This window comes from Schistocerca piceifrons, chromosome 7, assembly GCF_021461385.2.
Source record: "Schistocerca piceifrons isolate TAMUIC-IGC-003096 chromosome 7, iqSchPice1.1, whole genome shotgun sequence".
Lineage (NCBI taxonomy): Eukaryota > Metazoa > Arthropoda > Insecta > Orthoptera > Acrididae > Schistocerca > Schistocerca piceifrons.
The window spans coordinates 295,569,863-295,641,951 of NC_060144.1; the positions used below are offsets into that span (position 1 = coordinate 295,569,863).

Below are 72,089 nucleotides of genomic sequence, written 5' to 3' on the forward strand. Positions count from 1 at the left end.
AGGCAACAGAGCATGCACAATGTCGGCACTAGTACAGTGTATATCCACCTTTCGCAGCAATGCAGGCTGCTATTCTCCCATGGAGACGATCGTAGAGGTGCTGGATGTAGTCCTGTGGAACGGCTTGCCATGCCATTTTCACCTGGCGCCTCAGTTGGACCAGCGTTCGTGCTGGACGTGCAGACCGCGTGAGACGACGCTTCATCCAGTCCCAAACATGCTCAATGGGGGACAGATCCGGAGATCTTGCTGGCCAGGGTAGTTGACTTACACCTTCTAGAGCACGTTGGGTGGCACGGGATACATGCGGACGTGCATTGTCCTGTTGGAACAGCAAGTTCCATTGCAGGTCTAGGAATGGTAGAACGATGGGTTCGATGACGGTTTGGATGTACCGTGCACTATTCAGTGTCCCCTCGACGATCACCAGTGGTGTACGGCCAGTGTAGGAGATCGCTCCCCACACCATGATGCCGGGTGTTGGCCCTGTGTGCCTCGGTCGTATGCAGTCCTGATTGTGGCGCTCACCTGCACGGCGCCAAACACGCATACGACCATCATTGGCACCAAGGCAGAAGCGACTCTCATCGCTGAAGACGACACGTCTCCATTCGTCCCTCCATTCACGCCTGTCGCGACACAACTGGAGGCGGGCTGCACGATGTTGGGGCGTGAGCGGAAGACGGCCTAACGGCGTGCGGGACCGTAGCCCAGCTTCATGGAGACGGTTGCGAATGGTCCTCGCCGATACCCCAGGAGCAACAGTGTCCCTAATTTGCTGGGAAGTGGCGGTGCGGTCCCCTACGGCACTGCGTAGGATCCTACGGTCTTGGCGTGCATCCGTGCGTCGCTGCGGTCCAGTCCCAGGTCGACGGGCACGTGCACCTTCCGCCGACCACTGGCGACAACATCGATGTACTGTGGAGACCTCACGCCCCACGTGTTGAGCAATTCGGCGGTACGTCCACCCGGCCTCCCGCATGCCCACTATACGCCTTCGCTCAAAGTCCGTCAACTGCACATACGGTTCACGTCCACGCTGTCGCGGCATGCTACCAGTGTTAAAGACTGCGATGGAGCTCCGTATGCCACGGCAAACTGGCTGACACTGACGGCGGCGGTGCACAAATGCTGCGCAGCTAGCGCCATTCGACGGCCAACACCGCGGTTCCTGGAGTGTCCGCTGTGCCGTGCGTGTGATCATTGCTTGTACAGCCCTCTCGCAGTGTCCGGAGGAAGTATGGTGGGTCTGACACACCGGTGTCAGTGTGTTCTTTTTTCCATTTCCAGGAGTGTATTTCATTGAGTGCAGATTACTGATGGATGCTGTGTAAAGATTCTATGTAAAACACAACATAAATTTTGAAAGACAAGTATTCCATGCCAAACGAAGAAGATATCACTGTTATGCTGTTCATAAAGTGAACGGAAACATAAAATTTCACAAGTTCGTAACTTTTATATAAACCATATATACCGTAACTGTATGAAGAAAATATGTAAAATTTTCTTTCTTGATTTATGAAAAATCTGTGTTGGAGAATAAGTTGGATAAGTGCAAGCAGTACTTGCGCTCCGAGGGACAGATACATACTTAATTACGTATCTAGATAATTCGTCAAGCTCTTAATTGAGGTCGCACAAAGATTCTTTGCTTAATTTTGGTTTCAGACAGAGCAGGATAATTGTCGTTGAGATGGTATATCAAACAGTCACCATCTTCATAGGAGCTTCCACAATTTTTTTCATTGCACCAAGTTGGACATGAAGCGGCAACAACCACTGATATTCAAAATATTTAACTTTCTCGAAAATATTGTTTACACTCTCATAACTCGCCTTCAGTTGTATTGACAGCTATCTACATCTACATCTACATCTACATGACTACTCTGCAATTCACATTTAAGTGCTTGGCAGAGGGTTCGTCGAACCAGAATCATACTATCTCTCTACCAATCCACTCCCGAACAGCGCGCGGGAAAAACAAACTCCTAAACCTTTCTGTTCGAGCTCTGATTTCTCTTATTTTATTTTGATGATCGTTCCTACCTATGTAGGTTGGGCTCAACAAAATATTTTCGCATTCGGAAGAGAAAGTTGGTGACTGAAATTTCGTAAATAGATTTCGCCGCGACGAAAAACGTCTTTGCTGTAATGACTTCCATCCCAATTCGCGTCTCATATCTGCCACACTCTCTCCCCTACTACGTGATAATACAAAACGAGCTGCCCATTTTTGCACCCTTTCGATGTCCTCCGTCAATCCAACCTGGTAAGGATCCCACACCGCGCAGCATTATACTAACAGAGGACGAACGAGTGTAGTGTAAGCTGTCTCTTTAGTGAACTTGTTGCATCGTCTAAGTGTCCTGCCAATGAAACGCAACCTTTGGCTCGCCTTCCCCACAATATTATGTATATGGTCTTTCCAACTGAAGTTGTTCGTAATTTTAACACCCAGGTACTTAGTTGAATTGACAGCCTTGAGAATTGTACTATTTATCGAATAATCGAATTCCAACTGATTTCTTTTGGAACTCATGTGGATTACCTCACACTTTTCGTTATTTAGCGTCAACTGCCACCTGCCACACCATACAGCAATCTTTTCTAAATCGCGTAAATTAATACCAGGGCTACGTGCCACGTCTCATACCAGATGGCAAGTTTGGGTATGTACTTTCTGTTTTGGTGTTTGTATTAAGACCCTTTACATTACGTGTACAAAAGTAACAGCTGGTATCGTGATTCTGTGGTTCACGCCACAACATTGTTATTCCAAAAGTTAGTCATTACATCTTCCCCTTTGTCCAGCTTCATAATACTTCTATGCAAATACAGTACACAGAATGAGGAGCCTAAATCGTTTGCTGATCTAGTTCGATTCCGAAGTTGCCTTGGAAGTATCTTTCTGTTATTATTATTATTATTATTACAGATGAGGTTACGTTGTTCTCTGATTTTTCACAATAAAAATGGCAAAATACAGCAAAATGAATCTGAAATATACACGACACTACCTTTCAGTTATGCTGTACACTCTCACCTGGTAATACGTCCTAATGGGCATCACGTACTCTTTCTCATTGCTTACGACTCTTACCAGTGGGGCGGGTAACCGTAGGTGCACTAGATCTCTCGACAAACTTACCGTTAACGTTGAAGACATTTTGAATCCCGGCATGTGACTTCTTGTACTTAGTAAGAACATGCGTAGCACTCCAGGAAACGTGGAAAATTAGTGCCCCAAGCCCTTAGTAATGACTTCCAAAATAAACCTTTATCAATATTAAACAGTTATAAACTGAGCATAGATTCTGTATTACGATGATCATTTTAGTTACTAAGAAAAGAATGTTTGACTCATGTCAGACCTCTTATTAATCATAAATTTCAGAGATGCATTTTGCTCTATATGTGTTGCTTTTGGTATTGAAGGAGTGGGAAGGAGTATAGTGCTGTCAACCTGTAGTGTAACCGTTGAATGAATTTAGATAAGTAAGTTAATGTGCCAAATTCGGAGGCAAATGGAGAAATGGGGTGACAATGTACCTAGAATTTTAAATTGAGTTATATTTTCACGATCTGAATCGGAAAAAAGTTAATAAAAATTGCGATCTGACGGTTCAGTGTTAACACCGCACAACCTATTTCACTCTGTTTGACGCGGTGAGTCATTTAATATACCGCCTACGTTTCAAGGATAGGTTTAATATCGATAAGTAATCAATAACGCATTCTTACGTCTAAATTTTCAGTGTTCTAATGTTGGCAAGTTCTTCTAATGTGACATGTTGTTGTTTCTGACGTCTAATGTACATCAGTGTGTAATTTTTCTGCCGTGGGTGTAACCAGTTTCTTTACGAGACTTTACTAACAGACTATCATCGTGCAAGTGAGGATGCAGTAGCATAGTTCTACTTCTCGTAAACATTTATGTGACACGTTTTCCAAAGAAAGTTTGATTTGTCCTTTGACACTGTCTAGCACGGCGTGTCATTAAATATACTGCCTATGTTTCAAGGGTTGGTTTAATATCGATATGTTATCACTAACGCTATCTTACGTCTAAATTTTCAGTGTTCTAATGTTGACAAGTTCTTCTAATGTGACATGTTGTTGTCTCTGACGTCTAATGTACATTTAAAATCAGTGCGTAGTTTTCCTGCCGTGAGTGTAACCAGTTTCTTTACGAGGCTATGTTAACAAACAATCATAGTGCCAGTGAGGGTGCAGTAGCATAATTCTACTTCTCGTAAACATTTATGTGACACTTTCTCTAAAGAAGGATTGATGTGTCCTTTAGAAACGAACCATCCACTTATTTTAAGTCGAATGTCTCCACGGTCGTAATGCGATTGGATCCACAGACTTCAGAAGCGTGTTCGATGCCTTAACCACTGAACCACGTCACGCGATTTTTCTGCTACAACTCGTAAATGTGTTATAGAAGCATAATAAAGTGTCTATTTTCATTAAAATACCTCTAATAAATTTAATTTGCGTTGGACGTCCTTCAGCTCTTGTTGTGGTTAGCAGTCCGCATACAGAACGTGCGTGACAAAATTTTGTTAGAAAGTAGCGTTTTGCTCGCAATTTCATTCGGGTATGGAAACGTCACATATATTTCACACACACATACACACACACACACACACACACACACACACACATACACACAAGTTATGATCAAAAAGTTACGGTAATTTCTGTTTCCTTAAGGAATATTTATTTTATCATCAACATCAGCTATGTCGCCTTCAAAGTTATTTCCCTCAGATATAGCAAACTTGTGCCAGTGCTTTTTCCGATCTTGGAAACACTTCAGGAACTCACTTTTCGTTATGGTGTTCAGCCCCTTCTGCGATTCTGTTTTTATTTCACCAGTGATGGAGAAAAGACATCCTTTCATATTTCCCTTCAGCGTTTGGAATAGGAAAACGTCGGAGGGGCATGTCAGGGGAATACGGTAGCGGAGGCAACATAATGCATATATATTTTTTGCCGTTAAATGACCAACAAGAACAGAGGAATGAGCGGGAGCATTATAATGTTGCGAAATCCGCGAGTGGTTTTGCAAAAGTTCTAGAAACTTTCTACGGTTAGCTTCACGCAAACGACACATTATTTCCAGGTAGCATTACTTGTTGACTGTATGACCATAATTCAGGAACTCATGATGCACTATTACACAGTAATCGAAACAAGCAGTTAGAAGAACCTCCACGTGTGATCGAACTAACCCAATTCTTTTCGGCGTCGGCTCTTCAGGTGGATTACTTTGGGACGATTGGGCCTTGATTTCGTTGTTATTTACGTACACCCTCGTTCCGTCACCTGCTATAAATTACTTTGGAAGTTCTAGACCTTTGTCGACTTCAATGAGCATCTGATGAGTGACGTCTACACGACGTCGTTTCTAGTCCGAATTCAACAATTTCGAAACAAACTTCGCATTCTACACATTTCATGTACAAAACATCCAAAATAGTAACATGTCATGAGCCTCAGAACATGCCAACATCATCATCGGCTCTCTGACAGTGATTAGGCGATTTCCAGAACCATTGTCTTCAGTTCTTCCAAATTGTCGTCAGTAACCGTGCTAGGGCGTCCAGGACTGTCGCCGCCTTTAAGCGTCTCCTCGACCCTCTTTAAAACCTCTTTGAAAAGTTTCACCACTCGTAAACTCTTGTATTACTCATAGCAGATTCACCAAGAGCCACAGTCTGGATCTCTAGGGAATTTTGACCAACAGTTCCATCTGAACTACGAGGAAACGTTTAACTGTGACAGTAGCTAATTATCCTTTCGAGCAAAAGTACTGTCGCTGGCAACTTTCTGATTCTCGACTATTTGCAGTGCTAAATGCAGAGCAACTTACTCTTTGGCATTCAACTGTGTGGCACGACCAATAGCTGCGAAATGTGGATCACGGCAATACTCATTCATCACGAAGTGGTTGATTCATTGAACCACAGAAATGAGACACATTGTGCTGTATTCTTTTAAAGTACTGTAAGTCAACTACTTACAGGTGTTTCCAAACACTTCTACAAGACAACACTTTTCATCGCACACCCCCCCTGCCTCCTCTTACTAACGGAAGTAGTAGCAGTAGTAGTAGTAGTAGCAGTAGTAGTAGTAGTAGCTATACCTTACACGACAAGTATTTTTATACAATTTATGTATAATTTGAGCGAAACTAATTCAGGTTTTCGCGGTTTGTAACGTTATGTCAGGATTTTTCTTCCCGAACCCTCAGTACAGTGGTGTCACAGTTTCCTTTTGTAAAAGTATATTTTCCCAGGTAGCGAGTGATACGTACCCCAAGTTTGGTAGAATTCCTTTAGGTGTTACAGACATATGCAAATAGGTCACTGCCCTGGCCCCAAACTATCCCCCGCCCACAACACTAGGTGTGGAACGTCATCCTGACTGTCTCCAAGAAGTCTAGCGACACTGCTGGTATACTGGTCTGACAACTTTGACAGCCCACCAGAAGGCACGGACGTTCGAGGGTTGGATTCCCTTACTTCCTCATCGAGGACTCGCACTGCCTGGGCTACTCTCAGGATGTATCTTCGACGTGGAAGAGCCCCACCTTTTCCTTGCCGTGTTTTCTGCGCGCCATCACTACTGTTCGCAGTCCGGTCCTCCTCGCCGCCGCCGCCACAGCCGCCACCTGGTCGCCGCCGACTGCCTGAGCTCGCCGCCGCCGCCGCCGACGCTCGGTCGCCGCCTGCCGGTGCTCGCCGCCGTCGCCGCCTGCCGCCGCCTGGCCGCTGCCTGCCACCGCAGCCACCTGGTCGCCGCCTGCCGGTGCTCGCCTCCGTCGCCGCCTGCCGCCGCCCGGCCGCTGCCAGCCGCCACAACCACCTGGTCGCCGTCTGCCGGTGCTCGCCGCCGCCGCCATCAGCGCCGCCGCCGCACGGTCGCCGCCTGCCAGTGCTTGCCGCCATCGCCGCCTGCCGCCTCCCGGCCGCTGCCTGCCGCCGATGCTCAGTCGCCGCCTGCCGCTGCTCGCCGCCGTGGCCGCCTGCCGCCGCCTGGCCGCCGCCCGGTCGCCGCCGCCACCGCTGCCGCCGTCCCCGCCTTGTCGCTGCGTTTCTCACGCATCGCCACCATGTCCCAAGCCACCACCACTATCATTTTCACCTCTCCCTCCACTGCTCTAACAACCATCACATGGAGCTCGTCCTCCAACCCCCTTCCCATCCTTCCTTCTCTCCCTTTCCACCCCACCCCTGCGCCATTTTCGGCTGTAACTACCCCAACTCGCCTCCCCTATCACTGTCGCCCCATCGACAGCTACTGACTTTCCGCCGCTCCCGGCACTGTCTCCGACAGGTTCCAAGCCAACACGGATTTCGGCTTGACGTTCTAGAGTCTCTGTTGCACCCACGTGCCCTCCCTCTGCGTCATCCGCTGCTCAGAGTGGTACTGCCCCCTGACATCTCCCCCTGCACCCCGTCCTCCAGCCCCCTCTCCGCCCTGTCGTGACCACAAAACCTTCAAAGTGCACGAATGTTGACTCTTCCCCCAAAATCTCCTCCAAGATATCCCCCGATCCCCGTGACCCACCCACCCCCACGGACGCGACCCCGACCCCGCCCCTGCCACGCCTGCCACCCACACCTTTGTCCTCTCCAATCCTGACCCTCAATTCCTTGATGCCCACTCCCTCATCCTCAGCATCCGGAAAAAGTACCCCAATGCCCCCATCTCCCTTCTGATTCCTCGCAAGGACTCGATCCTCATTGAATCCTCCAATGCTTCCTTCCACACCGATCTTGACTCCCGCATCCCCCGTATCCAATCTGGCCAACGTGCAACCCTCACCCCCTACCACACCCCATCATCTCCCCGACGCATGCCAACCTTCACCGCTGTGATCACGAAGCTTAGCCTCGTGGTCACAGAGGGTGAGGTGTTGACGGAACTCAACTCCCGGCCTGAAATTGAAATCCGCTCGGCCCGGCGCATCTTCAATGATGCCGGGCCAACTTTTCTCATGTGGATATTCACTGAATCCTCCTCCTCCATTGACCTCCTCCTTACCGAGGGAGCCCTCATCTGCAATCGCCGTCATAAGGTGGGCCCCTCCTGTTCCCCAGTCCAATCCTACTGCTGCCAATGCTGCCTCACATACAACGTTACCTCTGCCTGTGAGAACCCCCCAGCTTGTCCCCACTGCAAAGCTTCACACTTCCTCAAGAACTGCCGCAACCTCACCTCTACCCCCTCCTGCAAGACCTGTAATGAACCACATCCTACCTACTTCTCGAAGTGTAAAGCGAAACCTCTGCCAGTCACCCCTGACCTCACCGACCCTGTCTGTCCTGTTGATGACTCCATCCACCCCAACAACTCGCTCTGCCCTCCACCTACTGCAGAGGACATCATCCGTTTCATCACCATTGTGATCCAAAACATCCACCCCTTCCAGCAGTCTCACATCCTTTCCCAAATCGCCCTCGCTGCCTGTTCCATCTTACCACCTATGCCACATACTCCCACAACCACGTCCACTTCACCTTCACCCCCCTCACCACCTTCGTCTAACTCTCCCCTCCCATGCTACAACAACCCTACTGTATCCCATACCACAATAATCGCTCCCTGCCCACCCACAAACTCCTCTTCCTCCACACCCTTCGTCAGCACCGTGTGGATGCCTTCGTCCTAAATGAAACCTTCCTTCAACCCCATATCTCCATCTCCACAGCTTCTTACACCCTTCACCGCACCTATAACCTGTACCCTCTGGCGCGTGGCGGAGTTGCTATAGGCCACCTCAAGCACCTCCCTGTCCAGCCCAAACCTCTTCTTAACAATCCTGCTGCGCATCTAACCCTCAGCCTCTTCTTCCCACCCTTACCATCGCCTGTGCCACCATTTATGTCTGCCCTCACACCCTCATCCCCTACAATTCCCTGGCCCACATTGACCGCACCTTCTCCACCTACGTGATTGCCCCCGACCTCAATATCCACAGCCGTGATCCTGCCGACCTCCAGCAGTGGCATCAGTTTCTCATCACCCTCCAGGGAGACCTGGTTCCCCTGCCCCAGCACACCCAACCCGAATCCAACACCACTACTGATGTGATCCTTGCCTCTCCCAACCTCCTTGGACGCATCACTGCAGATGTCCTTGATCTCATTGGCAGTGACCATGCTCCTGTTCTCCTCAGTATCTGTGATGGTCGCCATCCCCGCAACGTTCCTTGCCCCAACATCCCTCCTAAACCTGTCCATGATTACTCCCGTGCCAACTATGATGCCTAACAGGACTCCATTCACACCCAGGTTGACGGCCATGACCATATCCTCCAATCTCCTGATGACATCTCCCGCACTGCTGCCTTCCTGCACCAGACTTTGTCTGACTCCGTCGCCACCCACATCCCCACCAAAGCCATCCACCCTCACTGCCCCGCCCTGCCTCCACAGGCCGTCCTTCGCCTTCAAGAGTCCCACCGCCTCTACCGCTCTTTTCTCTGCACTCATGACCGGGATACACTTACCCGCCACCGGCAATTACAACGACACATCCGCAAGCTGCTTACTGCGAAGAAACACCATGCCTGGCGCCAGACATGAACACAACTCAACACCACACTCCACATAAACTCTTCCAAGTATTGGTCTGCTTTCCACCGCCTTACTGGGAACCGCCCCACCCCGCAGTACCCTCTCCTCCTTGATGACTGTCCCGTTCCTGACAACCTCAGTAAGGCCAACCACTTTGCCTCTCACCTCTCAGATGTTTTTCTCATCCCAGATGATCCCCACTTTGATTATTACCTCTTCCCACTAACGCTGTATGTTGTCAACAGTCATTCACCTGGCAACTTTCTGGTATAGATGCTTTCTTGCTGTTTGGTTTCTCCATCTCCAACAAACATAAGGTAGTCTCTCACACAGTCTCCTTCCAGGAACTTGATGATCTTTGTGCGTCTTTTACGTCTCTGTTTCAGGCTCGCCTGGGGTGTGCCACCAATTTTGAGGCACATATTGCTCATCAACATGTTTTTTGGCTTAAGCATTTTGGGATCTCTTATGATCTTTCAAAAATAACGGGAATTGAGACATCACCACAGCCTCTGTCTGCTCCGCAGTGAGCCCTTACGCTGCAGTTCTCCAGCGCAGTGCCCGATGTCCGACGTTCCTCCTACCAGATGGCGGCCTCCACTGATGGGACACCATCTGTTCAGCTTCCAAAATATCGTCCAGGGCACTTCAGGCCTTTCTGGGGGTGCGGGGTGAAGGGGGGAGAGATGTGTTATCATGGTCTGACAGCTCTGAAAGCCCGCCAGAAGGCATCGACGTAAACGACATCCACTACGCAGCGCCCTACGATCTACGAGCCCTGCTGTCACCTCCGCAGCGCTATGCACTGGCCACCCGGCCGCGCTGGCCTATGGGCGCTCACGTTGTCCTACAAAGCCGACAGCGTTCGTGATCGTTTGTGCGTTTATTGTTGCTCTGGTCACTGATAGTTGCTCGTCTTTGTATCCGATTTGGCTTCGGTGTGTGGTCTTGGTATTTCGCCGTGTAGTTTTGTGTTGTCATTCGTCCCTGTTCTATGTGTCTGCTTTGTACTGGCAGGTGTCCTGTTAACGCCGTCGATCCGTCTACCGGTGTGCTATGGTCTCGCTCTATTCCGGTTACTAAACACCGAAATCTCTGCATTTGATACTAAAATCAGACCTTACAGAACTTTTTCCCATTTTGCATCTTCTCGTTACTCCACCCTCAGCTCGTAGGTGTGACATGAGACATGTATATTGAAAATTTGATTTAAATTGCTTCAGATGTCCCTGAATTAAGCTTCTAAGCCACCACCTTTTCATCCTCACACCTTTGGGTGATAGATGGTTCTTAAATCGGCACTGCATACTATTAGAATGTTGTGTGTGCTGTACACAACAACAGCAACATCTGAATTTGTCTCTGTAATAATATTACTGAAAGTGAAACATCTCATCTAAAGAACTTGTAATTCCAAACTCTGACTTTTAAATTGTCGCTCGTGTGCTCTCATCTGCAATAGCCTACGAATATTAGCTGTGTAAATTGGGTAAATTACTTTCGAACTGTGTAGTACACTAAACTAAATCTATCTGTAAATGGAATAGAATAGAAAGAATGGTTATCCACAGTGCAATGAATGGCTTCTCATCAAATAGTTACAACACACAGTCCCATTCTCGCTTATTGGGACTGTCCCCTTGTTAGAAAATGCATCTACTGAATTATCTCAAACGTTGGCCATTGGATATTGTCCCCACGTTATAAAGTTCGTTTAGGCTGTATGATTGATTCCTTCCTGCAATGGATAACTCAGCTCTGCTCTGTCTTGTTTAGTTACATAGAAGTCTTGCAGTTCACGCAGGGTCGGCACTGTTAGAAGCGGATTTGGCATGGTTAATTCGAAGGGATGGCTGCATGCTCTTCCTACCAGACGGAATCAGTGTACCCCAGCTGTCTGCATCTATTGTAAAGCATGAAACAGTGCGAACGTGTTTCAAATGTCTGAGAGTCGTGTAACTGAGGCGGGATATGGGGACCAGCCCGGTTTTCACCTAATGGGATGTGGAAAACCACATCCAGAATGGCCGGCACACCGGCGCTCGTCGTTAATAAGCCGGACGGATTCGATACGGGTCTGGCGCACCTACCCAAGTCCAGGCAGCAGCGCATTAGCGCTTTCGGTTAACCTGGCGGTTGTTTAGTTATATAGGAGTATGAAATGTTTAACTATATACATCTGAAATAAATAACTGCACTGATAATGGAATTAGCATTTATTCTAGGTTGTCTGCTTGCAATGGGCAATTCTGCTCCACTCCGTCTTGTTCATTTATAAGAATTTGAAATGCTGACCTGCATATACCTGAAATAAATCACTGAGCGGATAATTGCTTTAGTATTTATCTAGGTGCTCTACTAAATGAGAATTTTGCAGTCTTTCCTAAAATGAAGCACACTGTCAACGCAGTAGAGCAAGACGTGACAATGCCGTAATGTTACGATTGGCATTCAGACTGTAAGGATAAACTTAGTGAAATATATGTAAATGAGTGAAAACTTTATTTTAAATTGAAGTGGTATTCACGTCTCCGTATTAACGCAGACGTGAGTCTCATTGACATAAGACTATGATCATATTTTGCATTATTATGAACAATGAACAATGACTGAGACAGTACTTAAGTTACAAAATTTACTCTTGGCTTTTCCTACAAACTGCTTTTGACTAATATTGGAGGGTGACGAACAGTAATTTAGATTGTGCACACATGATCGGTTATTCATACTATATGCTAAAAGTGGATATTACTGAACAAATTGGAAACCATACAACATAATAATAACGCGATTAGAGCTTGCAGCATACGTGTAAGAAATTCACTTGTGTTCTCTTTTAACAAATGTGCCGCATGCCTATAAAATCATCTTAACACCATCATCTATCCTCAGTCATACCAGGAATCATCTGAAATAAAATTCTGTCAGTATTCAGTGCTTTTACCATCAAAGTTCCTCACTCGCACCACACCCGACCCTCTGTGTCGTCTACTCCTGCAACAACAAAATGTGTCCATGCGATTCACCCCCTTGACGACAATGACGGAGAATGACTTTTCATAGATTCCTTTTGTTACTGCAACCATAGTGGACAATAGCGTTTATAGCTTGCTATAGCATTCTGTGTTGTCAAATGGAAAGAAATTGGTAGTGGAAAAAAGGATTCTTTCTATTTCTTGTGTTTTTACCACCTCTTTTTAACACGTAAACATGAATAAGCGACGTGGGTGAAAAAAGTAATGAGACTTACAACACCGTAGACGACCAGACAACGCTGTGTTATACTGCTTGTGTAGACCCATGGTTTTTTTTTTCCTTCCAAAGCCTTCCAGAGCCTCAGTTCGACTTCCTGCTCTGTACAACCATCACGTGATTTCTGAGAGCGCCAACAGTAAAGTCGTGCTTCTTTTGTGTATTATGAAAGTGGAAGAGCGGAATTTAGAGAAACGCTATCCAATCAATTTTTGTGTTAACTAGAGGAATCCGCGTGTGTAGCCTTTGGAAAGTTGAAACAGGCCTGCGGGTATCGTTCCCTACGCATAAGTTCTTCACTGGCACAAATCATTTTTGGAAGGCGAGAACAGTTGAAGATGAACCTCGCTCCGGGAGAACTTCAAAAATCGGCGAAAACGTCGAACGTGTGCATGCTCTTGTGAGATCAGACCGACGTTTAACGATAAAGGTGATGGGTGACCTATTACACACTTTCCCCGTGCTTGAAACGTTGACCGAAGATTTGCACATACGAAAGTTTGGTGCGAAAATAGCACCGAAGAACCTCACAGGTGACTAGAAGGACAACCGAAAAAACGTGTCCATTTACCTTCTTGAGAGCAGCACCAATGACCATGAATTTTTCGATCGCCTGATCATAGATGACGAACTGTGGATTTCCGAGTGCGATCCTAAGACGAAGCGATAAAGAGAGGAGTGGCACAGGGAGATATCCTCGACTGTAAAAAGCTCTAACGAGGAAATCAATGATGAAACCAATGTAGATTTTCTTTTTTGACAGTAGTGTTACCGTGCATAAGTAATTTATTCCTCCACCAAGTGTTTTACAAAGCTGTCCTTGAAAGTCTCAGGAAAAGGGCAATGGAGTAAGACTAGACATAGCAGATAATTGGATGCTGCAACATGACAAAGTCCCATGTTACACAGCAACTTCCATCGTGGAATTTTTAACCTCAAAAGACATCCATTTTGTTGTACAGTAGTCCCATTCACCTGATCTGAGCCCTTCTTTTTGCCGAAATTGAAAAATGTCTTAAAAAATCATTTTAGGACTGGAGAACATTCACAAGAAAGTTACCTATATTACATAGGCCCTACCAGGTGAAGCCTTCAGCGGTCCGCTGTGGCCGAGCGGTTCTAGGCACTTCAGTCTGGAACCGTGCTGCTGCTTCGGTCGCAGGTTCGAATCCTGCCTCGGGCATGGATTTGTGTGATGTCCTTAGGTTAGTTAGGTTTAAGTAGTTATAAGTCTAGGGGATTGATGACCTCAGATGTTAAGTTCCATAGCGCTTAGAGCCATTTGAACCATCTGAATCCTTTCAGCGATGCTACCAAGACTGGAAACAACGACACCGCCGGTGTATATCAGCAGAAGGGAACTACTTTCAAGGGGACAATATTGCTGTTTGACAGGAATATAATAGTTTGGTACATAAGAGATCAGTCTCATCACTTTTCTCGCAAACCTCTTACTTAAATCCTTTGAAGCATCTCCTGCACAACACAAATAGAAGTCTCTCTGCGTAATATTCTGTTGTGCAGACAAGATCGGAAACGTCCATGTAGAACGATCTGTATGCGTACCCAGACTTATAGACAATCATCCTTTCTAATTTATTAAGTTTAATTTGCATTATGCCTCATCATGACGTAAGTAATCCCCAAGAGGATACAGTAATCAAGAATTTCTGATTAAGTTAGTGAACGGGTTTACTACCGAGGCCGTCACAGACACCGAAGTATGTCTAAAAAAAGGATTTAACACGTGCGTCAACAGTGACAGTGGAGAGGTAAACATTTTATTAAGACATCCTAGATGACTGGTGACCCAGCTCACAGGAGCGTGTGAGGACGCTGCAAACGACGGCACGAGTGTTACGAAACTTGGCAGGACGAGACAACATTCGGCTGGTGGGGGAAGGTCGGCTGTGATATACGTCGCGTTCCGTTCCAGGTCGTAGGAGCCGAACGGTTCGTATATAAAACAGCGCAAACGTAGCAGCACCACACATCGACCGCAGATTTCTGGGTTTCACATCTGTCTCTTAGCGGCAGTGCAGGTCGTGGCTTACCGTTATGAAGCTGGTGAGTTTTGTCTCTTGTTACCTTGTCGTAATTAGGGGAAGGTGTTGCACCTGGGATGGCCGTTGGGGCTGAGCGGTTCTATGCGCTTCAGTCTGGAATTGCGCTGCTGCTACGGTCGCAGGTAACGAATCCTTCCTCGGGCATGGATGTGCGTGATGTCCTTAGGTTAGTTAGGTTTAAGTAGTTCTAAGTCTAGGGGACTGATGACCTCAAATGTTAAGTCCAGTTGCGCTCAGAGCCATTTGAATTCGTTGTTCCTGGAGGATAGTGTACCTAGGAACGTCCGGTGTTTCCATCTGATGTTAGAATCACACGAAGCATAGCGCGGTAGAGACCGCCATAAACAGATAAGGTCATTTTCTATTGTATTATTTGTTATGAGACATGAAGTTGTGTTTTGTGCAGCGTTTGTAAGTATTACCGGTTCTACCTATGTAAAAGCTGTATAATTTTATTAAGGCTGTTTGGTGGTTACTGTTAATTCATCAATTACAGAGTCTTACGGCGACTAAGATTCTGTGCATTTTTAAACCAGTTCCATTACGCGTGGACGGTTACGCCATATTTCGTGAGTCGTGCACCATCCTGTACAGAAGGTCTCTTTACCAAGGAACACGTGATGTTTGGTAATGAAACGAGTTTCTTTACGGTCGTAATAGTTCTTCCTGTCTCGAAACTAAAAATTCGGGTCAGCTCCCAACAGTGTCTATTTCAAAATATTGTTAACCTGTAACAGGTTTTTGATAATACATCTTAATGTGATTTCACTTACTGATGGTAGGTATGTCGTATACAATGTAACACATACACTAGGAAATCCTACGATGATTATATTTTGTCGATTCCAGCATTTTTAAATGTAAATTGGTTATTTGTTCCTAGGTACATGCCACATTTGGAAAATTATTACTTTTTTGGGGCGATTTTTGCAATTTCAGGAAAAGACTGCTGGACGTAAAGTGAACGCTATCATTTAAAAAGGCTTAAGACAATATATTTAAGTTCTATTAGAGCGCTGGCTAGAGACGGAAGTCTTTTTTCTACATAATTAATTTTGATACCCTCTAGGACCTTCAGCAAAGTTTCTTAAATCCGTATTTGGCCAAACGCCGTTTGCTTGATGCCGGAGCAAAGGTAATTAATTACTCGGAATAGAATATTTTACTTTACACATACTGTTTTTTAACATTTCCGCTTGTTAAGAAAGTTTCTTGCTCTCCCTGATAGTAAACCAAACATAAAAGTTGCTTTACTATTTTTAGATTTACAGTGCAACATCTACACTCAAGTAGCTCATGAATGATGCATACTCTTCCTTCAGAAAAAGCGAACGTTCAAAACAAACTGGTTACAGCGTAACGGATAAAAATAGAAACTAATGTAGTTGTCACCTTTTGCTTCCTCGGAATATTATAAAAAATAAGCCAAGGAGCAGTCGAGACTGAAAAATCCATAATTTACCATAAAAATCACGAAGTGAAAACCTGCCGAAACTTATTGAATGAATTTTTTTATTATGATGCAATTTTCAATCGGGCAGATTATTTTCAGGCTACGAAACATCATCTTGGCATTTGTATGACTAATTCATTATGATTACGGTAATGAGTAAATTGTTTCAACTTTAAACGTGTAGCATCAAATCATATTAATTACATGTTCTCACTTTAAGTGATGACCGCTGTGGCACTGACTATTGGTCTGGAATGTTGCAGATACCAAACGACACGAACGAGATGTACACCTTTGTCCTTTTACATAAAACTGCAAGTTTGACAGGCAAACTTCTGTGTAGTTTCGAATGTTAGAGATGAAGTACTGGCGAAAGGAACGGTGTGATGACGGGTCATAAGTTGTACTCGGGTAGCTCAGTTTGTTGAGCACTTGTCCGCAGAAGGCAATGGTCCTGAGTTCGAGTTCACGTCCGGCACACAGTTTTAATCTGCCAGGAAGTTTCGCATCAGCGCACACTCCGCTGCATAGTGAAAATTCGTTCTGGTAGAAACTTACTGCATACAGTTTCGTCTTCTGCTATCAGTGCTGTACGCGCCTGTGGAATCAATCTACTGTTGTCGATGCTGTGGCATGGTTTCTTCACACTTTGGTATATGGAATGTCCGTCTTTTCAAAGTATCTAGGGATGTCGACGTATTTTGTTTGGAGAGATTGATGGCACTTGTCGGTATGGGAATTCCCAATTTGACACTTACCGTGCAGAGCTGATCTGTTGACTATCAGGGAAAACAGCTCAGCAGAATGTGAATTGGATGTAATAGTTCTGTGGGATGCTCTTCGTAATATGCAGAGGTTAAAGCTTCGATTCTGCTGAGATATGCAGGATAATACCCGTGTTCGTTTCACATTCTTCTGATTGATATGGTATGTCGTTCTGAAGATTATACCTATAATATTATGTACGTTTAGGAGTGTACTATTCCTCGTCTGGAAGGTTTCGCAGAATGAACACCATTCACGAAAGTCCCCTTTCTGCAATGATTATGAAGCCTGTAAAAAATATAAGCACAAAGAAAGGTAATCCTTCCGTGATGCCAGTGTTTGCTAATTGGTCTGTTATTTCATTGTTTCCGTTAGAGGGCTTCTCTTTGACCTAAAGGAGCTGCATTCTTTTCTACTCTTTGTATAAGCTGATTAGTTCCTATGTATCGAAGACTTAATACTTCGTTTTCAAGTTCCGAAATCAACGTTCTGTTTTTTAGGGGGCGCTCCGCCAACTTTTTAGTATCAGAGCAACATTGATATAATGCAGTGCAATTTTGAGTGCTTTTCTTATTGCTACAAACGAGGCGTAAGGCTGCTCGTTTCAGGCGGAAGCTTCACCATGTCTCTCGTTAACTGGTTAACTATAGCATAAGCAGCAAGGCTGTGCCATTTCCGGCATACAAACACTGAGCAGTACATTGATATTACGACGGTACCCCAGAAAGTAATGCACCACATTTTCTTTTCTTCAGAAGTCCTTTATTTAATATAATGAAAATTACACACACGAAAGAATGGTGTTTTATCCACACACCATATTTTTCCGTGTAATCTCCACCTCGTTTTATAGCCTTCCTCCAGCGTGAAACAAGTGCTGTATGCCCTGTCGCTACCAATCCTTGTCCTGTGGTGGAGCCAGTCCTTCACTGTATGAATCACCTCCTCATGTTCTCAAAATGTCTTTCACGAATGGCGTCCTTTAACAGCGCAAACAAGTGAAAGTCCGAGGGGGCTAGGCTAGGTCAGGGCTGCCAGGTGTGACAGCCGTGGATAGACTCCCCGGCCGCTGCAAATCGTAGAGCTCCGCCGAAATGTTTTCTGATGACTTCACCTCCGTGCCCAGCTACTAACTGTACTTCTGTCGACAGCAGATGCTCCATAGGCTTTGCGCAAGTGTTTGTAAATATTTCCCATAGTTCTTTCTCTGCAGTGAGAAATTCAATGACGGCACGTTGTTTGTAACGTACGTCACCAACAGAAACTGTCCTGCAGCTACGCTATTTGTCGGAAAAGTCGGAAACTGGAAGTCTCCACTCAGGAGGCTTCAAATAATACATACGTAACGTTTCGCATTAGTAGCACGATGCATTACTTTCTGGGCAACCCTTGTACATTGCCCTCAATGAACAGGTCAATCAGACTACCAATGCAGCTCCCATAAAGGGAATAACATACAGAAGAATTAGGCAAATATTGGTCCCAGAGAAGGTGTACAAACTAATGACCAAGTTATTAAATGCCCTCTTGATCCGTTAGGAGTACTGACTCTTCAGGCCCATGCCAAAATATTTGAAAAAGATTTGGTAAGAAACTTAACTTCTGTCTCGGAAGTGCCGGACGATATGCCGTGGCCTAGTCCCAAGTTCTGCTACCAAACTGAGGACGATAGAACTTGTAGCACGGGAACAGCTCGTCTGTGTCGTAGTCAAATTCCGTTCGGCAGGCCACCAAAGACTAAATAGAAAAGACAATACATAAAGAAAGCTGGTCAGGCGATGCGCAACCATCAGTCCGGGGTATACCTAATGTAATCGTGAGGCAGGTACCTGGCACAGAAGCCACAGATCAGTATACTGAAATAGCAAAGTTAAAGATAGCATACAAAGATTAGATGCAACAAAGAAGACTTTCATAGGATTCATCACTTTCGGCCACTCTCATCCACTGACATAACCGATCACAAATTCTGAACGAAACGCAAGAAGCAATATGTGCTTATAAACGATCACACACGAACGATAGCCTGCCGGGGTAGCCGAGCGGTTCTAGGCGCTACAGTCTGGAATCGCGCGACTGCTACGGTCGGAGGTTCGAATCCTGCATCGGGCATGGATGTGTGTGATGTCCTTAGGTTAGTTAGGTTTAAGTAGTTCTAAGTTCTAGGTGACAGATGATCTCAGAAGTTAAGTCCCGTAGTCCTCAGAGCTATTTGAACAAGGACCATGTTATAATTAATAACAAGGCTATCACGCTAAAGCGAACGGAATAAAACATTAAATATAGCCCACAAAACATTAAAGATAGCCCCAGATCAGATTACTTGACGTAGTACAGAACATATTAGCAGTCATTTAAAAATACAAATATAGATTCACAACAAAACTTTAAAACCACTTAAATGAGAATGTTTCATTATTAATGCAGAGCCACACAAATGAAAAGATTAATGTACTTGTGGTACCTGAATCATACAGCTTTTAATATGTTGTATTAAATGTTACATACGATAATTGCCCCCCCCCCCCCTCCCATGAACCATGGACATTGCCGTTGGTGGGGAGGCTAGCGTGCCTCTGCGATACAGATAGTCGTACCGTAGGTGCAACCACAACGAAGGGGTATCTGTTGAGAGGCCAGACAAACTTGTGGTTCCTGAAGAGGGGCAGCAGATTTTCAGTAGTTGCAGGGGCAACAGTCTGGATGATTGACTGATCTGGCCTTGTAACACTAACCAAAACGTCCTTGCTGTGCTGGTACTGTGATCGGCTGTAAGCAAGGGGAAACTACAGCCGTAATTTTTCTCGAGGGCATGCAGCTTTACTGTATGGTTAAATGATGATGGCGTCCTCTTGGGTGAAATATTTCGGAGGTAAAATAGTCCCCCATTTGGATCTCCGGGCGGGGACTACTCAGGAAGATGTAGTTATCAGGAGAAATAAAACTGGCGTTATACGTATCGGAGGGCTGAATGTCAGATCCCTTAATCGGGCAGTTAGATTAGAAAATTTAAAACGGGAAATGGATAGGTTATATTTAGATATAGTAGGAATTAGTGTATTTCGGTGGCAGGAGAAACAAGATTTTTGGTCAGGTGAATACAGAGCTATAAATACAAAATCAAATAGGTGTAATGCAGGAGTAGGTTTAATAATGAATAAAAATATAGGAGTACTATTAAGCTACTACGAGCAGCATAGTGAACGCATTGCTGTAGCCAAAAAAGACACGTAGCCCACGCCTACCACGGTAGCACAAGTTTATATGCCTACTAGCTCCCCAGATGAACTGATTGATGAAATGTATGATGGGATAAAAGAAATTATTCAGATAGTGTAGGGAGACGAAAATTTAATAGTCATGGGTGACTGGAATTCGATAGTAGGGGAACAAAGAGAAGGAAAAGTAGCTGGTGAATATGGAATGGGGGTAAGGAATGGATAAAGAAGCCGCCTGGTTCAATTTTGCACAGAGCATAACTTAATAATGGCTAACACTTGGTTCAAAATCATTAAAGAAGGTTGTGTACATGGAAGAGGCCTGGAGACAGTTGAACCTTTGAGATAGGTTATATAATGTTGCACAGAGATTTAGCCAACGGCCTTGCCGCAGTGGAAACACCGGTTCCCGTCAGATCACGGAAGTTAAGCGCTGTCGGGTTTGGCTAGGACTTGGATGTGCTAATAACCGGTCTGCCGAACGCTGTTGGCAAGTTGGGTGGACTCAGCCGTTGTGAGGCAAACTGAGAAGCTACTTGACTGAGAATTGCGGCTCCGGTCTCGGAAACTGACATACCGCCGGGAGAGCCGTGTGCTGACCACATGCCTCCCCATATCCTAATCCAGTGACGCCTATGAGTTGAGGATAACACGACGGCCGGTCATCACCGTTGGACTTTCATGGCTGGTTCGGGAGGAGTTGAGTAAAGATAGAGATTTAGGAACCAGGTTTTAAATTTTAAGACATTTCTAGGGGCAGATGTGGACTCTGACCACAATCTATTGCTTATGAACTGCAGATTAAAACTGAAGAAACTGCAAAAAGGTGGGAATTTAAGGAGACGGGACCCGGATAAGATGAAAGAACGAGAGGTTGTAGAGATTTTCAGGGAGAGCATTAGGGAACGATAGACAAGAACGGTGGAAAGAAATGCAGTAGCAGAATAACGGGTAGCTTAGAGAGGTGTAATAGTGAAGTCACCAGAGGATGAAGTAGGTAAAAAGACGGAGATTAGTAGAAGACCTTGGGTAACAGAAGAAATATTGTTAAATTGTTGCTAGGAGAAAATATAAAAACGCATTAAATGAAGCAGGCAACAAGGAATACAAACGTCTCAAAAATGAGATCGACAGGAAGTGCAAAATGGCTAAGTAGGGATGTCTTGAGGACAAATGTAAAGATGTACAGGCATATATCAGTAGAGGTAAGACAGATACTGCCTACAGGGAAATTAAAGAGATCTTTGGAGAAAAGAGAACCACTTGTATGATTGTCAAAAGCCCAGATGGAAAGGAAAGCAGAAAGGTGGGATGAGTCTATAGAGGGTCTGCACAAGGGCGATGTAATTGAGGACAATATTATGGAATTGGAAGAGGACGTAGATGAAGATAAAATGGGAGATACGATACTGCGTGAAGTGTTTGACGGAGCACTGAAAGACCTGAGTCGAAACAAGGCCCCGGGAGTAGACAACACTCCATTAGATCTACTGATAGCCTAGGGGGAGCCTACCCAACCAAACCTCTACCACCTGGTGAGCAAGATGTATGAAACAGGCTAAATACACTCAGACTTCAAGCAGATTATAATAATTCTAATCCCAAAGAAAGCAGGAGTTGACAGATGTGAAAATTTAATAAGTCACGGCTGCAAAATACTAACACGAAGTCTTTTCAGACGATTGAAAAAACTGGTAGAAGCCGACCTCGAAGAAAATCAGTTTGGATTCCGTAGAAATGTGGAACACGTGAGCCCATGCTGACCCTACGACTTATCTTAGAAGATAGATTAAGGAAAGGCAAACCTACGTTTCTAGCGTTTATAGGCTTAGAGAAAGCTTTTGATAATGTTGGCTGGAGTACCCTCTTTCAAATTCAGAATGTGGCAGGGGTGAAATACAGGGAGCGAAAGGCTATTTACTATTTGTACAGAAACCCGACGGCAGTTACAGGGGTCGAGGAACATGAAAGTGAAGCAGTGGCGGGGAAAGGAGTGAGACAGGTTTGTAGCCTATCCGATGGTATTCAGACTGTATACTGATAATGCAGTAAAGGAAACAAAAGAAAAATTCAGTGTAGGAATTAAAATCCATGGAGAAGAAATAAATCTTTGAGTTTTTCTGATGACATTGAACTCTGTCAGAGACAGCAAAGGACCTGGAAGAGCAAATTTAACGGAATGGACAGTTTCTTCAAAGGAGGATATACGATGGACATCAACAAAAGCAAAACAAAGATAATGGAATGTGGTCGAATTTAATCCAGTAATTCTGAGGGAATTAGATTAGGAAATGAGACACTTAAAGTAGTACATGTCTTTTGCTATTTGAGGAGCAATATTACTGACTTTGGTGGAAGTAAAGAGGATATAAAATGTAAACTGGCAATGGCAAGGAAAACGTTTCTGAGGAGAAATTTGTTAACATCGAGTATAGATTTAAGTGTCAGGAAGTCGTTTCTGAAAGTATTTGTATGGAGTGTAGCCATGTATGGAAGTGAAACATGGACGATAAATAGTTTAGACAAGAAGAGAATTGAAGCTCTTGAAATGTGGTGCTATTTGTGAATGCTGAAGATTAGATGGGTAGATCACATAACTAATGAGGAGGTACTGAATAGAATTGGGGAGAAGAGAAATTTTTGGTACAAGTTGACTAGACGAAGGGATCTATTGGTAGGACATGTTCTGAGGCATCAAGGGATCATCAATGTAGTATTGGAGGGCAGCGTGGAGGGTAAAAATCGTAGAGTGATACCAAGAGATGAATACACTAAGCAGATTCAGAAGGATGTAGGTTGCAGTAGGTACTGGGAGATGATGAAGCTTGCACTTGATATAGTAGCATGGCGAGGTGCGTCATACCCGTCTCTGGACTGAAGACCACGACAACAACAACCATAATTGTTCACAAGGGGAGAGGCCATAGCCAAATGTTTTAAGCTTCTGATCAGGAGAAACAAATCGACAAATATACAACCTACTTCCCAGTACAAAAAATTGCTTGTAACAAACTATGCCAAGACTTAAGAAAAAAAAAACAGTTTGACTAACAAATTAGTAAAATTCAACTTAAAAATGGATGCATATTACAATCAGAAATTTATTAGCGTGACACGCCACTTGACGTCAATGCTCGGCTAATTGGCCAGTCGCCGAAAGGGTGGACCACCGTGTTGTGCACCAAGAATCGCTTCATGTCTGCGCCTGCTATCAGAGAACAAGTGCTGAAACATTTTTTTTTTTTATCCCGCATCACTGGGGCAACGAACAGCAGCGGTCGGACTGGGGAATTACAGCCTCATACTTTAGCTACTGTTAACAGTAAAACATAAAGAGCTGCGTTTGAAGTGGTGCCGTGACATGGAAGCATAGACTGCTGCTGGTTAATAATATCGCATTATGTTCAGCGATGAATCTCGGTCTTAAACTAACCTTGATGATCATCATCTGCGAGTATGGGGTCGATCTGGTGATATGTCCTAATCTTTTAAAGTTCTGAAGAGGGACAGCGTGTTAGGCCGGGTGACATGATAGTGATTGACTGATCTATGATGGCCCATTGATACGTCACGGAAATCTCACGTCCTTACTTGTTATCTCACATCCGACCGAATCACAGTATCATTTTTAACAGGACAGCGCTTGACCACACGTGGCACGTGTATCTATAAACTGCGTATGTGATGTTGAGTTAATCCCATTGCCAGCAAGTTCCCTTGATTTGTATCGAACAGAACAGGTCTGGAACCAGCTCGGATATCAACACTGTCTCGTTGCCAGTATCCAGGATATCAAGAACCAGTCAAAAATGCTGTTGGTCAGCACATATTGAAGAGGAGGTAACGGATTTGTGATAGCATTCCCAACCGAACGAGTGCATGCATCCAGTTCAGATTAGGTTGAGCGTCATACTGAAAAGTGGCCTGTGAAGTTTCACTTCGCTCCCTCTACTTTTGGGTGTTTCATTTTCCTAGTAAGGCAGTCACCTGGGAGGTCAATCTCTCCCATAGCTGGTAGATGTCTGTCAATACGTGTTTCGCTTTAGTGGGTAAATTAATTAGCATGTGGTAATGAATGTCGTCGTATCCTGTGCCAGAGTCGGTAGACTACCTTAAATCCGTTTGTAGGTAATTGACAGTGACAGGCTACGACAAAACATTCTTCTGTGGAGAATCATCCGGTAACCATTGTGGAAGGAGTTCCGGAATTGCTGAGGGTTTTGGCGTCGATTTGAGGAAATGTCTTGTGGGCTGCAGTTCCGTGAAGTCACCTTTTTAAATTTGAAAATTGTAGGCCACACAGATGATAGACGCATGCTCCTCTTGCAAAACCGTTTCCTGCGTTCTTCTTATGGTCTATTAGAGACTGTTGGTGGGTGTAGCGACCATTTTCCAGTTCATATAGACCTCCCACTTTGAGATGAAGTTGGTGACTCGCTAAACGAAGTTCGTGTGGGCCGCACTGAACCAGTCACAACACTGTAGAATACCCCACAAAAGAGAAATTTAACAGATTACGTCTGCTTCGAATGGAAAACCTTTGCCTCGGTTTACCAACTGGCATTTCTTCTCTGAGGTAACATACTATATGGAAAATGAATGCATATTCCATTGATCATGTGCCTCCTTAACTACTGACGGAAAACGTCATATGGAGTCAGACAACCTCAGCAAAAGTTATACTTGTTGTAGGTTTTGGTGCTGTGTGCCCTCGTGTCTGCTGCTGCTGCTCAAGGTCGAAAACCGTCGGAAGCGGTTATCCTGGAGATGAGCCACGAAAACGACGGAATGGGTCAATACAGCTACGGGTAAGTTACCAGTTGGCATTGGTAGCGATGTCACAACATCTGTAGAACCACTAATGCTATTTTTTAGCTGTCACAGAAAACCTTCGCCTGATATAACATACTCATTAATGCTGATAAACCTTTCGGGATGTGAGGTCGTATTCCAAGAAACTCTTCTGCTCCTGACGTTTCGTCCAGGACTGCGCTGGACATCCTCAGAAGTGCGCCTCCGCTGAGTGCTGCCGATAGTGCAGCAAGAGAGAAGTTACCGATTTTGTGACATTTTACGAGTTCCTAACAAGGCGCGCATTACATAGTTTCATCTGTGTGCTTTAGTAGTTCAGATTTCGAATTTCTATGTGTCATTGTAATATTTTAGTAGATACAATGCTCACGCTTTCTTTTGCGCCGGAAAGTAACCGATTCCGTGACATTTTACAAGTTCCTAACAAGGAGCTAATTAGGTAGTCTCACCTGTGAGCTCTGATAGTTTAGTTTCCTAATTTCTGCGTTTTAATAAAAATTCCTAGACACAATTCTTGCGTTTCCGTCAGTATCTATAGTAGAGATTCTTAGCCTGTGTCGCTCGTCATTTGTTTCTCTGTGTAGTGTACTTTTCCACCGTCTTTAGTCCGGTTAGGAACTGTGATTGTTGTGTGCGGATACGAGCTGAGTTGTTGATACTTTGTTCTTAGGCTGCGTAGGCTTTGATTACACAACTTGAGGCGACAGTGGTTGGACATCATTGTTGTGGTCCGGCTGTGGGAATCCGGCGGACGTCCAGCACGACACACGAGCCGACCGATCGGTCCGTACCGGTGGCGAGCCCTGTTACGGCTCACGTTGAGTTTGACCACTCACCTTTGGGAGGTCGCTTTAGGACGTGGCAGGCTGCGAAAACTTGGTGGGGTGGGGGCTGATCATAAGGCATCCCCGGTTAGTCCGACAAACAGGTTCCCATGCTCTCCACGGCTGACGATGTCTGTCAGCCAGGTACAGTCGCTTATCTCTCAGCGTGCAGTATCCGAGCAGTCACAGAGGGTGGGATTATTGGTGGCTGGAAGTTCCAATATGGTGGGTTAGGGGGCCCCTAAGGGTTGAAATAAATCAGGTGCTGCCGAGAGTATTAAATTAGGCAATGAGGCACCAGAAGTTAGTGAAAGAGACTTTCTTCCTTGGGCTGGAAAATAAGTGACGATGGACAAAGTAGGTTGGATGTAATATGCAGAGAGGCAATAACGAGAAATTCATTTGTGAGAAAAATAATCATTTTAACATCTAAAATAAATTTAATGCTTGTTTTCCTGGAGGCATTGTCATGGATTAAAGCGAAACACGGGTAATAAACAGCTCAACATACTATCAGTACGATTCGAGTAAAAACTGCATGGTGCTGAAGGTGCATCTGTAGCTTCTTCTCAAGGGGGATATCATAAAATTGTGGCCATAAATTCTCTTTCTGCACTTTTGTCTTTTCTCTGTTAGAGCACAAAAGCCTTATGTCCTCGAAACGTGAGAGCAACTACACTTTTTTTTTTCAAAGTAAAATACATTCTTCTTATTAGTTACCTGTTCCACAGGTCAAATTTACAATAAACGTTATGATGTGAAATGTCTCAACAGAACGCAGAACTCTTAATCAAAACTAAGTAAAAAGATAAATATTGACAAATTATCTCCAGTCAAGAATTCCTGTAGGGCACAGAGAGAGTTCTTACGGTGAAAGCTCTTTAATATAGTCATGAAAAAATTTCCGCTATCTGTCAGACATTTTATTTCTATGGTTAGATTGTCATAGAACATTATAGTCCCATATTTCACCACTTTCTATGCCAAAGCTAGATTCCTTAAATGGCAATACTGATTGTTTTATTCTAATATTGTACTTGTGAATATCTGTGCTACTCTCAAACCCATAAGAAATGTCACAAGCAAATAAATATGCTGTGGCACTGTCGGTAATATTCCCAGCTACTTAAACAGATATCCCAAGATGTAAGCTTGCAACTCTACATCTAATTTGTTTATTTTGTTTTGTGTGATTATACTTTTGGCCTAAGGTAGTAGTTACCATAGAATACTAGCCTATAAGACAACAATGAATAAGAGTATGTTAAATTAGAGATTTCTATATCCCCAAAGTTGGCAGTTTGTCTCACGGCCCAAGTAGCCGAACCTAAACGCTGTAGCAGGTCTGCTACATAGTTTTCCCAGTTCAAGATTTCATCAGTACACTCACCTAAGGACCTAACAACTTTGCACATTGTTTATTATTTGTTCTTGGTTTCGTGTATAAGGATAATACGAAGTGAGATTTTGCTGGCAGTATAAAACTGGATGAACAGGATTTTATCAAGGTATAAATCCAGCCCATTTCTGCAGACCCATTTAGTAACTTCAACAAAAGCATCTCTTATTATACTCTCTGTTGTTACTTGCTGCTTCGGCTTCGTAACTATGCTTGTATCATCTGCACAAGGACTAATTCTGCACCTTGATTCAAATGAAAGGCATATCATTTACATTAACTAGTGATGTTTTATTATTTAGAGATTTTATTGTGTGCTGAGTAAACGTATAAATAGCTGACTTAGTAGAATGACTCTTTTGGAATCCAAACTCTGAGTGGCTATGGGTCCCATTACTGCGCAGGTGGGTGACAATCCTGGAGTACATTACCCTCTAAAAATTTTAGAAAATGATGGAAGAAGAGACAGTCGGCGGCAATTATTGATAAATGTTGACTCATCCTCTTTATAGGGAGGCATTACAATAGCAAAGATTTATGGAAAAACACTCAGAGTTAATGATACATTACATAGGTGGCAAAGAACATCCAGTCACATCTTTTTAGAGTCTTACTGGAGATATTATTCCCACCATAGGAGCCTATGTTTCAGATAAAATGACAGATAAAGTTTTGATTCACCAATTGCCTTCCTCGCCGTAGTGTTTTTCTTTCTTTGGTGAACTATTTGCACCAATTTTCTCTCCTATTTGTAAAAAGAGATTGTTAAAAGCATCTGTTACCCACGGGCTTTCCTTTACCATGTTCCCATTCGCGTTGGCAAAAATGCTGCTTCCTAACGAATGCTGCTGATTCTTGAGGTTCTTTTCTAACACTGATTATCTACACTCTTTATTATTGGGCTCTTTAAAACTTTATTTTAACTTTATTCCCGTTGGTCCCACATACTTCAGCTTATAATCCTGAAACATTGTTTTATAATTTTCTCTTTCCAAATCCGGTTTTCACCTTGCCAGTCTTACGTGTCAGACTCGGTTCCAATTTGTTGTCCGTTTTCAATGGTATTTTCACCCCTATGCCGTTGAATAACTTCGCCAGTTTATTTGATGTAATTCTGTAGTATGACAAAACTCTTTCTTTCTGCGGATTTCTCTCTTTTACTTGCTTTCTGTGCCCAGCCATTGCATGTATCGTATCTATTGAATCCACTTCAAAACAATTTTCTAACCCTATTTGTAAAGTGTTTTCATTTCTTTGTTCTCATGTGAGGGGTAGCCGTATGATATTAGCCTTACGCAATGCACTTTTTAAGAATACTATTTTGTATTTATTGGGACGGCATAAAGTCTTACATGGGTTTCCTGTATCATCCTATCTCAAGCTTGTTAATTTTGTCCTCTGCCCTCAAATCCAGATAATTTTCATGTATTTCACTTCGAAGAAAAAGGGTGGTTTCAGTTAAATTTAGACGAAATATAGTCAGCGTGTTATGCGAAAAGACAGAAGTATCCAAAGCGCATTTTTAGATTCACCACAGTTATGTTCTCCTCGAGTGTACTTAGTGGTTTTAACATTTCCTTTTGTTCATTCTATACGGATGACTACAATGCAAAGCAAGTGCAATACTAACTATTCGAGTTTCGTAGGACCTGACACATAGAGTTCAATGATTTTACTGGTGACAGTAGCACAGTTGCGGACTGAGATATGTACGTTACAGGATCGTACGGTCTTTGGTAGGTGAGAGGCTTCACTTCATAATTGAGTTGTGTGGGAGTGTTATGCATCATCATGATGAGATGTCCAAAGATGAGTTTCATATATTTAACAGTAAATGTTTGTTCCTGAATTTTTACTTTTGACAGTTCTTAGTGGTATAGTGATATTCAGATATGTAGTACTACGGGGGCAATGTAGACAGATTTACATGGTTGTCATTACATGTAGTACTGTGACATAATGATTTGTCTTTCCTTGTTTTAAAGCACTTCACAATTGGATAACGCAGTCCAGAAACATTTTGTGGTATCTATATATCACATATTTCCGACAACTCTGGCAGAACATTACCAGTAACGACATACAAACAGTCATATCTTTCTCGTTCCATTCTGGAATGGTGTAAAATATTGATTGGCAAGTACGAGTTCAGCCCATTGTACTCTGCACAGTCGCTTCCAAAGGTTTTATGAAGATGCACAGTGGCTTCCCAAGATTTTATGAAGAAGCACAGTCCGAAAAATTAATAAATGAATGTTTGAAAATATCAGAACCGAAATAAAAGAGTGGAGTTGAGGGAGATAATATTACAGGCTTTTAACCAATTTCTAGGAACGAATGATATACACAGCTATCTGTAGCCTTTATTTTCTAGGTACATCTGGACCGGAGTTGCTGCTGGCTTCATAGCAAATGCTTTCTGTAAAGTGCCTAAATGATGTCCAGCCCATCTCAGATCTACTGATAACATAAGGTGCTACTCATGTTCCGATATATCGTGTTCCAAAACTGCTTTAGCAATTACGATACCCTGTTAACCGTTGCACTGTATCACAATTCCTACCTTCTGCCCAAATTTCGTTCAATTTTTTCATTTCGTTGTAAGAACCTTCGACATCTCTCGGAACAGATACATCGTTTTATTATAATTTTCCGAATACTGTCAATGCTTTCTAGGTAGAAGTGCCTCTTCGTAATCAAATAAACTTGTACTTGGAGACAGTGTTTTGTTAAGTAACTGATTCTATTGGCTCTTCTCCGTCAATGACCTTTATTAAATAGTTTTTTGGTTTGTTTAATTTTATTTAAACGCAGCTCTAATACCACTAGTTGTTAAACTCCGGCTTTGATCTTCTCTGTGTTCTCCGTACCGAAAACATAACAACATAGCTCACTCTTTATAATCTGATATAATTTTCTCCCATTTTCTTACAGTCATGTCTATTTAGGTTTGTTAACAAGGTCGTCATTTTTGAACTTCCATTTACCTAATTTTCTTTAAATGTTTGCAAAAGAATTTCTGTTATGACGACATTTTAAATGATTCTGCGTGGAATGATGCCATTGACACTGATGTCCAAGATCACTAAACATACTTCTGACTTATCATCGTGACTGTTTTTGAAACACAGTATCCTGGTATTACATTATCTTTCAAATTTATTGTTAGATGCAGCTTTTGCGGAACAGACGTCGAATAGTTGCAAGTTTTGGCCCCTCCTGAATTTTTCATTTCATCCGCCGTCACCTACATGAGGCATAAAGTCGCACAGTAGTCTTATACGGGAGTGGGAGTACTTAATACTGACATAAAATTGAGAAAGGTGTTCTACAACATGAAATTTACAACGAGAAAGCTAAAAGTATTAAATGGAGAAATTTACAAGATATGGAGTTCAAGGAAGCCGTTAAAATACGAAAGAAAATGAAATATTGAACTGTTTAGGTGCTAGGTGTCGTAGGCGGTGTACGAAGTCCATGAGATTCGTTATGAAAAACAGAATGAGTTCCTGAAATACAGACTTACAGTAAAAGTAAAAAAAAAAGAAAAAAAGGTGAAGATAGAAAGAGCAACAGAGGTGAAAATTAAAGATACTCAACTGCAGACGAATACTGGGCCTCAAGAAAGAGTTTGTGAAAGTTTGTTGGTGCAGTAGAATGAACAAATTCACATAAATTGGCAAGTTCACAGTGTGTGAAGTGTACGTCAAACTAGGTGAAAGAATGATAACGTGAATATAAACGTTGTATTCTCCACCGTTTACCACGGAAAGGTAATTTACTGTTCAGTATCCTGCCGAGACAAAGTACTTTGGAGAGAGAAGTTTGTAAATAATTGGCAGTGGCCCACTTCAGAGATTCATTGACTTCTTCAGCTAAAGTGATTTAGGGGTTCCATCGAAAACGTAAATGAGGATGGCCAAGTGGAGATTTGTGTCCCATGTCAGTCTGCGGAAAGCTGGGCAGTCAATGCGTCACAGACACTGCACTCTGTCCCACAACGACGAAGTTAAGAGAAAGGGTAACTTATCCGGGAACGTGAGATTTTAACGTTCTGGCATAAGAGTGTCGACAACAGTGCTAAGGAACGATAATTAGGTTCTTAGAACATGTTTTTTTTATAGAAATTAGCCAGTACACTGCCTCTAAGTACTTGAACACGAGAGATCTGCATATAACGAGGTAGATATCTTTCATACGCTGTGAAGAAGTACAGGTAAAGTAAGTGCGTTGCTTTTGGAAGATTAGAGGACGATGGGTTATTTATGAGTGACTGTTTGCTGTGAGTTATTTTCATGCACACAAATATCGTAATATGATTGATACTGCAGATGATTTACTCTACCGGTCAAAAGCCTTTCATCATTCGCAATAAAAATTATATACTTTATTTTATTATACTCACATATACGAAATAAAGACCATTAAATATTTTTCTCTCTATATCATTAACTACAACAGAATATGGTTTAGATTTTAACCTTGTCAGGGTCTCCACCCATTACCCTCAGAACTGCTATACGAAGTCTAAGCATCAGTCCAACACCTCTATAAACTATTACACATATCTTCAACATTACATGACCTCAGTGTTATGGGCTCCCTCACAAATTCACTCTGTAATAGTTCAAAGGGATTTATGTCAGATGACTGACTTCACCTAATCACATTCTTCAGCTTCCCACATTTCTATCGTCATACGCTCTGTACGATTCAGAAGCGTATTTGGGATCATTGTCCTGCTATAGAACAAACCCACGACCAATTAATTCCCCTTCCTGGTGGAGATGCATTGTTGAGCAGCTTCCTGCAACGTACTTCCTTCCTTAATATTCCATTAAATCACACTATATTACTGGCCTTATCACCTGCAAAACACCACCAAACCACGATCGACCTTCCCTCATGTTTCACTGTTGGCGTCACCCACTGACTCTTCATATGTTCTCCACGAAATCAACGAACAAACATTCGACGATGGCTTCCAAATACTTTTCAAAGGTAGGTTCGTCCGTTTTTGTTGTTGTGGCCACAGCTATCTTTTCATCTTATTTTATTTGTGTATTAAAGGTTTTTCGACCGCTATTCATCCTTTTAAACCTTGTTTAAGAAGGCGGCAATACTGTTGAGACAGAGATTGGAGCTGATCGCATACTATTCACTTCCTCGCGAATTTCGGGTGTAGTGGTAGTTCTCTGACGTTTAATCTATACACATATGAACTGATCTTTCCTGTACATGCTACTCGGTATCTTTCATATCGCAAAATATTTGCATTGGCAGCAGCTTGCTTGAAGCACTGCAATTTGTACACCACTCTACGCCAACTTTTGTGGCTACTCTCCTAATAGAATAGCTATTAAGATGCAGAGCTGTGATTACAGCACCTTTTTACATTCCAGCCTCCTTCTTCCATCCACGTGTGAGGTAATACGGTACTTACCGGATGAGTTACACCAACACCCTGCTAGAGGCACACAATGCACTCTAAACTAATTCGAACTGGTTGCTACATAGAAAGCTGAACGAATGCGATCTATAATAACAGAGTCGTCTTAGGTAAGGTTACGCCAGATTTGTTGCGGATACTCATAAGTGCCAGTCTATATGAACAACCACTCAGATACATAACAGAGGCGCTTGGCTTTTACATGATTATACTTGTGCCATCTTAAAGGGGATACGATAAAATATTCAAAAACAAACCCTTGTTTCAACTACAAATCCATACTTGTGGTAGGTGATCGAAAACTTTTGCTTGTTGTGCATGTTTCGATATTGCTTCGTGATATGAGCATCGTTATAGGGACCTAAAAGTACGTGAAGCGAGCTATGCGGTACCGGGGTAAGATATGGCGAATTCGCGAAGATGACGGTCCAAGTACCAGCCCAATCATCTGCATTTATCTTTTTCGTGAATTCCTTAAATCACTTAAAGGCATTTTGTGACAGGGGTCCTTTTGAAATTCGTATATCCTTCACCATGATTCCGCACTTCGAATTTGTCCACAGTTTTTAATGACTTTTTCGTCCACCTAGAGATAAACCCTTGTCGTACTTCCTATCTTTGTCGAGCACATAGAACAGTACAGCTTCGCAGCAACACTGGAATGATTTAATGTCGGTGACGTAATATAAAAACTAGTGACATACAGAGCACATCATCAGGCAGTCTTTTACTATGCTCGGGACATGGCTCTTGGGCCGAGAACCTTGGTGTAGTGGTTTTGATTGCATGTGTTGTGCCAAATTCATAGCGTCCTCTAATCTTAATACAGAAGGGTGGCATGTCAACGAGACGTGGGTGGAAGTTCTATGTCGTACGTTGCATCATTTAGAGGATAGAGGGAGCTTTCCAGGAATATGGATGTATTCACTAACAGCACAGGCTAGAAAGCGCAGCACGAGGATTCCAGGATTATGATATTGCCTGGAGTGGCTGACGACTTGAAAGCAAGACAGCACTAGTCCCGGATACCTCTGGAGAAACATCAGCCATGGGATGTGCCCTAGCGTCGTCGAGAGAGCTCAGGTTGCAGTACCCTGCAACTATAGTGGTACCAACATAAGGAAGCATGTGATGGAGTGCTATGCTGTTGCAATGACCGGTGTACCAAGTGATACACTAGCCAGTAGCAACACTATGCCGCACCTGTCCGTAGTGTGCGAGTCGGGAAGCGTGTAGAATATTTAGCATAGATTTTAATGCTAGTGTAGTATGGTCAAGATACGCAGCCGACGTATGTGTGACACAAAGCAAGCAATAAATGTATCACGTTAAGTAACTGTAGCCATAGCTTTCCGAATACATAAATTTATCTAAGGAGAGTTGGTAGCCAAAGTAACGCCTCAATGTGACGTTTTCCCCCAGCGTTGGCAGTTACTGGGGTAGGCAATGTCTGGAGGATGTGTTGTGCTACAGAGACAGAGCACACGGACAATCGGACAATTGTGGGAACTATGCTCTGTTCTTCTCTGCACCGAATGCAATCTTTTGCTGGCACTCAGCTATAAGCAACCAATGATTGCCGGCCGCGGTGGTCTCGCGGTTCTAGGCGCGCAGTCCGGAACCGTGGGACTGCTACGGTCGCAGGTTCGAATCCTGCCTCGGGCATGGATGTGTGTGATGTCCTTAGGTTAGTTAGGTTTAAGTAGTTCTAAGTTCTAGGGGACTGATGACCACAGCAGTTGAGTCCCATAGTGCTCAGAGCCATTTGAACCATGTTTGAACCAACCAATGATTCAGCGAATTAGCTGTCTGGCTCCAAATCAGGGCACTCAGGCAAGTGGAACAGAGTTCTATCCACCAATTAGTACCTATTTAGCATTGGGGCCTGGCGTTCAACGTCTGCCTACTTGATACGCTTCTTCAACACATTCTAAATCTAGTTCATATTTTATAAAGGGTGGAAGTTTCATTGTCTAGTGTGGGTCGTATTGGCAAAACTCTCTCACTGCAAATTTTGCTTAGGTTCTTACAAGCTGGAAAGAAGCCGGCCGGAGTATCCGAGCGGTTCTAGGCGCTACAGTCTGGAACCTCACCACCGCTACGGTCGCAGGTTCGAATCCTGCCTCGGGCATGGATGTGTGTGGTGTCCTTACGTTAGTTAGGTGTAAGTAGTTCTACGTTCTAGGGGACTGATGACCTCAGAAGTTAAGTCCCATAGTGCTCAGAGCCATTTGAACCATTTGAAGGAAAGAAACACCGCCCTGTCTGTAGAAACATTTTTTATTAAAACCACGACCGGTTTCAGAGAAATTTCGGTGCGTGCTCACGACTAAATTGGTGTGAATTAGATCGTAGTTTTAATAAGAAATGTATTTACGCCAGATTGATGTTCTTGCCTTCTTATTAAAGTGTGGACATATGGTTGCGGTTGCCCGCAACTGAAAACAATTTTCCTTGGGTACTTAGGGAACTGGGATTGTGGCATCTCTGTTATAAAAATAAAACGTTTTCTTCACTTTATTGCATTCGTTATAAGCGTTTATAGCTTCGAAGGAGACAGCTTAACAACAGTAAACATGTCATTGTAAAACGTGAATAGGTCGGCTATTTAACAGTACTTCCTCATTTCACTTTCTCATTTCTCGTTCGTATGCTAAACCACAACAGATAATTAAGCGGTTACTCTGTAGCCTTAGGTGAGTGGTGGGTGGAGTTGGAGACGGGGGTATGGAGGAGCATAGTTGAAGGAGTGAGAACGAGCGTTGGCCGTAGTGCTGGAGGAATTGGCTGAATAAATAGGCGAAATGATGTCAGTGAGTATTAATTATTAACAAAAGGCAGTAACTGTCAAAAGTAAAAATCTCTGTTAATAAATTTTTCATGATACAGTAACACCTCACTTTAATGTAGCCTATCAGTAATGTCGAATAAAAGCGATTTTAACAAGGAGAACAACCATCTCCTAGATCATAAGCTGGATTACATTTCGGAGTGTGACATGACCACTGGAGTTGGACAGTCGTGGCTTTGTCATGGTCCTAACAATTCTTCCACCCAGTGTCAGGTCTAGTATTATAATTCATTGTGGAGCTAACGATAACTGTTGTAACACTAACGAATCAAATATCATTGTCGCGTCTCTTTAGAAAATTAACTAACGATTATTTTTCAAGAACCCGAGGTTCCGCCAGAGAAATTCACGGACTGCTGGACCAGTAATAGTGCAGAGTAACTACAATCTTCGTTAATCTACATACGTCATTCATGTGGTAGTTCCTCTCTCACGTAAACAAACTCACCGTTGCTTTATATTTCATGAATAACCAAGCCGCCTAGCGCTGTGATATGGTACGGACACGTAACTGTTTATGCAACGACTTAATGAAGAAGATCCAGAATCGTAACGTGCACTGGGCACATTTTCGCTAGGAAATGGTCGCTATGATGTCTGAAATTTATAGGGATTCCTCACCGCGATGGTGCGCGTTAGTCGTGGGTTTCGCTCAATATTGCAAGGGCACAACGGAATAGCGTCATATACGAACATGTACGACGAGTACACATATCACGTGAAGGATATGGCCATCTCGCTCCCTTGCCTTAAAACAATAAACACAAGAGACTACCACACACAACAAGCACCATTACAGCCTCATGGCCATTTATAAGGTGTAACTTCTATTAGCACCCTTCGTCAAGTGTAAAAGGGTTGTCAGAGTGCCCCTTAGTGCACGACTTATCGCCGTGATTCATGCGCTTAACGATGTCGTACGTTACGAACGTCAGTGTGCGTTCCACGTTCAGGGCGCTAGTCGTAGAAGAAATATCAAGCTGTCATGAAAAATTACTGTGATATAACATTAGGTGTTGTGATTAAATTGGTAGCATACTATCAAATAAACTGCACCTGTCGCTTCAGTTATAATTTGCCCAAATACTTGCAAATCTGTAATAGTATCTCCTTTGTCTGACGAAGTAACAACAGGAACTAATTTTGCACGCTTTTCGGCTACAACAGCGACTTATTGGCTCTTTAACTGAAGGTCTGACTCATCCATGATAAATATACTTCCCAGTTCATTGAGCAAACGATTTTCAACTATTAGGGTTGCAAGTAAATTGAAATATTCCTTGACTTCATGACGATTCATTCTTGACTCTAGATCTAAATGTCGAAATAATGTGACCAATAGTCACATGTTTTCCCCTTGTCGTTAATCCATTTATGTTTTAGGCCCAACTGCACAGCAAAATAAATAATATACACTTCGTACACAGTCCCTCGCTAAGGATAAACCATAGGCTTGTAGTGTTTTTTACGTGGTGGACAAGTCGTAGACCATTAACTGAACCCAAACAAGAACTAAGACGAATTGGAATTTTGGAATCACAGCATGTCTTTAATTTTCTCTCAAGAGTTTTCTTGGAAATATTAATATCCTTGGAAGCTTTTCTCTCAGAATAACCGTTTTTGTTTACTTTACTAATGCCATTTTAAGATCTTCGTTTTTCAATGATCTCCTAAAAGAATGTACTTACTTGGCATCTGTACAAAAAATAACGATTAAATCAAATTTCATTATATAACACTTTTATGGGATGGTCATCTGTCCCGATGATGGGATGGACGTCTCTCTCAATCGTCCGGGAGCGATGGCCATAGCGTGTCATCAAACGTGTTGGGCTCAAACTCAAACAAAGCCTACGAACTAGTATGCAGTTAGACCTAACAACTCTAAAACTAAAGTTTGCGTTGCTTCTCACAGTCTAATTTATGTTTAAACCGAAAGATTATGACTAGACAGCAGATTGCTTGCTCGTAAAAAGTGCAGTTTAGGTGGCTAAAATATGCTCTTTCAGCACGTCATTTAGGCTATATAAAACACAGAATAGGCGCTAAAAAGTTATTGTAAGAAAAACAAAACAAAATCTAAAATACAATGTTGATATATTAGCATATTAATATTCATTAAAAGTAAGGAGAATGAAAACAGGCACAGTTGCACAACATATGAAACATTACACTGCTTCAGTTTTCAAACCAATCCCAAACCTTTTTATTTCAAGTTAAAATCCAGTATAAAACACATACCGATATGCTGAAATACGTTATCATGTAATTTAATCAATGACGGATGAAGCAATAGTTTCGAATATTCGGACCATAGTTGGCTTTACAGTCAGCAGCTGAAACATTTTCTCGGTTTTCCGGAGAAAACCTATGGCACTTGTCAGTCAGTATTAATTTGTATGCCGAAAAGGAACGATGTACGTGGACGGATGTGCCATAGACGTACCGGTACTTTGCTTTCGTCACATGTTATATGGGAATTCTTCATTACTTTTCTTCTTAACTTTCTCCTGTGTCAAGAAATGTTGTCGTATATTGGTCTCTCTGGCCATTTTAATTCGGATGATTCTTGCTATTAATGTGTAGTTGGCTCAACGTAAGTCAAGTACCGCAGGATTGATTGCTCTTTGCTGAAATTACAGAGGTGGCATCCCACTTAAGATATTCAGTTACCTTCTTCACTGTTGGGAGATGCTTACTGCAGAATTCCACTGCTGCTAACCAAGTGCCCAAGTCTGTAACAACGGGTTCAGGTGGCAAGGGAACATATGAAAGTTGTTCTTTGAATACCTGATCCTTTGTGGTGACGTTACAAAAATTCATTCCGAGGAGATAAATTTACTTACCCTAGGAAATTCTAGCCTAACTTACTCTTATAAAGAGTTGATACCATGTGTTACACAAGTTACATGCAGCGTCAGAAGGTGCAGAATTTAAGCGCTGCAACCGTAGACGTCGCGACGTCAGTGTAGAACAGACGCACGTTATTTTCATCCACGCCATTTTGATATAGCCCCTTGAGCCCATTGTTGACGAAGTGGGCTGTTGTTTGTTTAACAGCCTTTTGAAGAAGTCCTGAACAAATCAAATAAGCCCTGGATAGCGCATCTGTGTCCAAATTGCTAACGATCAGTCTTTCAATGTTCTTGTCCAGATTTTCAATAGTTTTGTCAACAGCGATCCGTAAGTAAGACTCCCCGAATCGTCTCGGATTCTGTGCAGTGCAAGTCGAGTCCACATAATTTTTACACAATGTTGACTCTGCAGAAACAGACTGATGGCAGCACTTCTCGAGAAAGTATTCGAAAAGGGAAATTTGCTGCTACAACAACAAGACACAGGTCACTGCAGAACTGGTTCGTTTTGGATGATTCATCAGATGTCTTTATTAAAAGCATTTGCTTCAGTTTTGATTTTCGTAAAACATTTGCCTTATGTAAGGATCCATCTGCATACAGATGTAAGTGGGACTTTTAATCACTCGAAAATTAATAAAAAGGAAAATACAAGCTGCTGTGCAGAAGTGAGTATAAAAAGTATTTGGTGTTCTTAGGGGACACCGACACTCAATTTTAGCAAAACAAAAAATTAGGAGACGCATAAAAATACTTTATTAATTTTATTTTTCCAACTGTCATTTCGTTGAATAGGTTTTTGTTACATCTCAAAACTTTAAAAAAATTAAAACTTGATATGGTATTTTCACATTGCTTACTTTCCCTTCTTATCAAACTGAACTCAGCAACTTAAAAATTATAATAAAAATGAACAACTGAGTCCTGGTGTCTCTCAGTATAATATGAAACAATATTTATAAAATAATCCGCTCCAGAATTGCTCTCGTGTCTACAGATGTGATAAGAAATCCGCAATTCCTAAATGACAAGAAACACTAAGAAAAATAGAGAATAACAACAAATCTCTTTTTTCCGTGCTTGGCAGAATAAAATTTTTCCATCATATAGTGCAGAAACTCTGGCACCCACACTCGTATCCGATTAGAATCTGAAGCAGCTGTTGTAGGCATTTGCTTCTGTTGAACTATTCGTGCACTGAAACTAGAATCGATTTGGCACCATGAACCTGTTACATACATGGATATATGGATATATGAATCCATCCGTACTCCTAAGTACCAGTTTAGATTGGCGACTGGATAAAAAAATTAGACAATGGCCTCGCTTTCCTGCAACGAGAGTCCGTATACAAGCAACGAGAGAGGTGAGGTCCTTGACAACAATGGCTAGGCAGCTTAACTCTGCTCTTGGGCCTGCGGTTTCTTGATCTGTGGTCAGTTCTAGCTACGAATATCTCTCTTAGAAAGTCGGCCATGATTCTGTGAGATGCAGACTTTTTTTATTCAAATATTGCACTCAGACCTCCTACCTTCGATTCTTGTAAGGAATCATAGTCATTTGAAAATAAAATAATTTTATGTTACCTTAAAGAAATAGGTACCTTTGAAGATTTTAAAGCTAAAATGGGCAAAAGGACTTTTTTTATTCAAATATTGCACTCAGACCTCCTACCTTCGTTTCTTGTAAAGAATCATAGTCTTCTGAAAATAAAATAATTTTATGTTACCTTAAAGAAATAGGTACCTGTGAAGATTTTAAAGCTAAAATAGGCAAAAGGACGTGTTAACGTCGAAACACGCTACGAACATGTTTTTCTCACCATCACGTGTATTAACATAAAGAATAAATAAAATAATGTTAAAGATTACTCAATTAAAAAAAACAATGAAAATTTGAAGTTGATGAGAAAGTAAAGTCAAATGATTTTAGCTAATGTTGTGGTACAGAGTCCAGAACACTTTATCTCGTTGTTTGTGGAACTGCGCAACACAATGAAAAACAACGAGATTCAGCTTTGTATATAAGTTAGCGTCTCACTATAGCATTTTTACAAACCAAGCTATTTTAACTGAATGTGCTAGAAATTGGTCTGTCTCCGAAAGTACGACGGAATTGCTGATAGCGAAAAAAACCCAGAAAATTATAACATGACAGCGTCATTAACGATCAAATGTTTGTGTGGGAGTAGTTCGTACATTTGAACTGTCGTTCATTACATGTGACATTTCCAACTATGAACTTTCTGTTTTTTCCGCAGTTTCAAGACTAGTGACGGGTTGGTGCGCCAAGAGGAGTCAGTCCTGAAAAATCCAGGTACCAAAGACGAGGCGATCCAGATGCGCGGAATCATCACGTGGAAGGACGAAAACGGCAGAGAGTACAAAATCTCCTACGTAGCGGACGAGAACGGCTTCCATCCAGAGTATAACCTATGATTTATCGTGGACCGCATGTGGAGTGACAAAACAAATAGAGGCGGTGCCCTCAGTTCTCTTGCTGTATACTGTCATGCAGTCAGTTTCTTTTTTCTTGTGACGAGTTACCTTATAGTAACCACATTACATTATGTACTTAAAGGTTACTGCCAACTTTGTAGCTATTTATCTACTGATCGTATATGTTAGAGCATAGTAAAATTGACGTGTTGAGACCGCCGGTGTGTGAAAATACACGTTAATGGATACATTAAAGTTAAAACAGCAACCAGACACTGCCAATAACGTTATTTATTTACGTGATTACGTAGCTGAGTGAAAATTCAAGTTAATTGGTAAAATAAACTAAAACCAGCTCTCCGGCACTGTTGATAAATTATTTATTATTAATATTACTTGTTAGTAATATTATTTATTTACAACAAATAACGCCGTTACCAGTTTCGTACCAACAAGTTTATCATGAGGTAGCTGTTCACACTGTAAGTTGTAATACTTCTATGTAAGCATCTGTGTGGGCCAAATAAATAGGTGCGTGTGCTTGTGTGAGATGCCCTACACTATCTGTGCTTTCAAAGTTCAGGAAAGGCTTAAATCTTTCTTACCTTTCAGCGAAGTATGCACTTCCGAAAAAGCAACCACAATGCAATAAAAATACGAAAAATTTTTCTCTGTAATTACCACAAAACTGTTTAACTTCCTATCACAGGAAGATGTTTTAAATCATTGTTACTGTGAATTAGAGTAAAATAGTTCTTTATCGTAAATCCATATTTTTCTGTAGAGGACCACCATTCTAAGGAACTTTCATAACAGCACCAGTTTAAGGTATATGGAACTTTAAATGTCAACACCCGTCTAACCATTAAAATGTCAATTCGAAACCATTGCCTGAATTATTTAATAACAGGAATGCATTCATAAGAAGAAATTATTCCAATTAAACTTCCTCATAGTTTATATGTGGCTCAGAAACCTAGTGTAACAATTTATGTTGCCTAATATAGGGCAGCGTTTAATACTGTTGGTGGAGTTAGAGGACACCTGAAATAATGAACATGAAGGAGGTATATTTCGTGAACTGTCTCTAAAATACGCCAAAATTAGTACATTTCACTTGATGTAAAATGGAAACTGATAGAAAGGCGTGAATATTTCCCACAGAGTGTGAATGAAGTGAATGGAATAAATGAAATATATTTGTGGAAGAGGAACTTATTATGGTGCACCTCTCTTGATACGATAGTTTTTGTACAACGCCTAGATTTTTGAAGGCTGTTGTGCCTCATGGTAATCAGCCTTTATGTATGGCATCTTCTCTGTATGAGGCTATGATACAGTACCTGCATCTGCAAATCATGCGAATTCCTTCCAATTTTAGCGTTCTTCACCCTGGCGGACCACTCGAAGCCGGAGCATTGTTTGGTTTCAGTGACATTTTGCCCGTAGAAGTATGACCTCATAGCCCAAGAAGCGAAGGTCTCGCTAGCCGTTAATTTCTTGCTACCCATCTAGCCTTGCATGTATCATTACCTCACAAAAAAATCATGGTTAAGAGAGAAGACCAGTCAGTGGAACTGGGAAATAGAGTGTTGCAAGGATCCATAATTCTGACGTATCATATTTACAATTCAAAACTGTCACATACAAAGTTTCTGAATATTAATGATGGACCAGTTTTTGAGGTTGATGGATGCCATGACATACAGGCAAATGCTTTTTGATAATCTAAGAATGTGTCCGGTATAAGAGTTTTTGGGAAGATAAATGTAATCCGGTAAATCATGACACACTTTTATTAAGAAGTACCGTTTACACTTCAGTTATGAATTAACGCACATCGCTACTTTATCTACATGCATTAAATAGCTGGGGAAGTTGAAAGAGTGCTTCAAAAGTAGCAAGGCAGAGGAAAGGATTATTCTCAAGAAGTTACAAAATTTAAACAGAATTGTAGGAACAACGTGATTAAATTATAGGTGCGCAGCTTCACTATTGATTTCCCTGAACAAGTGTAGGCATTGCCTTTCTCTAGTGGTGCCTAGGAAACACAAAAATAGATAGGTATACTTAAAGTACTTACGCTTTAAAACAGCACCAAAATTCAGATTCAGCAGCAGGACAATTAAAGAAAATAATAAAATCGCGAACTCTGTCGTATGTACAAATCTTGCTTTCTGACCTTTACTGTTGACAGTGTCGCTAGCACGTACCCCTTAATACAAATTAATGTAAAAAAAAAATAAAAAAATAAAAAAAACAGGTCTCTTTGAATCGGGTAAAAGAGATTCTTGAAAACACGATTATTATTCATCGTAAACAAAGCTGTGAATTACCTGCATTGTGTATATTAATAGATTTCAGGTGGAACGGTCATCTATAACCAGCTATGGGAAATTCACACATCATAGCAATAGAAGATTACATGGTTATTTAATCGATATTTGATTTTTACGCCTCTCCTGCTCACCACCTCCCCTCCCACACACACACACGCATACACACACACACACACACACACACACACACATCACCTGCCCTGGAATAAGAAGGTCTGACAGAGGATTTAGAAATAATTCAAAAGGGAGCAGCATTTTAGGTAAATGGTTTATTTAATAGCAGCGAGAACGCCACTAATGTAATCATGCAAGAAAGGTGCGCAACGCTGGGAGAGTGACTGTTTAAATTGCAAAAGGTAAAGTTCGAAGATGACTGAAGCAGTAAATTACTGGCTTCCAATTATGACTCAGGAAATGACAATAACGGTAAATCAGAGAATCTCGGTCTCTTATTGGCGATTACAGACCAGTAATTTTCCTTCGCTTAATTTTCCAGCGGAACTGACTAAAGTTTAATGTCGACGATGGTGGTACACGAACTACTGTCTCACAAAGTGAGGTGACTTGCGAAGTATAGATACGTTATATGATATAATCTCGCATTTATTCATGATCAACAATATGATAACGCCTATAAAGTGTGATGTGGGTGTAATCTGTATTTTACTAAAATAATAATAAAACTAAAAGTCTTACTTTGGTGATAACATAATAATGTATTGGTAATAACATGAAAATAAGTGAGGTTTAGTACCTGACCGAAAAGTGGTCGCATGGCACCCTTTCCGCGCTGTAACAAGTGCGCCCAAGGTTTGACCGTCATACATGGAATCCGGGCCACCTCAGAGAGAAGTGTAAGATAAACAGTATAGTTGCTGCTGATCAGCGCTTAGAATTCCACATGAGACGTATACGGACAGCAATAGTGACAGTCTTACTACCGTTTATTTTAAAGTATAGTTCTGATATGAGCATGTGGAGTAACATAGAGAAGGCAATGTTTACGAACATTAATAATTTCAATACTATAGTGTAATCAATATGTTATGACAGAAGGAAACATAAATGCTATAACACCACATTAAAAATCTTCGATAAAAATGGTATGCCTTAAATTCTCAGAAAGTTCTTTACGAAATTCGGGTGTACTTTTGGTCTACTGTACAACAGAAACTACCTTAACACCAAAACCATATCTTATTACTCTCATAGATGTAGTGTGCTCTTGCATTATCCTTCATGTTTCGCTAAGGAATAAACTCACTTCGGAAGAGTCTAATACATAAAAACAGAGCTCAGAAGGTACAAAAGTTAATTTTACTAACGGGCCTTGAGACAAAAGAAAGGACAAAGCCTCATAAATAATTAATTGACTGCAAATTACATCTGATATATGCATAAATAGAAGTATCTCACGATATCGATGCTTGTTGTAACTGTTACCATAATTACAAAATAAGCGGATTATACACTCCATACCACCAAGTAACGATAATCCGTTAATGTAATTTGGAAACATTATGAGGTAAGACATGTAGTTAAAGCTTGTGCGACGATCGCCTCGTAATGCAGTGCATATATATATATATATATATATATATATATATATATATATATATATATATATATATATATATATGTCGGCCATTTTGCACCATTCTGTAGTGCTACGGACATTATCTCCTGTTGTCTTAACGCATATCCTATCATTCTGTCACTTCCCTGTGTTAGTGTTTTCCATATTTTCATTTCCTTATCAATTCGCGCAATAATTGCACCTTTTTTAGTCTCCACATAATTTTCAGAATGCTATAACACCACATTAAAAATCTTCGATATAAATGGTGTGCCTTAAATTCTCAGAAATTTCTTTACGAAATTCAGGTGTACTTTTGGTCTACTGTACAACAGAAACTACCTTAACACCAAAACCATATCTTATTACTCTCACAGATGTAGTGTGATCTTGCATTATCCTTCATGAAATAATCGTCTTTTTTTCCATCACATTTCAAATGATGAAAATAGCAACAGAAATGTGCAACATGTAGCCGGATGAACATAGAGTAGATGGACAAACGAGGTTCTTTGTTGAATTACAACAGATAAGTAAAGATAAAGGTAACATCCTAATGGAAGTTGGGCAAATCACATTAGAAAATACGCGGAAGTAGTAAGGATGGGCGTCGCCGGAGAGTGTGAAAGATTCCTGTCGATTCGACATTTTAACCCCTATCTACCTAATTTACTTTTAGCAGATGACGACATTTATCCTTTCAGTACTTTACTTAACTCTACTGTACTCAGCTTCCACTGCTAAAAATAAGTGGTTTGAGCAACCTCTTTGAGTGACCAGTGAGACACTATCGCATTTACGGAATCCAGGTTTGTCTATTAGAGAGTAGAAAGCTTTCGTGGTTTGGGAGCCGCTATTTGTACCTTATCTGAACAGGCTTCCGCCTTTCAAGTTCTGTCTTTCATGATGCTTGTGATTGCTGGGGAGAAATCTGGTCTGGAGGGAAGACTAGCTTGGTCTATAGTCGATCTGGGCCTGTTAGAACATGCTACCATAACGCAGATGCAGGATGACATAGTTTCAGTTGCTTCCCGTGGTTATGCTTAGGTGAACTGGTAGCATTATTTCGGAACTGCCTGCTACACTGTTTACAGGTTTGTGGTCTTCCACGTGACGAAATGCACACTCATATGTTAACAATTATTTCATCTTGGAACTCTTCCATTTGGTCCGTGTTTGTATAGAAAAACAGTAATATCAGAAATTGAGTCCGCCTTGCAGCAAAACTCCTGGTTATTCGTTTATTTCTTTATTTTCCAAACTAGTTTCGGCGACAAATATCACTATCATCAGTGGTTTTTTTAAATCTAAAACATGCAGAAAAAAGCATGGTTAAACATACACAAAGCACATTATTACATTTTTTATTATTCGTTTAATATAGTTGCCTATGGATATTTTCATACTACCTTATTTATTTTATGTTACAGCATGTTTTAAGCAATTATTGTCGCTGTTTGCGACATATTTTCTGTGCACTTTTTTTTCTGTTGCCTTTTTTACTTAGCGAACATCATGTAATCTGCAACCATGTGAACGGTAGTTGGTAAACAAAATACTAAAAGGTGAACTTCGTATGTCAGCAATACATACGTGGGGTTATGGTAGTGTTGTGGAAACTAGTTATTTGGTGTGTATTCAGCTGTTACTAAGTCGTTCAGTTTTCACCAAATGGAAGCCCCTTATAGCGTCGAATACTGTCTTTTCCATCCGTCGTGCTGTAGATTAAAAGTTATCACCCTCTCTTCAGTTGTAAAAGAGTTATTGCTCAGCTGACTGTAACGCAGCATGTGAAGATTGCTGAGTGTGGACGGGTTACTCCTGTAACCTAACATGAGGATCTAAAGATGGTTCTAGAGGAACCGAAACCGAACATGCGAATAAATACTTTGCAATCAAGACGGATTATAAGTAACACTGCTGACTGTTGTGTACTGAGCGTTTAGTATTCCGATTGCTAATTTCGAAATTTACCCATGTATTACTTACTTCAGGACCAATGTGGGTTTGTGAATGAATTCCACCGTTTTAGTAACAATATATCTATACATTAACTAACTGCTTTCTCAATTATTTCTCTCTGAAATCAGTCGTTTATTTCTCTCTTATTTGTAATACCGTTCCATGCATATATCCCCCCACGTTGCTTTTACTTTCCAGAAGCTCCATCTTGTCTAACTGGAATGGGATTGCGGCTGGTCGAAGACTTGAAGAAAGTAAATACAGATTGCCGTAATTTTATGAATTATTTATCTGTCCACTAGTTTCGGTGCCTCATTGGCACAATCTTCAGGAATCGGTATAAATCGACAAAATCAAGCTTAATATAGACAGCAAATCTGTTATTTTGTTCACGATCTGATTTGATTATTTTAACATACCAGTTTCCTTCTTAAACTGTTTTATTCTGTTCTATTACAATTTATTACCATTGATAAGCCTTTTTACAACAGGATGGCTGCTGTAAGGGTTGACTTCACTCGATTTCACTTCCTGTATGCTTCTACGCCAACATATACAACTTGGAAATTTATTTTATTGATCGCTTCTGGTTTTATATTTTCTTACCTTGTATACCTTTTTTTTCTTTTTTTCGATATGACGCACGTGTAATGGGAGATGCGGATCACAGTTAGATACTACAAGAAAAACAAAAATTACTTTTCTGGTCTTAGGTCCTTACTTTGAACTAAATGCAGGGTTTATTTATGGTTCTATAGTCTTTTTAACAGTTATTGCATTCCATCACAGTTCAGCTACTGTGCTGCGGTTAGAATTGTCATGTTTATGTATTCACTACATCGTTCCTTATTGTTCAGTATTTATGCATTCAGTCAAGTTCTCGGTCTTCAGAAGGATTAGTTACAGTACGACCACTCTATGTAATACTCTTGTTTGTAAGACATAATTTATTGTATTCTTTCAGTAAAGGCTTTTCTAATTACTACAGTGTGAGAACATTAAGTTTATTTCATAAAATTATTTTAATATCATTGTATTGTAAGAGTTTTCATTAGTACAGTTAACTGGTACATGACACTTCTGTGAACAATGTTTGTACATCACGGATTTTAGTCTACCATCTTCATATCTTTCATCTCCCCTCTTATATTTTTTACTAATGTATATGTGTAGTTAATTTATTTCAAACAATGGCAAATGTAGTTCCGTGTGAAACTTGCTGTCAATTGTAAGCTTGATTTTGTCGATTTATGCAGGGGCCCGAAAACAGTGCACCCAAATGGCAGTCAAATAAAATCATTCATAAAATTAGGGCCATCAGTATTTACTACCTACAAGTTGTTGCACATAACTAATTGATTCTGATCATTCCTCGTCATGAATATTCTGATGTATCAGATGAAACTCACTGAATTAATTTAATAATTGCACAACACCGGAAATATTTATTTTCTGTTATACGAAATTCTTTTCAGATACTAAAACGTAGGTGGGACACTGAAGTTGCTGCGGTCGGTTGTTATTAAGGGTGCTACGACATAATCAGGCACCCTGCTCGGATATTAGATGGAAATTATTTATTTTATATTTTGACTTTGATAGATGAGTTAGACTTTCATACTTAGAATCAATGATTAGATATTTGAGGTGATTACCTCATTGCACTGCTGGACTCTACAAGCTAAAAGCAAACCATTACTTAATTCTCGGTCAGTTTCTAGATTAATAATTTACTTACTAATCAACATTTAAATGATGAGATTGGAAAACAGTCAGTGTACCGCTTGTATTGTATAGGACTGTGTGTGTGTGGAGGGGGGGGGGGGGTGAGGAGGAGAGAAACAGAGACAGAGAGGGAGCGAGATAAAGAAGCTGTAATGGGCCTTTTCCAAAAACAAATAGTTTTATGGAAAACATTTATATAAGGACTGGGTAGAGAGTCGATGTTCATGTTTTTATCATCTGAGTGATAAAAGAAGGCGCAGCCTTCAGATTTTTTGTGAGGAGCCACAAGAAGCCCTGCTTTTGGCACTTGACTTTCTGCTGTCTACCCTCATAATGCAAGCATCGTGAGCTGTAGTTATAGTGATTTCACAATATAAAAATTACTTATGTACTGTTTTGTTATCAGTGGCTCACTTCTCTTGTTTAATTCCATTATTCGTTGTCTCATGCGTTTCAGTTCTCGGTAGTCTAACAGAGAAGACGCAACACTTCGATGTGACACCGACTCGCCATTGTCGTGATTTTATTACGATTTACAATGCCCATTGTTATTCATTTCATGTGCAGAAGTCTTTTGAAATCAATCATACAGCATACAGCGACTATCAAAGTATGATTTGCGAATTAGATCTAATCAATCAGTTATTAACAGTCTTCTGTCCTGAGATTGCCGCAAATTAATAAAAGAGAACTGCAGCAAAGAAGTTTCGCTTTACTTATAAAGCATTTTTCGTTACTATTCTGCAAACTGGATACATATGTTAGTACAATACGGTTATTTTAGATTAAAAACAGCGTTTTGTTTACAAAGTTGGCATGCCAGTTGCGTACGATGTTTCTTTATATATTCTCCAAAGCACTGCTTTCTCCTTCTTTGTTACCAGTGGCTGACGTCGGAAGACTTCGTTTCATGTACGCACTTGTCAGTTTTTCCCTTTCTGCAGTATTTCCTGCACTGTATTTGCGTTATTTACACTTCAATTCCGTAAACTGAACTGAACTCATGTGTGTTTCACCCTCTGCGCAGTGTTACTGCGTTTATGTCTGTTCGTTTGTTTTCGTGCGGTTTGTGAGCGTTGCTAAACTGTAAAACTAGATTTTTTTTAAATTCATGAGTGTGTGTGTGTGTGTGTGTGTGTGTGTGTGTGAGAGAGAGAGAGAGAGAGAGAGAGAGAGAGAGAGTGAGAGTGTGAGAGAGAGAGAGAGAGAGAGAGAGAGAGGGAGAGAGAGAGAGAACGAGATGGGAAGGGAGAGGGGAGAGAGAGAATGAATGTGTGTGATGTGTGTGTGAGATATTGTAAACTAGTGAATATGTTTGATAGGGATGAGAGAGTAGATTGAGAGGGGGCGGGGGGAGGAGGTGATTGCTTGGAAGATTTTTTGGGGGTGGGGTGGGGTGGCTGGATTGTAATTATAGGATAAAACCTGGGAGGAGACAGTAGTGGTAAATGGAGTCTGTGGTTGTATGTATATATTTAATTTTTTATTAAGTATTCAACCAGATTAAAGAGTGTGTGTTTTGCCAGGTTAGTCTGATCATTTATGAGTTGTTTCATTTCTGTTATGGTTTTCTGAATGTGTTTGCTTTCTTGTAAAGCGTGGAGATGTTTTTTGTTGTTGTTTATCCTTATGATTTCCAATTGAACGTCTCTGGTGGTAATTTTATGTTGGTACTGGTGCAAGTGTTCTGCAAACATTGAATTATTTGTCCTATACTTCCATGCCCTTACATGTTCGATATCTATCTGGTGTCAGATGTCCTCCTGGTTTGACCTATGTATCTTCCATTACATGTATTGCCTTTCAGTTGGTATATTCCTGATTTCTTATATGGATCAATTCCTCCTATTGTTTTTGTGAAGTAACTTTGAATTGAATTGTTGATTTGGTGGGCTGTATTTATGTCTTGCGTTTTGAAAATATTGGATATTCTGTGTGTGTATTTGTGGTTGTATGTCATTTTGTACCATCTTTTATTTTCTGTTTCTTCCTTACTTTGTGCTGTTCCTGATCTTGTATTTTATGTGTTTATTTATGTGGGAATCTGTCATTGTGTTGGTGACAGTTGGATGTTTGTTCTTTTCTGTTTCTTGATTTCATTGTTCTGCTCTGTTACTAATTTTTCTTGGGATCCACTGTTTGTGGCTATTTGTGGTATGGTATTCATTTCTTTTTGGCTATTGTCTGTATGTAATGGTAGTGTGTTTGGTCTGTGGAGCATGTATCCAAGTGCTGCCTACTTTTTAGAACTGTCGGTTGTGAGTTCTCACACATAATTGTGTTTGTTGTCGTCGGGTTTCGGGAAATGTGAAATTTGTGCTGGTTGTTTCGAAACTTTATGATGATTCCGAAGACATGTAACTATATAATACACTCTTTCTCTATTGTGGAATGTGTCTTGTTATGAAGATGATTTATGTCTCTGTTTAACTGGTCAGATTTACTGCTCGGTTCATCAGGCACAAAATGTCATCCAAATATCTAATCCGGTATAGGATTTTGTACATATTTGGCACCATTTTGTTAAATATAATCTGTTTTACATGGTTCATAAATATGTTTGCTATGCTTACAAACACTGGGGATCCCATTGGTAATCCGTCACCTCGCAAATGAACTCATTATTGAACTGGAAATTGTTCGGTTCTACTATCAGCTATAGCAGCATGGCCGTTTCTTTTATGTATTCATGTGGAAGAATAATGTGTGGGTGAAGATTTTGTTCTATAGTGTTTGTTGTTTCAGTTACCTGTATACTGGAATTTCTATTTCTACGTCAAATGACAGGAGGGTGTCTGTATCTGGAACCTGTATCTCTTTTATATAATGTGTCAATTGTATATTGTTTCTCATAGTTCTATGCTCTTGTAATTTGTAGGTTTCTGTTAAGATTTTTAATATGTATCTGGCAAGTGGGTATGTGGGAGCGTTCCTGTAATTCGCAGCAGCGCTGATGGGGAAGTCTTTCTTGCGTAGCTTTGTTTGGCATTGGAGGGAAGGTGCACTCGGATTTGTTTGTAGCAGTTTTCTTTCTGGATTGTTTTCTATTGCATGTTCAAAGTTTTTCAGAGTATTTCTCAACTTCGTTCGGAATTTTTTGTTGGATCTGGTTTTAGTTTTGTAATTTTATTTCTTGTGATAGACTCTTGCGTCTTATAGATACATTGCTGTTTATCGATGAGAGCCACTCTGTTTTTTTTATCTGCCTTTGTGATGATGGTGTTGTGTTCCTATAGTTTATTCCTAAGTTTCGACAGTATTATGGAATCTGTATTGCATTGGTTTGCTCTGTTCTCTTTCCAATGTCTTATTAGGTTTTTGATTTCATTACTGGCTACCTCTCTCTCGTCACACCAGTGCTTACCTCACTTCTTTTGTTTCTGTTTTCCTGTGTGATTTAGTTTACAAAAGTTAAGTAAACCAAATGCAGCACAACAAATACTACAGAACTGCAAAAACTGCCAAGTGCAAATGTGAAACGAGGTCTTTCGACGTCAACCGCTGATAAAGAAGCAGTGCTTTGGAGAATATGTGAAGAAACATCGTAAGTAGCTTGTACTCCAACTTAATAAACAATACTCTATTTTCAATCTAAAAGAAGCAAAATGTGCAAACATCTGTAGCCAGTTTGCAGAATAACCACGAAAGACGCTTTATAATTAAAAGCGAAACGTGTCTGGTATAATTATCTTTTATTAAATTGCAGCAAACTTAATACAGAGAAGCATTAATATCTTATTTTGACAGCTGCTGCGGAAGATGACCATGCGAACAAACGTATAACATCTACTGAAATCCTATATGTCCACATCCTCTTTTGCGCCGCTCCCAACAATAATCTCGGACGACAATCTTCGTTCTGGCAGTGAAATTTTAAAATATTAGTGTTGGTAGAATTGGAAGCCCAATTTATGCTGGCGACCGCGTCCCCACAGTTATTAAATAACGCAAATAACATGTAATTGTCGTTGTTTTCATTCTGCTAATTGTTTGTCTTTTTAATAGCCAAGTGATCGCCGAAAATAGTACTCCTTCAATAAAATGAAACACAATCCTGAACTTGAAACATCCAGAAAGAGATAAAGAGGAAATATGTGGAAAGAAATACCCACAGTCAATGCGGAACCAGAATGAAGGCCTCCATGGTAAGAGCACAGTCGTTAATGCGCTTTGCTACAGACTACTGACTGCTAGGCTGAAATCTATGCTTCTTCATTTCAACACGTCAGCAGCACATTACTTTAGTAGCTTAACTAGTAACATATTTTCATACAAAATAATACAGTTCAGTAACAGTGACAAACTTAACAGGATGCAATTTAACTGGTTCAAGACGGACGCTCTTGTTTTACCTCGCACGTTCTGGCGCGTCCTGTTATTGACATAAATGAATCAGTTCGGTCGCTATTCAGCAGCGGTGTTAATATTTTCGCCGTCAGTTAATGTCACTTATTCAAAAGATCCTTTACTGCGATTCATAATTTTTTGTATTATTGTGGTCAAATTTGGCAAGGGAACGGAAAGTATGAGCAAACAATTTTAGAGTACTCAACTTCAGACGAAGGAAGTAACTAAGTCGAAATGGTCGTAAATAAATGAGATATTAATGTTTCTGTGAGAGAAAGCAGTATGCATTCCGAAAATGCCACAGTACACCAGTATGAGCGACCATCCATTAGTGGCGAACAGATTGCGAACGCAGTGGTTCGGCCCTGACCCGACCTCGCAATCACGCCAGCACAAACTTTTAGAGGTCTAAATAGGGCTAAAAAATTGCAAAAAATAGTAACAAATATGACCACTAAGGACAAAAAGCCGACATTAAAAAATGAAATAAAGAATTGTCACTTTTAAAGATGAAATCAAAAGTGAGATTTCTGCGATGGTGTTCTGCTTAAATGACCACAAAGTTCGATGAGGTAACGCTAAATATCACCACCTAAATTTCAGGGCTTTCATCATGTGTAGCTAATCTGCAGACACATGTTTCAAACGTCTGCAAACAGACAGAAACTACAGGACATGATTTCTCTTTATTACCATTTGCAAATGTTGAACAATCAGATGAACCTAGCGTAGACGAATATTGTAGAAATGACTTTCCTGTCCTACCTTTTGCCACTGCAGATTTAACGGACTTACATAAAAATTAAAAACTGCTTTTCCGCCATGCCATTTGCAGACAATCATTTGCTCATTGAAAATGAAAATATTGACTCAGTAGTCATTGTTGTTGTTGTGTTCTTCAGACCAGAGACTGGTTTGATGCAGCAGTCCATGCTACTCTATCCTGTGCAAGCTGCTTCATCTCCCAATGAGTACTGCCGCCTACATCCTTCTGAATCTGCTTAGTGTATTCATCTCTTGGTCTCCCTCTACGATTTTTACCCTCCACACTGCCCTCCAATACTAAAGTGGTGATCCCTTGATGCCTCAGAACATGTCCTACAAACCGATCCATTCTTCTAGTTAAGTTGTGCAACAAACTCCTCTTCTCCCCAGTTCTGTTCAATACCTTCTCATTAGTTATGTCATCTATCCATCTAATCTTCAGCATTATTCTGTACCACCACATTTCCAAATCTTCTATTCTCTTCTTGACCAAACTATTTATCGTCCATGTTTCACTTTCATACATGGCTACACTAAATACAAATACTTTCAGAAACGACTTCCTGACGCTTAAATCTATATGTTAACAAATTTCTCTTCTTCAGAAACGCTTTCCTTGCATTGCCAGTCTACATTTTACATCTTCTCTGCTTCGACCATCATCAGATATTTTCCTCCCCAAAAAGCAAAACTCCTTTACTATTTTAAGTGTCTCATTTCCTAATCTAATTCCCTCAGCATCGCCCGAGTTAACTCGACTATATTCCATTATCCTCCTTTTGGTTTTGTTGATGTTCATCTTATATCCTCCTTTCAAGACCCTGTCCATTCCGTTGAAGTGCTCTTCCAAGTCCTTTGCTGTCTCTGACAGAATTACAATCTCATCGGCGAACGATAAAGTTTTAATTTTTTCTATATGGATTTTAATACCTACTCCGAATTTTTCTTCTGTTTCCTTTATTGCTTGCCTAATATACAGATTGAATAACATCTGGGATAGGCTACAATCCTGTCTCACTCCCTTCCCAACCACTGCTTCCCTTTCATACCCCACGACTCTTATAACTGCCATCTGGTTTCTGTTCAAATTGTAAATAGCCATTCGCTCGCTTTATTTTACCCCTGCCGCCGTCATAAATTGAAAGAAAGTATTCCAATCAACGTGGTCAAAAGCTTTCTCTAAGTCTACAAATGCTAGAAACGTATGTTTGCCCTCTCTTAATGTAGCTTCTAAGATAAGTCGTAGGGTCAGTATTGCCTCACGTCTTCCAATATTTCTGCAGAATCCTAACTGATCTTCCCCGAGGTCGGCTTCTACCAGTTTTTCCATTCGTCTGTAAAGAATTCGCGTTAGTGTTTTGCAGCCGTGACTTATTAAACTGATAGTTTGGTAATTTTCACATCTGTCAACACCTGCTTTCTTTGGGATTGGAATTATTATATTCCTCTTGAAGTCTGAGAGTATTTCGCCTGTCTCATTCATTTTGCTCACCACATGGTAGAGTTTTGTCAGTACTGGCTCTCCCAAGGCCGTCAGTAGTTCTAATGGAATGTTGTCTACTCCTGGGGCCTTGTTTCGGCTTAGGTCTTTCAGTGCTCTGTCAAACTATTCACGTAGTATCATATCTCCCATTTCATCTTCATCTACATCCTCTTCCATTTCCATAATATTGCCCTCAGGTACCTCGTCTTTGTATAGACCCTCTGTATACTCATTCCTCCTTTCTGCTTTCCCTTCTCTGGTTAGAACTGGATTTCCATCTGAGCTCTTGATATGTGTACAAGTGGTTCTTTTTTCTCCAAATGCCTCTTTTCTCCAAATGCAGTATCTATCTTATCCCTAGTGAGCTAAGCCTCCACATCCTCACATTTGTCCTCTAGCCATGCCTGCTTAGCCATTTTTCACTTCCTGTTGATCTCATTTTTGAGACGTTTGTATACCATTTTGCCTGCTTTATTTACTTCAATTTTATATTTATCCTTTCATCAATTAAATTCAGTATTTCTTCTGCCACCCAAGGATTTCTACTAGCCCTCGTCTTATTAGCTACTTGATACTCTGCTGTCTTCACTACTTCATCCCTCAAAGGTACCCATTCTTCGTCTACTGTATTTCTTTCCCCCGTTTTTATCAATTGTTCCCTTATGCTCTCCCTGAAATACTGTAAAACCTCTGGTTTAGTCACCTTTTTGCAGTTTCTTCAGTTTTAATCTACAGTTCATAACCAATAGAGTGTGATCAGAGTCCACATCTGCCGCTAGAAATGTCTTACAATTTAAAACCTGGTTCTTAAAGCTCTGTCTTACCATTATATAATCTATCTGAAACCTGTCAGTATCTCCAGGCTTCTTCCTTGTATGTAACCTTCTTTTACGATTCTTGAACCAAGTGGTTGCCATGATTAAGTTATGCTCTGTGCAAAATTCTACCAGGCGGCTTCCTCTCACATTTCTTACTCCCAATCCATATTCACCTACTGCGTTTCCATCCCTTCCTTTTCCTACTACCGAATTCCAGTCACCCATGACTACTAAATTTTCGTCTCCCTTCACTATCTGAATAATTTCTTTTATTTCATCATACATTTCTTCAATTTCTTCGTCATCAGCAGAGCTAGTTGGCATATAAACTTTTACTACTGTAGTAGGCGTGGGCTTCATGTCTATCTTGGCCACAATAATGCGTTCACTATGCTGTTTGTAGTAGCTTACCTGCATTCCTATTTTTTTTATTCATTATTAAATCGACTCCTGCATTACCCCTATTTGATTTTGTATTTATAACCCTGTATTCGCCTGACCAAAAGTCTTGTTCCTTCTGCCCGCGAACTGCACTAATTCGTACTATATATAACTTGAACCTATCCATTTCCCATTTTAAATTTTCTAACCTACCTGCTCGATTAAGGGATCTGACATTCCACGCTCCGAACTGTAGAATGCCAGTTTTCTTTCTCCTGATAACGACGTCCTCTTGAGTTGTCCCCACCCGGAGTTCCGAATCGGGGACTTTTTTACCTCCGGAATATTTTACCCAAGAGGACGCCATTACCATTTAACCATACAGTAAAGCTGCATGCGCTCGGGAAAAATTACGGCTGTAATTTCCCCTTGCTTTCAACCGTTCGCAGTACCAGCACAGCAAGCCGTTTTGTCTAGTGTTACAAGGCCAGCTCAGTCAATCATCCAGACTGTTGGCCCTGCAACTACTGAAAAGGCTGCTGCCCCTCTTTAGGAACCATGTGTTTGTCTGGCCTCTCAACAGATACCCCTCCGTTGTGATTGCACCTACGGTACGGCTATTCGTATGGCTGAGGCTCGCAAGCCTCCTCACCAACGGCAAGGTCTATGGTTCATGGAGGGCTCAGTAGCCATAGTGAAGCGGAATGCAAGTGATGGTCTATTGCAAGATACATTTGCCACGCATATGAACTGCGTCAGTCTTGTGAAGAAATTTAAAACAATTTATCTAAGAAAGGAACTGATAAGGCCATATAAACTCATATCACTCCTGAACATAGTGTTTCTTGATCTGAATTTTAGCGCATTTAGTACAAGTCCTGACATACGTCCGGTCGACGACGTGTGTACAAATTTCAGCGATGTTTCAGTAAACACGAAAGACTATTTGGCAACCAAGCTCTAAGGCTGAATGCCGTACAGAAAGGTGTCCTGTCACAACTAGCCATACGATTTGGGGGCACTGCTTGTTTTCTAAGTAATTTCATGTCCTGACAACGTTTTAATAACATCAACCATCGTAGCAACGTGCATGACAAAGCAGAACAAAACACTGCCCTAACACGTATTGCATAATCTGGAGGCTTTAATGAGATTTTTATAATGTTATCATGTTCCACGAGAATTTTTAATAGATAATTCGGGTCAAAGCATTGTTGAAAGAACCCAGCAGTCGCACGGAAACTAATTCATTGCCCGTACGACTACAAGAAAAGGAAGATATAATTGACGGTATTAGCCGGACTTTCACTTGCATTAACGACGGCTTAGCAATATTACGAGTGAAATATAATTAAAAACAACAGCCAAATGATACTCCATATTACTTTCCGACGTCCAGCACACAGTGTAACCAATCTGCTGCTAGTAACAAATAAGCAACACCAAATGTGCACAATATGACCTATTATAAGTTCAACCATGGATCTGACAGGGGAACAACATATCTCAACATACAAAAGTAAAAAAAAAAAAAACTCTGAAGAAACATTATCGAATAAGATAAGTAAGTATATTAAATTAAAACGATGACACACATCTTAAATCCGTCTTAGCTGAGAAAATACAAAGTATAGTTGGCTTTTAAGTAAAGCATTTCAAACCATGACACGAGCAGTGTTAATACAGTTACGTAAATAATTTTATACGCAAGAGCAATCAGTTATTTCCTATCATACTGCACATTTTGTAGCTACAGACTCACGTTTCATGCCGATACTGCGGTAACCCGGTCAGGTATGCTGAGGCATCAGTGCTGTTAATTTCTAGTCGCCCAAGGTTAGGGTATAGTTTTAGTATAAGGTAACTGGGAAAATGGAGTAAAAGAAAATGCTCATCCCTAGGACCTAAATATTAAGGGTAGGAAGCAACAGACTATTTCTCCTCTGAACATTGCTACTCGACTACAGATTGGGAGGAAATTGCAATGAATCTGACCAGGGCAGCAAACCAGTACGATAATAACTGACACAAAATATAAGCACATAATTAATACCTATAAGTGAAGCACTTACAGTCACTGCTCACCCGTGTACAACACTGAAACTTAGCCTGAGGAAAAGGAATTTAAATTGTTCACCCAGTTGCACTGCTATCAGTGAAAAGATGTCTTAGTAAGTACTAACGACAGCTACTACTAACTCACGTCTTCTCAACAAGCAAAAAGAAGTTTCTTCTCAGCATACACTTTAAATGAGAGTTCGTTCCCCCAACAATGTACTGTATGAGGAAAAAAAAAGAAAAACATCTCAATGTTTATACAAACGATGACAAAGTATGAAATAAAAGAATGCTTAAGTGAAGTGTCGTCATAATCGAGGTGGTAAAACTATAGCCGTGAATACACAGACGAATACACACTAACAGTAAGACTAAATAAGAAAGCATACAATGACGAGCACGTACTACTAACGTTTGAGGAAGCTTGCATCAAGGAATGGACACGAAGAGTGGACAGTACTTGTCCCTAGCGTACAAGGTAAGTGAAAATTCACTGCGGATTAAAATAAATTCTCACACATATTGAACTTACAGTGATATCTCAACACATGCAGCTTGAATAGAGACCAAAATCACCATACTTATTCCATTAAACCAGAAATTGGTCCTCTGTGTGTAAGGAATACTCAAACGTATAAACGGCCAAAGGACTCTCCTTTATGACGGACCATATGTCAACACGCGCATCCCGTACCCAGATTGTTATTTGCTCACAAATTGTAGAACCTATAAGATTCAAGGTTTGTACCCACACAAAGAACTGAAGAAATTTCAACTTACACAAAACCAGTAAACAAACAAACAAAAGGTAATCAATACTAGCTAAAAGATTATTCTTCGTACTGAAAGTCGAACAAATTGAAAAACGTGAAACGTCACGAATCCTGGCTTCGTTTTAGAATAAACATTAAATATACAACGCCTTTTATATATTTGTGATACAAGCTATGGTGTTGTTTTTGTATGACTGCATACATAAACACGCGTCAGTGGGAAGAAGATATGCGGTAACACCAACTAGCATTTATCTGTGTTTTTCCATGTTTATTATAATATCAAGTATTTCTCGCCTCTATAGATGTAAGATTGTTCTCCCTGCGAAGGTGCACCTCAGCCTTACACATTGGTGAATGCTTAACGCTCTTGAATGGAATGACGGGTTCTTTACGTAGAAAGTAAAGATGGCGGTGAACTGATGAAAAACGGAGTAAATAGTAAAAATGCCTGAGGTTGGCGTCCTGTCAATAACTGAAAACGTTTACACAGACATACTGCACTGTGAACCTTGCATCATCCAAACGTAACACGGTAACACACGAATACGTACTCTACTGGATTATATACGAAGTAAACACCGGTAGTAGGCTTACACAAAACACAACTAAGCACGAACTGAACCCGTTTCCTTCAAGCGTGTGCTGCCAAGGGGACGTTAGCGCATACCCATGTACAGAAACTCAAAATGCACCTCCAAAACAGATCGTCACTGAGAATTCTCCACTTCACGTAAACATGGTGTGCCGCGTCCGAAGGTCACGGAGTGCCAGCCGCAAAATGCAGTTGTCAATGTCTACGAAATTCACCAAGAGCCGTTTATCTTAAGACGTCATTTTATTTTGTTTTGAAGGCTACCTGTTTCAGTATTTCACTGTTCCATGTTCAGGTCCCATGTGCATCTTTCCAAATAAACTAAAACGTCATATAGATCCATAAATCTCTAGATATCGTGAATTCAATCGCTGCACTAGTGCTTCATTCGAAGACTTGACAGTAAGAGTTGCTATCAAGTTTTGGAATGAAGCACTAGTGTAAAGATTGAATTCACGACATCCAAAGTGTAGTGCTGAAAGTTTTAGTCTTCAAAGTAAAATAAAGTAACATCTTAAGATGCTCTGCCAGCGGTTCGAGATCATACTAGCCGGCCTGGTGCCTAATGGAGACGTCACTCAACCTCGTCTGACGCCACTTGCCTTTCTACTTTCTAGTCCATACTATAAGCATCGTAGACTGTAGTTATGGTGATTTCACAATATACTAGCTTATCTTGAATTGCGTAATAGTTGTTTCATTATCATTTAACCAATTCATGTGTTTAATTTCACTATTTATTATGTCACGAGTTTTGATTTTAAGCAGATCTAGCAGGGAAGACGCATCACTTCGATGTGGTACGGATCCGCCAGCTTAGCTTAGCTATCGTAGCGCCTGCTCATCGCTCGACTATGTTCTCCAGAGATTTTTTTGTTTTCACTTAATTGAATTTTTATGTTGTTCACAAACTGCAACACCTTCCTAACTTTTCACGCTAATTGAGGCTAATTGTGCTTTAGGCCAAAAAGCGACTCTAGTACCAGGTGTCCGAAGATTTTGCCTTGTGGAGATATTTCCATATCAACTTTCATCCACTAACAAACACTCTTCTATATATCTAACCCGGAAGTAACATAACAGTTTTCATAAATTTAACTTTAAAATTTTTTTAACGTAACAAAATACTTTCACAAAAATTTTCATCCCTTATTGCACTCCTTTAAGGGATGAATATACAGAAACTATGAAACACTTACTTTTTTATTTCTAACCAATCTTCACAGATGTAGCTTGTAAAAACACATAGTGGTACTTTAATAACGATATTTTTTTAAGAAAAAGAACCTTCATCCACTATTTCATGCCCATAGAGTTAAATTTCCCACAATTCCGAAACACGCAATTCTCTGTTTTTGACCGAGAGATCAAACACCAATTTTCGTTCCCGGGTTCGATTCCCGGCGGAGTCAGGGATTTTCTCTGCCTCGTGATGACTGGGTGTTGTGTGATGCCCTTAGCTTAGTTAGGTTTAAGTAGTTCTAAGTTCTAGGGGACTGATGACCACAGATGTTAAGTCCCATAGTGCTCAGAGCCTTCCCCATAGTTCTCAGAGCCATTTTGCTCAGAGCCTTTTGAACCATTTCCAACCAATTTTCGTAAGCCTAGCTTCAAAATTCTCTTAAGAGCAACATTTTTCAATCAAAACCTTCCGCCTATTTTGCTCCCTTAGGGTTCAAATTTAGAAAAATTCCTTCTTAAACGACACCTACAGGATGGCATCCACACCTTCACCTTGACTCTTTGGGCTAGGTGATGATGAGGCAGTCAGTGAGTCAGTCTGTCAGGACATTGCCTTTGTATATATAGATTTACAATGGCCATTCTTATTCATTATATGTGTGGAACCTCAGGTCATTCAGACAAGACATAAGAGTTTTTCAAATCAGTCATACAGCATAGAGGGACTATCAAATTTTTATTTGCAAATTTCATCTACTAAAATTCTGACTGACCACATTCTCTGTTGCGCCGCTCCCAACAGCAGTCGAACATAGCAGTCATCATTCTGGTAAAGAACTAAAATATCTGATTTTGCCGAGGTGGAAGCCCAGCATACAAGGGAGAGACTTTTCTAACCATTGGCCATCATAATGCGCTTCCAACTGCATTCTGCGGCTTAAACGTTCGCACTTGATGTATAGTTTAAAATGTCAGGGGTATTATTTTAATTGCTCACAGGGCTAATTTACTTCTTTTCAAGACCCACAACTTACAACTATTCTGCATAACATGTGTGGAGTGTTCCTTTATCTTAAATGTTAAATGATGGTTACTGCTGCTGCTGATGATGATGGTGATGATAGTCTAACAAATTGGAAATAATGTAGATTAACGTTGAAGAATATTTTAGGACCGCGTTTTAATCAGATTATACCTTTGCCCTTCCCCTCAGAAAATTTGTTAGAGATTAATTTAATTCAAATTCAGCACCACTCTACTATTGCAACAAAAACTATCCCTCTTACTAATAGACCAGCGAAACGACTGATATGAGAAATTACAATCATTTTTATTGGAAAGCGTGACTTGTATGCTGCTCCAGTAATAATCATCTGTCAGTGGTACTATCTAGCTGAAAAGTCTGGCGTGGCTGATTCCATTTGTCATTATGGCTAAGCAAGTTAGAATTTTACTATGTACAGAAGTTTTGAATGTCGTAGTGTAAAGGGGTCCAAGGAGGAACTCCTGAAACGATTTTGTGAGTAGGTCTAAGCTCATTACATACTTCGCAGACATCTACATAAAAGAGACGAGACGTACATCCCCAAGAGACTGCATTTTCTATAACTGAGGGCTGTCAGACTCGGAAACTAGATTGCTGAACGAGGTGAGAGTCGGGGTTAATGTCGCGACATGATGTCATGCGTTAAGATAGTCTGGTAAATGGGCACAATCGAAAATCCAGACAATAGCTGCAATTCCGTGGAGCTGGAGAAAACGTAGGTGGTAAACGTGTTTCAGGGAACAAATATCGCTGCGCTATGGTGCGCATGCCGGAGCACGATGCAAATTGGCTTGCTCGATGAATGTTAAATGCTTGCCGCTGCTGAATAGTTAACGTCCGTTCTGAGTTGCGTTTACTCTTCGTCATGCCGTGCTGACGTCTGCGCTTGAGGTAGTGTACGAGGGCGCAAATTCAGAGCTGATGCTGGGAAGTTCGCCAGCAGTGCACAAGTACCTCCCGTTTCCAGACTTAGGCTCCGCGTATAGAGGTGAACGGGTGAGGTATGAGAAAACATGGGAAAGGTGCCTTAAATGATATAAGAAAATTCAGACGGGTTTATTCTGCTCTGTTCTTCAATTAAACTAAGTAATGAATATTCTCAATATTTCGGCAGCAGAACTTTTTACCTAATTCATAGAACTCCTCGTAGAAACAGCTGATGTTCCCCTGCCGACATTCATTCATATTACAAAAATGGAGTCCTTATATACACTTATCAGCCAGAAAATTGTGACCACTTACCTAATAGCCAGTATGTCGGCTTTTAGCAGTGGTAACAGCAGCGTCGCGTCATGGCATAAATGTGATGAGGCCTTTGTACGCCGCTGGAGGGAGATTTCCATACATAAGGCACCTAAATCCCGTAAATTCCATGGAGGGCGGCGACGAGCTCTGACGCCACTTTAAGTCACATTACACATGGGATCGACGAGTTTCAGATCTGGTGACTTGGGGGACTAGCACATCAATAGGAGCTCATCACTGTGTTACTAGAACCACTCCATCACACTCCTGGCCTTGTGACCTGGGCTATTGGATATCTTGTTATAAAATGCTTCTGTAGTTTTGAAACAAGATCGTTATGAAGGGGTGAATGTGGTCTGCAACCGGTGTACGATACTCTTTGGCCGTCATGGTGAGCTACTCGATCCATGGCTTCGTAAGTAAATGTTCCGCAGTGCTTCATGGAGCCGCCCCCAGGTTGTCTCAGTCCTGCAGTGCTGGTGCTAAGGAGCTGTTCCCCTAGAAGACGACAGATTCGCCCCCGCCCCGTCCCCCCCCCTCCTTTTCGGCATTATGAAGAGGGTATTGGGATTCATCAGACCATGCAATGCTCTTCCACTGCCCAACATCTAGTGCCGATGGTTACGTACCCATTTCAAATGTAGCTGCCGATGTCGTGTTGTTAACATTGGTACTTGCATGCGTCGTCGGCTGCGGAGGACCATCGCTAGGAGTGTTCTGGGCATTGTCTGTTCAGACACACTTGTACTCTTCCCAGCATTAAAGTCTGACGTTAGTTCCGCCACAGATTGCCGCCTACCCTGATTTACCAGTACTCCCAGCCTAAGCTCTCCGACATCTCTAATGAGCGAAGGGTATCCAATCCCACGACGTCTATACGCGATTTCACCTTGGCTTCACTATGTGTTGAAGATACTTACAGCAGCACTCCTCGAGCAGCCAAGAAGTCGTGCAATTTCCGAACTGCTCGTTCCGAGCCTCCGGGCCATCACAATCTGCCCTCGGTTCAAAAATGGTTCAAATGACTCTGAGCATTATGAGACTTAACATCTGAGGTCATCAGTCCCCTAGAACTTACAAGTACTTAAACCTAACTAACCTAAGGACATCACACACATCCATGCCCGAGGCAGGATTCGAACCTGCGACCGTAGCGGTAGCGCGGTTAAAGACTGAAGCGCCTGGAACCGCTCGGTCACTCCGGCCGGCCCTGCCCTCGGTCCAACTCAGATAGTTTGCACACCTTTCCCTTGCTACTCAAGGATAGCTCACTCAGCATACTACAGGCACCGTGTGTGTGGGTGACTAGCAGTCTTTCCTCGCCAGGTGACTCTGCTATCGCCTGGACGAGTTTACATCGATAGCAGGTCGGTGGACATAATGTTTTGGCTGATCCGTGTATGTACATGTTTCCACACCTCTGTCTAACCACTGGACCGATCTCAACCAAACTGGATTCACGCAGCACATGTAGTCTGTAGACAATCACTTTGGGTGTAATAACCGCTTACCTATCAAAGGTGTGGAGTGGTAGTAAAGGGAAAGAGTAGTGTAGACCACGACGCGCAAATTCCCATACTTTAGTTAACCAGTATTCGAGAATGAGAGCACTTGGTGAACTTACAACAAATTGTACACATGATTTCAAACCTTTTCGAAATTTTTTCTCGCTGACAACCCCAATAAAAGATGAAACTAAAATAGTTTCTCTCATAATATATTTCCGCTGTTCATGCAGTAAAATTCCTTCATGAAGCATGACGTTTTAATTTATTTTTTATTTCCTATTAACGGCGTTCGTGACACATTTTTGAAGCAGTACTGACGTATACTGCTGAATATACCAGGTAAATTATATACCTGCACGAAGCATAGTTCAAGAGGTATGACATCAGATACTGATATTCGTGAAAATCTGCCGCATCATGCATGATGTTTTAATTTATTACTTCTTTACTTCTCACTATATTAGCAATACATTTCGCATACAGTAGCCTCATATACAATTGGATGAACCTGCAAAATATCACTGTACAACGAATAGTTCAGGAGAACGACGCCATAAACATTGAGCTGCGTGAAAACGTAACTGCTGGGCGAAATTCGCTAATGATACATGTGAAGTACGTGTACATAAACAAGGGAAATACGTTAAATATAAGAGAAATACATTTAACATGTGCAGACATCGCAAATCCATTCGTAAAAAACTCATCCTAAGCTGCTGGAACGGTTTCATCGCCATTGGGCACACATGTTAGGTGCGATCTGGAAAGAAATACTGTCGAGGATGGACCATCAGCCAACTATTGGGATGACCATAATAACGTGAAGTGAGAAGAGGAAAGTGGAGATGTACAGATAGCGACTGGACTGGAAGTGACGGACCACAGAACACATTGAAAAATTATGAATAAAATTAGTAATCGCTTTTTATAGTTGATAGCGACTTTATCAAGGTTAAATCACTAAAGAATTTCGACAATAACTAGACATAGAAAAAAACATAAAATATTGCCTACTGCTCTATATTGGTTAGTTGTACATACTACAAAATTTACAGTAAAAGCAGAACATGACAAGAGTAGAAGATACATGGTACTGAAGGTGGTTTTCTTATTAGCCATCACTTGTGGTGCCTTATCACTAGCAGCACAACGGGGCTCCTGGCTGTCTTTGTGTTCCACTCATTGACTGCGTCGTCGAGTTTGCTTCCAAAACACTTTCTTTTTTTCCCAATAGCATGCGAGTCCGTTTTTATACCACTACAACAAACCATCACTCGTGCATTTAAGATCATTTAAATGCCCAGGTTGAGGGTGGATCCCTAATTTGAATCTTGTTAATACATGTTGTGGCTCCATTTCGAGAAACGGTCACGTAACGGCATACCATATAAGGAAAATAGGACATGATACCTGATGCTGCGTTATTTTGAGACTAGTATTGAGATATCTGATACACAACTAAAGTTTTTCTAGGTTCCACATACTTGTAGTGGTTGTTGTTGTGGTCTTCAGCCCAGAGATTGGTTTGATGCAGCTCTCCATGCTACTTTATTCTGTGCAAAGCTTCTTCATCTCCCAGTACCTAATGCAACCCACATCCTTCTGAATCTGTTTAGTGTATTCATCTCTTGGTCTCCGTCTACAATTTTTACCCTCCACGCTGCCCACCAGTACTAAACTGGTGATCCCTCGATGCCTCAGAATATGCCCTACCAACCGATCCCTACTTCCAGTCAAGTTGTGCCACAAATTTCTACTCTCTCCAATTCCATTTAATACCTCTTCATTAGTTGTGTGATCTATCCATCTAATCTTCAGCATTCATCTGTAGCACCACATATCGAAAGCGTCTATTCTCTTCTTGTCTAAACTATTTATCGTCCTCGTTTCACTTCCATACATGGGTACACTCCATACAAATACTTTCAGAAACGACTTCCTGGCACTTAAATCTATACTCGATGTTAACAAATTTCTCTTCTTCAGAAACGCTTTCCTTGCCATTACCAGTCTACATTTTACATCCTCTCTACTTCGACCATCATAAGTTATTTTGCTCATCAAATAGAAAAATTCATTTACTACTTTAAGCGTCTCATTTCATAATCTAATTCCCACAGCATCACCTGGTTTAATTCGACTGCATTCCATTATCCTCGTTTTGCTTTTGTTGATGTTCATCTTATATCCTCCTTTCAAGACACTGTCCATTCCGTTCAGCTGCTCTTCCAGGTCCTTTGGTGTCTCTGACAGAATTACAATATCATCGGTGAACATGAAAATTTTTATTTCTTCTAGACGGAACTGAATTCCTACTCCGAAATTTTCTTTTCTTTCCTTTACTGCTTGCTCAATTTACAGATTGAATAACATCTGGGATAGGCTACAACCCTGTCCCACTCCCTTCCCAACCACTGCTCTTATAAATGCCGTCTAGTTTCTGTACAAGTTGTAAATAGCCTTTCGCTCCTGTATTTTACCCCTGCCACCTTCAGAATTTGAAAGAGATTATTCCAGTCAACATTATCAAAAGCCTTCTGTAAATATACAAATGCTAGAAAAGTAGGTTTGCCTTTCCTTAATCTATTTTCTAAGATAAGTCACTGGGTCAGTATTGCCTCACATGTTCCAACATTTCTACGGAATCCAAACTGATCTTCCCGGAGATCGGCTTCTATAAGTTTTTCCAATCATCTGTAAAGGATTCGTGTTAGTATTTAGCATCCGTATCTAACTAAACTGATAGTTCGGTAGTTTTCACATCTGTCAACACCTGCTTTCTTTGGGATTGGAATTATTATATTCTTCTTGAAGTCTGAGGGTATTTCTCCTGTCTCATACATCTTGTTCACCAGATGGTAGAGTTTTGTCAGGACTGGCTTTCCCAAGGCTGTCAGTAGTTCTAATGGAATGATGTCTACTCCCGGGGCCTAGTTGCGACTTAAGTCTTTGAGTGCTCTGTCGAACTCTTCACGCAGTAGCATATCTCCCATTTCATCTTCATCTACATCCTCTTCCATTTCCATAATATTGTCCTCAAGCACATCGCACTTGTATAGGCTCTCTATATGCTCCTTCCATCTTTCTGCTTTCCCTTCTTTGCTTCGAACTGGGTTTCCATCTGTGCTCTTGATATTCATGCAAATGGTTCTCTTTCCTCCAAAGGTCTCTTGCTGCGACACACTAAATTGCCTAGTGCAAATATACGCAGACAAATTGAAAGCGCACTCACAGCCAAAGAATATACAGATACTGTGATCGATCGGTTTGTATTGACTCCGATGGCATAAAGCACTGCATATCACATAATGAGTAGAAGGCTCAGTTGAGTAAGGTTAAAAAATATAAGTATTTTAGTAATATAAGTATTTTCGTACGATTGAGCATAGAAGCAAAGCTACTAAAATAATGCAGTTTTAAGCAAAGTGTTTTGTTATTTTAGAAGTACCAGTGCAAACAACAAAATCAAATTAAAAGACCATAAATGTATTTAAAGAGTTGTGAAATTAAAGATCTGACTTATCGTATTCGTTTGCTAAAAATGCTACGGAGATTCATCTATGACAGCAGTAGCAAAATATAACTAAATATTAGAGAATTTGGGTTTAATGTGGTTACCGATACCATAAAAAACAGACGGAGTGTGGGAACTCTCTGTTTAGCCACACAGAAATGAATGGTTACGAACATGCGGCTGCTAGTAGCACGAGACCAATCAGTACCGTACTACGAACCTACGAAATACCTTCCATGACATGCACATAATACAAAGAGTGTTCCGAACGTATATTGCGATCCGTGAAATACAGATACCGCTAAATTACATCGGCTGGTTAAGAATTCGTGAATAGGTACAATACGGTTATTTCTTGCTCGTCCTTCTTTATTTTTCTTTTTGTCCATCATTATGGGAAAAACCTGTAAGATAACATTATGACACTCTTCAGGCTATATCTTTACTCTTTGTTTTTAAAATTAAGGGCCTATTTTCAGACAGCGATTTAGATTTAAATGGATATCTTGGTGAACGTGACTACTTTATGGCTGTTCACTGTAGGTAAATTGGTAGCTGCAACTCTAGGTCATTCACCTGCGGGTGGATTGCAAAGAGACTTCTAAGTGAGTGCTATGGCAGTTAAGACAATTACTATGAATCGGAACGGACAGGTTGTAGAACCTTGGTTCATAGAGGGAGAATATAAGGGGGGACAGTAGCTTGTAGGTAGGATCTGATTTCTGTACGAGTTTTTTAATCACAAAGTAAGACTTGGTTAGAGATACCCACTAAAAAGATATGGAGTGCGTGAAGGTACAGGGATGGTGTACGTTGGTAGAGTTTTTATAGTGGTTACATAGGGTGAAGTGTGAGAAGTCAAAGTGAGTTAGCTGATGGAATATGTAGGTCCCAGAATTTCTCAAGATATTTTAGAAATTTGAGATATATTGCAAACTTTAAAACAATCGGGACCATTTAGAGCAGGGGGTGATAAATTCAAGATGAACAGAAATCGAAGCGTTGTTGCCCAATGGTTAACATGGATTGAATACCACTTGTAGGTGTGAATGATGGTGGGAGTAATCCCCAACTGCAGTGTATTAGTAGTTTTAGGGCACACTCGGATTTTTGTTGAACAATTAGTAGCTGTGGATTGCTCGTCTCTTCACTTCCGCTTATATATAATAGCTTTGTCGCTCGGGACCCAGTGCATATCATAAGCTGACATTAGGGTGCTGCTAACATCCATGAAGTGAGGTACTAAAGATCGCACTCTGCAACCGTTGATGCCAGTTCAGAGTGTGCTTGGTAACTGTCACGTGTTTTGGCTGACGCGTTGTAATTTTCAGGGCATTTGTATTTTTCAGGGCATTAAAAATAATCTCTAAAGGAATAATAATGTAGATATATCATTTTACTTTCTTCTACCCGACAGTGTCACAAAGCAAGAATTTTACAGTCTCTACTCATTTATGTCCTGTTAATCCTACGACAAAAACTTTTAACACAACCAACTATTGTAAGATCAAAGGCGAAATTCACTATCCCATCATCTGTTAAGCATTTACGGAGCTTTGAGTATTGAAAGTGGTTACACTCGGTAACACAGTGAATGAGTTCAAGGAAAGTGGTATCGAGCTTTAAAATCCCGTTGCGTTTAGCGGACATCATTTTGCAGCAGTGAAGAATACAGATCGTTTTCTTGTTACGGACCATGTAAAAACTGACAGCAACATCTACAGGACAAACCACAGCACTTTCTAATGAGTCTCCTGACGAATATCAAGTCGAGCAAGATGAAGAACCTTTATCTTCCATAAATGACGCTTCTATGGCGCAGGGTTGACTATGGAAAAGACAGATGTCACTTATAAGAAAACTGAAGATGCATATCTTTATGTCCATCTCTTCAGAGATGGTTGCAAGACTCGGCTATTAGATACTGTATATCAAACCAAACACCTTTCAGCCGCCTAGTTTCCAAGTTTATTTTATTTGCACACGAGTTTCGGCGATATGCTACGCCATCTTCAGGCCATTGACCAATAGGTTCCACAGTGGTTCTGGTAAAAACAGGGGCCAGAATTCGGAAACTGGTATATGTAGATTTCTGATTGCTATAGCGATCACTTCAACCATCGTCTGCCGACAGGATGCCTTTAGAAATAAGGCATGGAGCTGTATGAATACCAAAAGCTTACAAGGTAAGCCAGTGCTAAGCATATAAGGGAGAGCTGAAAGGTTGAACGAGTATTGTAATCTGTCAGGGGCAGCTAGGGACCTGGAAGAGCAGCTGAACGAATAAGATTGTGTCTAGAAAAGAGATGTCGGAAATTAGCTACTAAGAGCATTTTGTATGAATATCAAAAGCTCAGATGGTAAGCCAAGCATAGAAGAGAACCCTGAAAGACGTAAGGAGAAGCAACTTCGATAAAGAGGGAATAGGAAGCAGTTGAAGAAATAGAATATATGATACTGCGAGAAGAATTTGACAAGGTACAGAAAGACGTAAGTTGAAACAAGGCTCCAGTAGGGATCTTTTTGAGATCTTTTTGGGAGATCTGGCAATGCTATGACAATTAAAACTATTGTGTAACATATATGAGACAGGAGAAATACTTCCATACTACAAGAATAATGTAATAACTCCCATTCCAATGAAGGTAGGTGCTGACAAGTGTGAATACTACCTAACTATTGGTTCAATGAGTCATGGTTGCAAAATGTATACACGAACTATTTACAGAAGAATGAAAATACTAATGGATGCCGATCTCGGGGAAAATCGGTTTGTGTTGCGGAGAAATGTAGGAACAGGTGTCAGTACAAATTCAACGTCTTATCTTAGAATACGGGTTGGAGAAAAACAAACCGAATTTTGTAGATTTTGTATATTTAGAGAAAGCCTTTGGCAATGTGGATCGGACTAGACTCTTTAAGCTTTTGAAGATAGCGGGGATAAAATACAGGGGCAGAAACGTTAAACTTCTACAGAAACCGAACTTCAGCTGCACATGGAAGAGAAGCGGTAGTCAAGAAAAGAGTGAGACAGTTTCGTTGTCTGTTCTTGATATTACTGAATCCGCACAAAGAGCAAACATTAAGTGAGATCACGGAAAGGTCTGGAAAGAGAGTAGAGTTGAGGGAGAAGAAATAAAATACTTGACACCTGCCAGTGACACTGCAGTTCTGTCAGAGGCAGCTAAGGACTTGGATGAGCTGTTGCAAAGACTGGAAGACGTCTAGCAAAGAGATTATTTGAGGACTACTTCACTTCAGTTAATCATGAATAAAGGAATATTGGCGAATGAAATCAGTTGATAAGGAAATTAGATTAGGAAATGAGCTATTAATAGTATCCTGTCTATATAGGAGATTATCTAACGTTGTCCGATGTAAAGGAGACATAAAATGCATACAGCCAATAGCAATAACATCATTTCTGATGCAGAGGAACTTGTTAACATCTAATATGCACCTAAGTGAAAGGGAGCCATTTACAGGGTATTTGTGTGAAGTGGAGCATTGTATGGATATGAAATGCGGAAGACCTACTAGACTAGAAGAGAATAGAAAGTTTTTAAGTAAACTACTGCAGAAGAATGGTGAAGATCAGATGCGTAGATCAAGTAACTAATGTGGACGTACTGCATCTAATTGTGGAAGAAGAAATATATGGTACGACTTGATCAAAAAAGGAAGGCACATGACTCAAGAAAACGTCACTTTGGTAATGGGGAAGATGTGGGAGGGATAGGTTGTAGAGGAAGACCTAGGGATGAATCCAGTAAACGAATTCAAATGTAGGTT

At 41.1% G+C, this 72,089-nt stretch overlaps 1 protein-coding gene and 1 pseudogene across 1 annotated transcript; both read left to right on the top strand.

The window, feature by feature from the left end:
• The first annotated feature begins 14,850 nt into the window (after positions 1-14,850).
• Positions 14,851-41,184, top strand: LOC124709121 (endocuticle structural protein SgAbd-6-like). The gene is made up of 3 exons (XM_047240777.1): positions 14,851-14,918; positions 25,046-25,161; positions 40,804-41,184. The coding sequence occupies exons 1-3, from the start codon at positions 14,910-14,912 to the stop codon at positions 40,979-40,981; spliced, it is 303 nt and encodes a 100-aa protein (XP_047096733.1). The 5' UTR covers positions 14,851-14,909; the 3' UTR covers positions 40,982-41,184.
• LOC124709485 lies at positions 20,729-20,846 on the top strand (annotated as a pseudogene).
• Positions 41,185-72,089: the final 30,905 nt, after the last annotated feature.

Coding starts and splice junctions, on each gene's coding strand:
- LOC124709121 (XM_047240777.1), top strand. Junction 25,162..40,803: donor ATGGGTCAATACAGCTACGG/GTAAGTTACCAG, acceptor TTTTTTCCGCAG/TTTCAAGACTAGTGACGGGT.